Below are 72,089 nucleotides of genomic sequence, written 5' to 3' on the forward strand. Positions count from 1 at the left end.
GCCATTACGCTGCCCTAGCGCGCGAACCAACTCAGCCACGGAGGCTCCCAGACATTCTAATATGTTTAATTGTTTGTTTAATGTATTGAATGCTGTAATAAAAACTTAAAGGCATTATGTGTGACTGGTGTAACTCAACTCTGTAGGTGATGTAACTGGTTTAACTCAGCTGTGGGACTCACCACTGTGTTAAAGAGAACAGTGACAGGTTTGTAGTCACTCAGGATGTAGGAGGTGTGACTGGTGTAACTCATCTGTGGGACTCAGCACTATACCAAAGAGAGCAGTGACAGGTTTGTGGTCACTCAGGGTGTAGGAGGCGTGACTGGTGTAACTCAGCTGAGAGACTCATCACTATGTCAAAGAGAGCAGTGATAGGTTTATTGTAACTCGGGTTGTAAGAGGCGTGACTGGTGTAACTCAGCTGTGGGACTCACGACTATGTCAAAGAAAGAAGTGACAGGTTTGTGGTCACCCAGGGTGTAGGAGGCGTGACTGGTGTAACTCAGCTGAGAGACTCACCACTATGTCAAAGAGAGCAGTGACAGGTTTGTTGTCACTCAGTATGAAGGATGTGTGACTGGTGTAAACCAGCTGTGGAACTCACCACTGTGTCAAAGAGGGCAGTGACAGGTTTATGGTCTCTCAGGGTGTAGGAAGTGTGACTAGTGCAACTCAGCTGTGGGACTCACCACTGTGTCAAAGAGGGCAGTGACAGGTTTGTGGTCACTCAGGGTGTAGGAGGTGTGACTGGTGTAACTCAGCTGTGGGACTCACCACTGTGTAAAAGAGGGCAGTGACAGGTTTATGGTCACTCAGGGTGTAGGAAGTGTGACTAGTGCAACTCAGCTGTGGGACTCACCACTGTGTCAAAGAGGGCAGAGACAGGTTTGTGGTCACTCAGGGTTTAGGAGGTGTGTAATTCGACTGCTTCGCTTCCAGCTCCTTTACACGCATCTGCATGGACCATCCACAGGATGTGATCACACAAAGCAGGCTTACGACTTTTTCTGCATAAAGTTGTTTTTTTATTTATTTTTTATTTTATTGATGTTTTACGCCGTACTCAAGAATATTTCAATAATACGACGGCGGCCAGCATTATGGTGGGTCGAAACCGGGCAAAGCCCGGGGGAAACCCACGACCATCCGCAGGCTGCTAGAAGACCTTCCCACTTACGGCCGGAGAGGAAGCCAGCATGAACAGGACTTGAACTCACAGCGACCGCATTGATGATAGACTCCTGGGTCATTGCGCCGCGCTAGCGCGCTAATCAACTGAGCCACGGAGGCCCCTGCATAAAGTTATATTTACTTTACAACAAAAACGTCAAATGTGCTAAATATAAGCTTGTTGCGGCACTGCCTTGAGTACTTATACTCTTTGTTATATAAATGTGCTACACGTTCCTAATTTTTACAGCATTTTGACATTGATTAATAGGAACAGAAATAAAATATGTTTACTATACACAGCCATACACAGACTCAGTAGTACCTCCATGCTGTAACTACATTAACACATAACAGTACCTCCATGCTGTAACTACAATTACACATAATAGTACACTAACACATAACAGTACCGCCATGCTGTAACAACACTAACACATAACAGTACCTTCATGCTGTAACAATACCAACACATAACATTACCTCCATATTGTCGCTACACCCACACATAACAGTACAGCAATGCTGTGACTACACTAACATATAAAAGTACTTTCATGCTGTAACTACACTAACACATAACAGTACCGAGAAATGCCAGAGACCCAGCCGTAAATGAAGGATCCAGGGCAGAACATATTGTACGGGACATCGATCGACGACAATGGATTTAGCAAGAAAGAAATAGAAACGAAAGACTGGCGCGCCGGCGGTATGGTGGAGGTGAGGTAATACTGGACGACGTATATAGCCCTCCGATTGACCAAGAAATGGCTGCAATCGTCAGAAAATTAGAAAATCTCCATATCCGAGACGAAATTGCCACCGAAGAAATTCCTCTGGCAGGACATGCACTGGAGAACATTAAAATATTGCCAGACGCCAGACAGGCTGGAAACAAGGAAGGCCTCTGCTCTTCTGCTGATGACGTTATGGACGAGATTGTGGAAATGTTTGCAGCTTTCCATGTTGGTGAACGACGTGATTGGCTGACAGAAAAGATATCAGCGTTTTTAGATTCTGTCTTGTTTACCACAAGCTGTGTGCTGTTTGTTTTTCCAGAAAGTCATTTATTCAAAACTTGGATAACTTGAGTATCACCCGCATTATCCCATCAGGGACGTTGATGTTTCTCGATTATAATCTATTAAGACAAACTGTAAGTGCACTATTCACTAATTACCAGATAAATTTGGCCATCTGTGATATTGTTGTTTTAAAGGTATGTTGAGAGGAAGGAATCCACTTGGCCTACCTAAAACAGGTATGAATTGTAAAGATGCCGATTTGAACGTTTTCATAAAGGAATAGTTATGGTTACACGGCGCCTAAGCAATGTTTCGGCGTTACTGTCCCGAGAAGTTGACGATGCTAAGAAGTTATATAATTATCGAAGAAAAACTCGGAAAGTGTGAAAACAATCGAAATGAGTTCATTTATTTCAAATCTAAAGAAACATATTCAATCACTTGAAAGAAATATCTATACGTGTTACTATACATTTTCAAATTCATTTAAATGTTGCTTTGTATCACAACATCATAGACATCGACAAATAAGACAGGCAAAGCCATATTTATATTAATATGGTGTTAATGTGAAGTTTTCAAAAGTTCAACGAAAGCAATCATTTTCACAAGATTTATTTGTTGTCAAGTAATGTTTTATTGGTAATATTTAACAAAGACTACCAAACTGAATCAAAATTAAAGATCACACTATGAATTTTTTTCTGGACAATCCCAACAAAACTGTAGACTGCACCATGTGATGTTCCACTACAAAAGCTGACGCCAACCGTTCAGTGTCAATGAAATAACGTAATACTTCTGTTGGCCGGTATCGTTTTGTGATGTTGATAACGTCACAATGAACGAAGATTTCGCTCAGCGTGAAAAGCTACTTCCGTCAGGACATTCATGACGCTTGACTATTATGACGTCAATAAAAAGATAGTCAGAATTGTGCTACAAGCACCACACAGCAGAAACTAAATCGGTTTAGTATATCTGGTTGAGATACCTTCGAAATGGACACAAATATTTTGAAAAGTAATGTTCGTCAATACAGATCACCGAGAGATGATACTGAGGTAAGTTTACTGGTCTTATTGGTGTATTATTTATGAATTTACTGACAATATACCTACTGCCTGACTGGTACATATTGGGAAAATTGCGGACTTTCAAACCATCTATCCATCAACAGGTCCGACCGTCCATACATTCGTCTATCCGCCTCAATTGCTCAATTCTGCAAGCAATAGGGTATTATAAAGGTGACAATTACATGCAAGAACCCACTGGATGGTGTCTTTTTTCTCTCTGTTACCAACTCTAAGCCAAGAGCAATCATCAAGGTGATGTATTGTTTCCCTATTATACTGTCAATGTTTCGCAAGATATAATTTGCCGTTTTTTTCGTAAAACATTGCTGACACATAAACCTTGACGAGTAACGCCGTATATTCTAATTTAGTCCAGACTTGAATGGCTCTTGTTTCCACATCAGAATTCTTAGGTAGCCACTACCTGGTCAGGTACAGTGGACGTGTTTCTTCGGCTTCGCCCAGTTTAATTTACTCCCGTATTTTACCCACCTACTCTTTCCACTTCCCCCAACCTCTCCAATTATATACCTGACTTTCTTCTTGATAGGGCATTAATAAACCTTTTTTTGTGTTCCCTCAGACAATCATCCAGAAATACACATCATATGTAGAGCAAAATGGCTACCTAAGTAAACAACTGACCATCGGCAGACGACGCAAACAGCAGAGGATCACCGGTAGGTGGAGCAGTGGGACACGAAGAACACCGGGGAAGGCCTTGTTCCGTGTGGAAGAGTCCTCTATCCTCAACAGGCTAGCTGGCCTGGGCCTGGCCGACAGGAGGGCTGTTCCGAGAAATGCCAGAGCCCCAGCCGTGAATGAAGGATCCAGGGCAGAACATATTGTACGGGACATCGATCGACGACAATGGATTGAGCGAGAAAGAAATAGAAACGAAAGGCTGGCGCTCCGGCGGTATGGTGGAGGTGAAGTTTTACTGGACGACGTAGATCGCTGTCCCCTTGACCAAGAAATGGCTGCAATCGTCAGAAAATTAGAAAATCTCCATATCCGAGACGAAATTGCCATCGGAGAAATTCCTCTGGCAGGACATGCACTGGAGAACATTAAAATATTGCCAGACGCCAGACAGGCTGGAAACAACGAAGGCCTCTGCTCTTCTGCTGATGACGTTATGGACGAGATTGTGGAAATGTTTGCAGCTTTCCATGTTGGTGAACGACGGAAACCAAGTGCAAGCATTGAAAGTTGTTGGTGAGGCCTTTACTTTACTTATTTCATAGTTCACAGTCTGACAGAAAGGGACTATAACCATTCTATGAACTGACTGGAGTATTGGACGTGTCTCTGTCAAATTTATTTATCCTGCATTCTGTTTTCGTGTAACCTGGATTGTTTCACAGAAGATACATTACTGTGACATCGTTTCACTGGAGGTTTACTTCATGGAGATTCTTGAGCGAAGCTAGACCGAAATGAGACCTACAATGCTTTTACATTTACTGTCCTGAAGCAATGTGTTAAACACTGATTGTAAACGATAAAAAGTGTCATTTTAACACGTGTTATTGATTTTGATTAATAACTATCTAAGCAATCCATATAGTAAAAAACTACTATAAAATTTACTTCACGAGATTATTGAGAAATACGTCAGCCAACTGATACTTAAAAATACATCGCTCGTAAATTTTCTACCGATTGACTCTATTAGATGTTGCTTTCAATGCTCATCGTTTCACTGGAACACATGTTTATTTCGATTTTGACTAATAAATCAGGTTTTGTTCACGATGTAAGGCAAAACCGCGCGAAACATCTGGCAATGTGTCAGGTTATGTTGACGATGTAAGGCGAAACCACGCGAAACATGTGGCAAAGTGTCAGTTTTTGTTGACGATGTAAGGCGAAACCACGCGAAACATGTGGCAAAGTGTGAGGTTATGTTGACGATGTAAGGCGAAACCGCGAGAAACATGTGGGAAAGTGTCAGTTTATGTTGACGATGTAAGGCGAAACCGCGCGAAACATCTGTTAAAGTGTTAGTTTATGTTGACGATCTAAGGCGAAACCGCGCGAAACATCTGGCGAAGTCTCGGGTTATATTGTAAGACGGAACCACTAATGGAATGCGACACATCGTCATGGAAACCGAGTAGGCTGGAGCGGGGAGAAATCCAACATCACATCTGGCAAAGTGTCGGGCTATATTGTTAGGGAAAAAAACGATAAAGCAATCTGACACATCGCACTGTGTGCGACATTGAAACCAAGCGGGAGAACAATCGGAGCCGGCCCAAATCCAACACGGCGGAATATGTGGCAAAGTGTTAGGCTATGTTGATGATATAAGGCGAAACCGCTGGTGAATCCTTCACATCCTTCTAAGCGGAATTGGATGGCGAAATCCGTGGAACATCTGGCAAAATGTTAGGTTATATAACATAAGACGAAGCTACTAATGGAATTCCACACATCTTCCTCTGGGCGACATGGAAATAGAGCGGGATGGTGAGGGAGTAAATCGGAGCGAACTCCAACACAACTTCCGGCAACGTGTCGGGTTATATTGTAAGAAAAGCTGCTAACATCTGGGCAACCATCGAAACCAAGCAGAATCCAACACCACATCTAGCAAAGTGTCATGTTATACTGTAAAGCGAAACCGCTAGTGGAAATTATGGCAAAGCGTATCGGGTTGCGGAATCTGTTTCGGGAATGCGACACGTGTGTCGGGCTGCGAAATCTAAAACCGTTGAACATCTGATTTGGGAATCCGACACGTGTATGGACTCGCAAAATCTAACACCGCGGAACAGCTGGTAGGGAAATGCGAAACGTGTATCTTGAAATTTATCACCGTGGAACATCTGGTGAGGGAATCTGACATGTGTATCGGGCTGCGAAATTTAACACCGTGGAACATCTGGTTTGGGAATGCGACACGAGCATCTGGTTCCGAAATTTAACACCCTGGAACATCCGGTGGGGGAATGCGACACGTGTGTCGGGTTGCGAAATCTAAAACCATGGAACACCTGATGGGGAAATGCGACATGTGTATCGGGTTGCGCAATTCGATAAGGGTTTTTCCGATATATATACGTCTGTTCACGCTCGTTTCTTAATGTGGAGGAAGACAAAATGTATTGACTATGCGTTCCCACCACCGTCGTATTTGAAAATGCCTACTGGATATTTTTTTTCGAACGTCTTTGGAGACACATCAGCGCCTTGGGGCGTTGTATGTTAAATGTGATGACAATACAGCAGTTTGAGTAATGCTTGACCAGTGACGTCTGATAAATTGCAATAAGCATTACTGCATTTTTCAAACTTAACTCTGGTTAAGCCATGGTGCTAGGGGCCGTTGGAGTTGTTACTATTTATGCATTTAAATAAATAGTCAGAATAAAACCCTGACTGAGGTAAATTGACAAAGGGGAGTATTTCACCGGTTACGTGTGATCGTGCGACCATTCCATTATGACCAACCTGCAACATTTTAGCGGTTCCTTTACTGTCTATATATAGGCTACTACTGACAGTCAAAATAAGCAGTGAAGAGCTAACACAGGTATGAGAAACAATTAAACGTCCATTGCTAAGGATTACCTTGACGAATCCATGTAACACGTGTCCGGATTACTGGATCATCTGTCTTTCTTTAATTCACTCATTTTCTAACCGAACAAACAACAACAGTTCACAAGGGTGATTTCTATTAATTACAATACATGTTTTACCCGTGCGTTTTTAATGGCGTTAAGTATATATATGTTATGGACGCTTCCGTGACTTGTTTGCTTAAAATGGACTTGTTCATTTAATCTCAATTCATGCTTTGAGATACTCAAACGTGAATGAATGTCTATGCGCCTTTGAATGCATTTTAAGCATGCTATACTCAAGTCAAAGGTCATAGGTGAAGGCCAAGATCAGCTGAAAAGTCATCTTCCCACAATTATTTAGGCGACCTTGACCTCAATCCGACTATTTATCGAGACCATACCCCAAAACTTTGCCTTAAAATGAAAAGTGATGGTATCTGCTCTTGGAAATCACTCCAGAGAGTTAGAGGCAACATCATTTCGAAGTAACGTCAAGGAAACCTAAGGTGCCAGAAACATTGGTTGCTTTCGCCCATAATCCATACACGCTGGAACTCCAGCATTGCTTTAACCAAAAGCTACATAAAGTTAAGTAACATCGGAAGAATTGGTTTGGTATTGGCATATCGGTGACGTATGTCTGTACGTGATAGACTTTCGACCAGAAATCAATCGTTAAAGTGGCTTTCTTTGTAGCGAATGTCAAGTTTGACCTTAATACTGGTAGATGAACGAAAATACTCCCACGAAATCATTTTGGTACCAACTGGACAATTTGGCCTCAGCATATCTGATGCGGAGCGGACTCATTGTCAAATCCGACATTAGTTGACAGTTTGGACGCAAATTTATGCTTTGCTCGAACTTACACGCGATATACAACGAAGCCCCTGCTTATCTTGTTACGGATGCATCCAACAAAAAGAAGAGTTAGAGAAAACCAACAACCTTCGCTTTGACGGCTGCTAGATTATGGGTAAAGAAAACGGGGAAGAGCTGGAGAAAACCACTGACTATCTTAGTGACGGCTGCTTGGTTGTGGGTAAAGAAAACGGAGAAGAGCTGGAGAAAACCATCAACTATCTAGGTGGCGACCGTAAGGTTGTGGGTAAAAAGAAAACGGGGAAGGGCTGAAGAAAACCATCAACTATCTTAGTGGCGATTGTCGGGTTTGGGGTAAAGAAACGGGGAAGGACTAGAGAAAACCAACTATCTTAGTGGCGACTGTAAGGTTGTGGGTAAAAAGAAAACGGGGCAGAGCTGGAGAAAACCATCAACTATCTTAGTGGCGACTGTCGGGTTTGGGGTAAAGAAACGAGGAAGAACTAGAGAAAACCGTCAGCTGTCTTAGTGACGGCTGCCAGGTTATGGGTTAAGAAAACAGGGAAGAGTTGGGAAAACTCACCAATCTTATACATGGCGGCGATACGGTTAATTGTGCAAAAAGCGAGGCAGAGCCCGGAGAAAAGCACCAAACGTCGCTAAGAGTGCGGCCATAAATAGGGTTGGAGGAAACGAGATGGAGTCAGGGCAAACCACCAACCTTTGCCATGACGGCGGCCAGTCGTCAGAAGGAAATTTAATGGTTCTCCCCAGCTCTTCTCCGTGTCCTTTACCCATAACCTGGCAGCCGTTACAGCGAAGATTGGTGGCTTTCACTAGCTCTTCTCCGCGTCCTCTACCCATAATCTGGCAGCCGTTACAGCGAAGATTGGTGGCTTTCACTTGCTCATCTCCGTGTCCTCTACCCATAATCTGGCAGCCGTTACATCGAAGACTGGTGGCTTTCACTAGCTCTTCTCCGTGTCCTCTACCCATAATCTGGCAGCCGTTACATTGAAGATTGGTGGCTTTCACTAGCCCTTCCCCGTTTTCTTTACCCATAACCTGGCGATCGTCACTGAGACAGTTGATGGTTTTCTCCAGCTCTTCTCCGTTTCCTTTACCCATAACCTGACAGTCCTGACGACGAAGGTTAATGGTTTCCTTACCTATAACCTGGCAGCCTTCACAGCAAGTATTCCACCAACCCTCGCTAAGGTGGTGATCAGATTTATTAGGGAGAACTGTTGAGAGCTGGAGAAACCCAATAACACTCGCTACGACGGTGTTCAGGTTGATGAGTGCAGGAAGATCTGGAGAAAACCATTAGCCTTTTCTGTGACAGCTGCTAGATTATGGGTAAAGGAAACGTGGAACAACTGGAAAAAAACCATTAACCTTCGCTAAAACGGCGGCCAAGTTTATGGATGAGGTAACCAGCAACCTTCGCTGCGACGGTGGTTATGGGTAAAGTAAACAGCGGAGTTGGGGAAAACCGTCAAGCTTCGTTGTGATGACTGCCATGTTTTTCTAAAAGAAAAGGGGGAAGAGCTGGATAAAACCATCAACTTTCTTTGTTGACGGTAACGTTTATGGTGAAGAAAATCACTAATCTTCGTTGTGACGGCAGCCAGGTTTATGTTTGATGGAAGCCACAAACCTTCGTTGTAACGGCGACTGAGTCCTGTTTGATTGGGGTTAAACACTAATTTGAACATTCCTTTGGCGACACTTGGCCCAACAGTGTCTCCATAAGGTGGACAGGTGTCGCCCACCACTTTTCTCAGAGGGTGTTATAGCATACACATAATACATCGGAGAAACAAATACCTGAGATAACGTATGAGTTCTTAGCATAAAGTACAAAACTTTAGGACAAGATGCTAAGGAGTAATTGTTTTCAATATTTGCCTTACATGTACTTCTACTTTAGTTCTGTCATGCAAGGGATGGAGATCAATCTTTCTGTATTCATGAGATAACAAATCGTTCTATCTCCTGCTGTCCAAAAGGCTCGCCAAAATGTCTAAGGAAATTCTTAGATTACTGGGGTACATACATGGTTCAGTTATTTACTTTACTGGTGTTTTACGCCGCACTCAAGAACATTTCACTGATAGTGTGGCGGCCAGTATAATGGTGGGAGGAAACCCATGACCATCCGCAGGTAGCTGAAAGATCTTTCGACGAACCTCCGGAGAGGAAGGCAACATAGCGTGCTAACAAGCAGGCTGACTATCCACCTAGATCATTCCTCGTACACTAGTATCAATTCTGGTCAACGAGGCTTCGACACGACAGGGTTTGTGTCCCTCCTCTGAAGGCCTTGAAAAGGGGAATGCAATTTGCTACTATTTACGCATTTACATGAACAGTAAGATTAGAATCCGAGGTAAATTGACAAGAGGCTGTGTTTCACCGGTTATGTGTGGTCATTTGCCAGCCATCACACTGTGGCTGCTGCTCTGTTTTTTTTTTTCTCTCTATGCTGTACCTCTTAAATATATGTACATTAAGAGTAATGGCAGCTGGATAATGTCAGAAATTAAACAAAAACCATTTCTACCGAGTAGCCTCTCCCTGCCGCGTGCTACAGTACATCATGCAGACTTGCCCACTTCTAGTTATCGTAACTAATGGAATTTTGGGGTAATTAATAACAACACACAACTTACGAAAGTGAATATATTTACAAATGGGATCAACACAAGTATCACAGCTGGTAACACACAACATTTATATTCTTCATTCACATGCAAAGTTTCAAACCTGTTCCAAAAAGACATATTTTTTTTCTGAATACATCAAATATTTATATGCAAACTATATGCAGTCGTTTTCAAAGTTGTTCAAGTCATCAGGAAGTCATTTTAAACTACATCATAAAAATTAAAATTTCAAGCCAAGTATCAGTGAAAAAGACAGTTTGAATGTGGACTGGCTTGCAGTTTAAGGAATATATTAACGGATACATGTAAATTCTCCCCGTAGATTTCTTTCAGTTTGAATTTCTTCAGAAATAACAGAAAAAATTAAGAGCCTCTGCCATCAGGCTAATAGCACCATACTTCAGACAAATGTTGGAACAAAAGGCAGATGTTTTATTATCTTCTTTTTGATCTTGTAGGAAAATTTGCTGTCATCAAATGACAACAAACATGAAGTCACAACCCTGTGAACAGAAAAAGAGGGCAATTAAATTCACTGATCAAATAAACTAAGTAACATTAAGCAAACAAACACCATACAAAATGCTTCAATATATTAATATCAAGCCATGAAGGGTGAATTTCTGTATGTATATTTCACACCTTATATTGCTCAGGCCCCACAGTGGTAAGTACAGTGTCAAAAACTGCACATTGTACATGTATGTGCAAATTACAGTAAACAATGATGAAATCCAAATTGTCATTAATAGGTTATACATCATAAAACATGTCACCCATGACACATCCCTATTTAGTTCTAGCTCGCGTACCCATAGATTATTATCTATAGAGACCAAGCCCTACTCCGTACTGCCATATTTTACCAACCTACCTCTGGTAAATGTTGACGGCTATAAAACTCCTTAACGGTAGATCTATTTTAAAAGTCTCATGCGCTGTGCGGCCATGTTGACACTACTTGTATGTCATGGTTTTGGGTGCCCGCATGTTGAACACTTGTCACTTCTCGGATTTTACCAAACCAGACTACGGAGTAAATAACACCACAAAAACTTTTGCCACTAAAGTTCGGCAAGAGCCAAGTGTTCGACAAGCAGATCCCCAAAAACCTGACGTAGTATCAACATGGCTGTCCTGCTTGAAACACTTTTGAAAATGGATCTATTGTTCAGGAGTTCCCGTGTGCATTAACTAGAGGCTGCCCGGACAAGCATCTAACTGAGAAGAACAGCATGGTGGGTTGGTAAAATACGGCTGCAGGGAGTAGGAAGACGTTCAGGCTTAGCCTATATAGGTGATTTGCAATGACAGCCATCTTTGATATAAGATTGAGTATTGCCCACTGGTTGTCTATTGTTAGAGGCATCATAAGCTAGGCAGAGGCCCTTGGCTGGTAAGGGCATACAATGGGCAATATACACAAACTTACCTTAAAGATGGCTGCCACTGCAAACCATCTATAGATAACAATCTATGGGTAAGCCTGTAAGAGCTAATCTCTATCATGCTATCAACAGGTTCTACAAACCTGATATGTCATCAACAGGTACTACATACCAGACATGTCATCAACAGGTTCTACAAACCTGATATGTCATCAACAGGTACTACATGTACACGCCAGACATGTCATCAACAGGTTCTACATGTACACGCCTGACATGTCATCAACAGGTTCTACATACCTAACATGTCAGCAACAGGTACTACATACCTGATATGTCATCAACAGGTTCTACATGTCTGACATGTCATCTATAGGTTCTACATAACTGATAGGTCATCTACAGGTTCTCCATACCTGATATGTCATCAACAAGTCCTACATGTACATAGTGCCCATGTCATCAACAGGTTCTACATACTGCCCATGCCATCAACAGGTGCTACGTACCTGATATATCATCAAGAGCAGGGTGAGAATTTCGCCGCGAGTCCGCGAGCCGACTCGCGCCAAGACTCGTGCAAAAGTCCAGTGGGGCGAGTCCATGTGGACTCGCGCAAAACGTAACATGTATACATGGTTTGTTTGGTAAAAGGTTTCACTTTCTGACGCGTGTTCCTGTCTCAAATAACTTAAAATTGGGAACCGACGGATGTTGACACTCTCGGACATTTACGACTGCCGTAAATTGGCCGAGTATTGCCATACATAAGACACGGTCGCTGATTGGTCATGCAGAAATGTGTCAACCAGTCAATGCCGTTTTAACTCTGTCGAGGTTGACGACCGCTGCCAAACTCCTCACCTCGTTTTTTGACAGCATGATCTCGGCTAAGCATCTGCGGGAGAATATTGACTATAAGTATTTTGTTCAGTCTTAACATTGAAGGCAGTTATACTGAATTTAGTGTCTTTAAAGATATAACTGTGAAGAAACTACTGGTTAACAAAACTTCGCCCTGTTTGTGCAGAAAAAATGTACCTTTGTATGGCAGAGGAATAGTTTGTTTTCAGTCGGACACTCACACGAGGGCCGAATGACTGTTTACAAAAATGGCGTCCCGTGGGAAATGCATATCGAAAAGGTCCATTGCTCTTTGGGAGGATGATTTAAAATCAAATTTTGAATTTACGTTGGATGATGGAGGAGAGAAAGTAGTGGCTGCAACATGCAGTCTGCTTACATTTATGTTGTTATTTGAGTGCTTCTGTTCCTGATGAATAAATCTGTTGAAATTTTCAACATTGGTTTTAACATCAAACTAAAAACGCAACTTTGTATAATCAGCTAAGCTTTTCTCATATGTTTATCATATGCTGAATTATGGTATTCATTTATTGTGTCCTGTTGCCTGATTGTTAGTTGGCACTTGTGACAAGGGCTCGCCATCAATAAAAGTCGATTTAGGTTAATTTGTCACCAAACCGTTTGTGTTTAAAGTTTTGATAAATCTAAACATTAAAAGAGTTAAACTGAATTTTAGTTGTTTCTTACATGTATATACATTTATTTTGAGAATTTTCGTTTTGACTCTTTGGGCTCTCGCAAATGGCAGTAGTGGGAGTCCACCTGGACTCTCGCATCTCCGCACGAAATTCTGACCCTGAACAGGTTCTACATATACATACCTGACATGTCATCAACAGGTTCTGTATGCCAGCTGCTCCCACTACAGTAAACCTTGGGTCCTGATCACAGTGACTGTTGTTGTGAGCTGCCATCCCCTCCTCCAGCTGCTGTCTGACCTGGGACAGGCTCAGGCAGTCCTGCTGTGGGTGACAAAAGAGACAGGGTGAGGCCTAACACTAAAGTAACATACAGACCTGGGGATGGTGAGGAGGGTTCTATCTTCAAAGTAAGCAGCATGTATTTACGAACGCTTAACTTTCAGCCACAACATGTACTACATTCTGGAGCAATAAAAACTAATCTGATATACTCATTATTATCATCCTGATTCTATTGTAAAGTACACCATACACACGTACACGTGACATACCATACCTCAGTGTCAATCCGAACTCCACATTTACAGAATATCACACTCAAGTTCTGCATCAGGGGATACCTGCAAACACAGAAGTCAGCTTATCGAGTATAACTGATTATGACTACATAAGCATTCCCCCTTGAGTCATTGTGCTTTACACGCATGTAAAACTTCTCATAAACACATGCTGTACTTTTTGAGATACAAAACCTAACATTTTGTTTTAACTTGGTTTCTAAAACACAATAGACTAAGTCAGGAATTTGGTAATTTACGATATTTAATAAGCACATATTCAATCAATGACGGAATATCCCCCTCATGCTATTGTGCTCTACATCAGTGCAATCATAAAGTCAATAAATGCAGTGATTTTTAAGATACCACCCCTAACATTTTGTTCAATATTCTGTTTAATATTGCCTTCCCTGTTATTGAACGCCAATTCCAACACTCAGGGTACGACATACATTACTAATAAGCCGCCTACCACTGACACATTGGGCAGATCAGTTCATCTGTGTGCAGACATTCTACAGATGTACACGGTATAAATGTCTCACCAAACAGTAAACTTTGATCACGCCACCTACCTCTGACCCATTGGTTAGACCAGTTCATTTGTGTGCAGACATTCTATAGATGTACACAGTATAAATGTCTCATCAAACTGTAAACTTTGATCACACCACCTACCTCTGACACATTGGTTAGACCAGTTCATCTGTGTGGAGACATTCTATACATGTACACAGTATAAACGTCCCACCAAACTGTAAACTTTGATCACACCACCTACCTCTGACACACTGGGCAGATCAGTTCATCTGTGTGGAGACATTCTATACATGTACACAGTATAAACGTCTCATCAAACTGTAAACTTTGTTAACACCACCTATCTCTGACACTGGGCAGATCAGTTCATCTGTGTACAGACATTCTATACATGCACACAGTATAAATGTCTCATCAAACTGTAAACTTTGTTAACACCACCTATCTCTGACACACTGGGCAGATCAGTTCATCTGTGTACAGACATTCTATACATGCACACAGTATAAATGTCTCATTAAACAGAAACTTTGTTAACACCACCTACCTCTGACACATTAGGCAGATCAGTTCATCTGTGTGCAGACATTCTATACATGCACACAGTATAAATGTCTCATCAAACAGTAACTTTGTTAACACCACCTACCTCTGACACATTGGGCAGATCAGTTCATCTGTTTGCAGACATTCTATACATGTACACAGTATAAACGTCTCATCAAACAGTAACTTTGTTAACACCACCTATCTCTGACACACTGGGCAGATCAGTTCATCTGTGTGCAGACATTCTATACATGTACACAGTATAAATGTCTCATCAAACAGTAACTTTGTTAACACCACCTACCTCTGACACATTGGTTAGACCAGTTCATCTGTGTACAGACATTCTATACATGTACACAGTATAAATGTCTCATCAAACAGTAACTTTGTTAACACCACCTACCTCTGACACATTGGGCAGATCAGTTCATCTGTGTACAGACATTCTATACATGCACACAGTATAAATGTCTCATCAAACAGTAACTTTGTTAACACCACCTACCTCTGACACATTGGGCAGATCAGTTCATCTGTGTGGAGACATTCTATACATGCACACAGTATAAATGTCTCATCAAACAGTAACTTTGTTAACACCACCTATCTCTGACACACTGGGCAGATCAGTTCATCTGTGTGCAGACATTCTATACATGTACACAGTATAAACGTCTCATCAAACAGTAACTTTGTTAACACCACCTACCTCTGACACACTAGGCAGATCAGTTCATCTGTGTACAGACATTCTATACATGTACACAGTATAAATGTCTCATCAAACAGTAACTTTGTTAACACCACCTACCTCTGACACATTGGGCAGATCAGTTCATCTGTGTGCAGACATTCTATACATGCACACAGTATAAATGTCTCATCAAACAGTAACTTTGTTAACACCACCTACCTCTGACACATTGGGCAGATCAGTTCATCTGTGTACAGACATTCTATACATGCACACAGTATAAATGTCTCATCAAACAGTAACTTTGTTAACACCACCTACCTCTGACACATTGGGCAGATCAGTTCATCTGTTTGCAGACATTCTATACATGTACAAAGTATAAATGTCTCATCAAACAGTAACTTTGTTAACACCACCTACCTCTGACATACTGGGCAGATCAGTTCATCTGTGTACAGACATTCTATACATGTACAAAGTGTAAATGTCTCATCAAACTGTAAACTTTGATCACATCACCTACCTCTGACACACTGGGCAGATCAGTTCATCTGTTTGCAGACATTCAATAGATGCACACAGTAATGCTTCATCAAACTGTAAACTTTGATCGAATTCTTCCAGCAACCTCTGTTCTACAAAACAAAGAGAAGAACATACCAGGATGAATAAACAAGTAGGATTTTTTTAATTATAAAAGTATTCCAAAACAAAAGTAACAAAAGTTAACAGACCTTTGGCACTAAAGATATGTTTCATAAAAAACATGAAAATAACTCAAGCCTAACTCAAGACTGATCTGAGCTGGGTGGATATACATGTAGTTGGACAAATCAGATTTGTCTTTTTCTCTTTTGTACCACAAACACCTTGTCTGCTTCCACATACCTTAACAAATCAGATCTGCCTGAATCTCCACAAAACACACAGAAATGTGACCGAGACTCTCTTTGTACCCCAGACAACCTGTCAGCTCACTTGTACCTTCTCACATCAGATCTGCCTGAATCTCCACAAAACACACAGAAGTCTGACCGAGACTCTCTTTGTACCCCAGACAACCTGTCAGCTCACTTGTACCTTCTCACATCAGATCTGCCTGAATCTCCACAAAACACACAGAAGTGTGACCGACTCTCTTTGTATCACAAACAACCTGTCAGCTCACTTGTACCTCCTCTCATCAGATCTGCCTGAATCTCCACAAAACACACAGAAGTGTGACCGAGACTCTCTTTGTATCACAAACAACTTGTCTGCTCACTTGTACCTTCTCTCATCAGATCTGCCTGAATCTCCACAAAACACACAGAAGTCTGACCGAGACTCTCTTTGTATCACAAACAACCTGTCTGCTACCACATACCTTCTCTCATCAGATCTGCCTGAATCTCCACAAAACACACAGAAGTGTGACCGAGACTCTCTTTGTACCCAGACAATCTGTCTGCTAACACATACCTTCTCTCATCAGATCTCCCTGAATCTCCACAAAACACACAGAAGTGTGACCGAGACTCTCTTTATATCACAAACAACTTGTCTGCTAACACATACCTTCTCTCATCAGATCTGCCTGAATCTCCACAAAACACACAGAAGTGTGACCGAGACTCTCTTTGTACCCCAGACAACCTGTCTGCTAACACATACCTTCTCTCATCAGATCTACCTGAATCTCCACAAAACACACAGAAGTGTGACCGAGACTCTCTTTGTACCCCAGACAACCTGACTGCTCACACATACCTTCTCTCATCAGATCTGCCTGAATCACCACAAAACACACAGAAGTCTGACCGAGACTCTCTTTGTATCACAAACAACTTGTCTGCTCACACATACCTTCTCTCATCAGATCTGCCTGAATCTCCACAAAACACACAGAAGTCTGACCGAGACTCTCTTTGTACCCCAGACAACCTGTCTGCTAACACATACCTTCTCACATCAGATCTGCCTGAATCTCCACAAAATACACAGAAGTGTGACCGAGAGACTCTTTGTATCACAAACAACCTGTCTGCTCACTTGTACCTTCTCTCATCAGATCTGCCTGAATCTCCACAAAACACACAGAAGTTTGACCGAGACTCTCTTTGTACCCCAGACAACCTGTCTGCTAACACATACCTTCTCTCATCAGATCTGCCTGAATCTCCACAAAACACACAGAAGTCTGACTGAGACTCTCTTTGTATCACAAACAACTTGTCTGCTCACACATACCTTCTCACATCAGATCTGCCTGAATCTCCACAAAACACACAGAAGTCTGACCGAGACTCTCTTTGTATCACAAACAACTTGTCTGCTAACACATACCTTCTCACATCAGATCTGCCTGAATCTCCACAAAACACACAAAAGTGTGACCGAGAGACTCTTTGTACCCCAGACAACCTGTCTGCTAACACATACCTTCTCTCATCAGATCTGCCTGAATCTCCACAAAACACACAGAAGTGTGACCGAGACTCTCTTTGTATCACAAACAACCTGTCTGCTCACTTGTACCTTCTCACATCAGATCTGCCTGAATCTCCACAAAACACACAGAAGTCTGACCGAGACTCTCTTTGTACCCCAGACAACCGGTCTGCTAACACATACCTTCTCTCATCAGATCTGCCTGAATCTCCACAAAACACACAGAAGTGTGACCGAGACTCTCTTTGTACCCCAGACAACCTGTCTGCTAACACATACCTTCTCTCATCAGATCTGCCTGAATCTCCACAAAACACACAGAAGTGTGACTGAGACTCTCTTTGTACCCCAGACAACCTGTCTGCTAACACATACCTTCTCTCATCAGATCTGCCTGAATCTCCACAAAACACACAGAAAGTCTGACCGAGACTCTCTTTGTACCCCAGACAACCTGTCAGCTCACTTGTACCTTCTCACATCAGATCTGCCTGAATCTCCACAAAACACACAGAAAGTCTGACCGAGACTCTCTTTGTACCTCAGACAACCTGTCTGCTAACACATACCTTCTCACATCAGATCTACCTGAATCTCCACAAAACACACAGAAGTGTGACCGAGACTCTCTTTGTACCCCAGACAACCTGTCTGCTAACACATACCTTCTCTCATCAGATCTGCCTGAATCTCCACAAAACACACAGAAGTGTGACCGAGAGACTCTCTTTGTACCCCAGACAACCTGTCTGCTAACACATACCTTCTCTCATCAGATCTGCCTGAATCTCCACAAAACACACAGAAGTGTGACCGAGACTCTCTTTGTACCCCAGACAACCTGTCTGCTAACACATACCTTCTCTCATCAGATCTGCCTGAATCTCCACAAAACACACAGAAGTGTGACCGAGACTCTCTTTGTATCACAAACAACCTGTCTGCTCACTTGTACCTTCTCACATCAGATTTGCCTGAATCTCCACAAAACACACAGAAGTGTGACCGAGAGACTCTTTGTACCCCAGACAACCTGTCTGCTAACACATACCTTCTCTCATCAGATCTGCCTGAATCTCCACAAAACACACAGAACAGTGACCGAGACCCTTTGTACCCCAGACAACCTGTCTGCTAACACATACATGTACCTTCTCACATCAGATCTGCCTGAATCTCCACAAAACACACAGAAGTCTGACCGAGAGACTCTTTGTACCCCAGACAACCTGTCTACTAACACATACCTTCTCTCATCAGATCTGCCTGAATCTCCTCGAATATGGCCAAGACAGAATCGATGTTGTTCAAATCATCATCAAACTGAAACAAGACAACAAAATATGAACAAGCAATGGTATGTACATGTACGTACCGACAATAAAATGCCATATTTCTTCAGGTCTGACTGCAACGGAGAAGTATTTTTTTTATACTTGACAGATACTTTACAGCATAGCCAGTTAAAGGCACAGTCCATGTTCCAAATACTTTACAGCATAGCCAGTTAAAGGCACAGTCCATGTTCCAAATACTTTACAGAATAGCCATTTAAAGGCACAGTCCATGTTCCAAATACTTTACAGCATAGCCAGTTAAAGGCAAGGTCCATGTTCCAAATACTTTACAGCATAGCCAGTTAAAGGCACAGTCCATGTTCCAAATACTTTACAGCATAGCCAGTTAAAGGCACAGTCCATGTTCCAAATACTTTACAGAATAGCCAGTTAAAGGCACAGTCCATGTTCCAAATACTTTACAGAATAGCCAGTTAAAGGCACAGTCCATGTCCCAAATACTTTACAGCATAGCCAGTTAAGGGCACAGTCCATGTTCCAAATACTTTACAGAATAGCCATTTAAAGGCACAGTCCATGTTCCAAATACTTTACAGAATAGCCAGTTAAAGGCACAGTCCATGTTCCAAATACTTTACAGCATAGCCAGTTAAAGGCAAGGTCCATGTTCCAAATACTTTACAGCATAGCCAGTTAAAGGCACAGTCCATATTCCAAAATATCCATTTTAGCCAAATTTTGACACACACGTACATCAATACACATGTATGTGTGCATTTTCTGAAAGGTAAGCTGGTGTTCATTTCAACAAAGCAATCAATATTTTTATCAACAATGAAATTGTACATACTGATAAAAATGTTAAGCCTGATTTTAATACCACAATCAGACAAGTTTTACACTTAGAGATCCCATAATTTGTTTACAACCCTTATTCCTAACAACATTATTTTCACACTATATGTTCCATGACACAATATTTATGCTACATTAGTCTGTAAATTGCACATAAAAAAATAATCTGGCTCCCTGGCTCTACCTGGTTTCCTCCCACCATATAATACTGGTCGCAGTCATACAAGTTCAATATATTTTAGCAAGCCCTAGCAAAGTAAAACTATTGGACAAATACATAACTGAAAAAACCTGTTGGTTGAGCAGGCCTACTATCATTTACAAGGACTGCCAGCTCAGCATTTGTCGATTTGCTTCAGGTGTTGCCATGTACAGTAGAATGTACAGGAAATGCGGAAAAGTACGTTCCGCCTGGTGTTCAGGCCGTGTGACCCAGTTCAAATTGCCTCCAGATGCAATAGGGATTCCTGACTCAGGTTACAGTCTCTAGAGGGATTACTGCATGCTGGCGACTTTACCCCCTAGTAGGTGTTTTCAAAAATACAACAAATTTTCATAGAAATCATGGAAAAAAATCCTGTGTCCAACTAGAGCTAATGACCTACACATTCAACTGTTGATCAAGGGTTCACTGTCTTTTGTTGTCAACAGTACTGCTATTTTACACATAATATTTTACACAATAAATATTCTGAAGGTTGATTCTGGGGCAAAACATATTTGCCCGTAAGGGTGTTCGCCCAACTCAGTACAATCGTAAGTCATACGGTGAAGCGTATGTATAGATCTGACAGCATGGACCACCAGAAAGGAGAGATAAAACTTATCAAAACTTAACAGAGTAGTTGTGCTCAATGTTGCTTTTTATGGGTCAAGAATGGGTCAGTATGATACTGTTTGACATAAGTTTCGATACTTTGTTGAATATTACATGGCTTGTAAATCAACTGGTTTTACACAAGTGGTGATCAAAACGGCACGAACATGAACAGTTTCACCTTAGTTAGTATTACATATCCCTACTAAAGTTTAAGAAATTGTTTTGGACTGAGACTGGAATTTCTGTAGTTACAGGGCCATATCTAGAAACAAATTTGAAGCTTCTGACCTACAAACTTTAAAGGTGACATTGTGACAGCATATATGAAGAAATTTTATCAAATGGAACAGTACAGACGCTTTTTGGAATCTTCTGAGTCTGTGAATGAAGGAAGTTTGTATGGAAACTTAACTTTTTATTGGTAAACCATCACATTTGCATGTACTTGTTAGTTTTAATAGCGCCCACAAGTTTGGGAGCCCAAACATTTTCCAGGACTAAAATGGCTCTAGATATGGTCCTGAGTTAATCACATAATCACCCTGAATTCCTCTGCCTGATCGGCCAGCCTCGGCAAGTCCTCTTTGTCTCCCTTCAGAGCATGCCATTCTTCCTTCATCAGGCTTTTGATGAAGGATTTGTTAGATTGGTGTGGAATGTTTCTGAATCTATCCTGAAGTTTCTGTCTGCTCGACTTCAGCTTCTCCAGGCACCTCTGAAAGACGCAACAAATGTCTCAGTAAGTCCTGTCAGATTCATTGTGCATGTCCCCCGACTCCCATCGTCCCACCCCCAACTCCATACACCATACAGTTCCAATTTCCCCTTTCAGATTACAAAAATGCCTTGTATGACTGTTAAATAAAGCATACATAAGAAATATTATACACCATTTATTTCACTCTCAAAATCATCTGTAACCACACTATTTCGCTGACTTAAAGATAGTAAAGATAAAAAAATAAACAACTTATTCATGAGAAAGATTACTTATTCAATTACTTCATTGGTGTTGAACGCTGTACCCATGAGAAAGATTAACATTATGATAAAAACAATTTGTGTTGAAGGAAGACTTCTTGTAGATTTTGGCACGATAACAAATTGCGCTGTGTAAAGGCACCTTCATTATGTGAAGATTAACACGTTGAAAACATCAGATGTGTTCATAATGTGTTGTGCACAGGTCCTAATTATTCACAACTATGTTAAAAGTTCATATTTTCAGTAAGTTTAAGGCTGCCAATATGTTGTTATGTGCTCGTGTATGGGCCTTGATCATCCACTGTCAACCGCCCATATACACCTGCTATCAGTCACAAAACTGTGCCCCAGAATTCACGTAGTTTAAAGTGTTGACCAAATGATTTATTTATTTATTTATCTGATTGGTGTTATCAAGAATATTTCACTTATACGACGCCAACCAGCATTATGGTGGGCGGAAACCAGCAGAGCCCTGGGGAAACCCACAACCATCCAAAGGTTGCTGGCAGGCCTTCTCACTTACAGCCGGAGAGGAAGCCAGCATGAGCTGGACTTGAAGTCACAGCAACTACATTCGTGAGAGGCTCCTGGGTCATTCTGCTGCGCTAGCATGCTAACCAACTAAGCCACAGAGACCCCTTGGACAAATGGCACATCACATGTACTTTATGCTCAAAATTCTAGCTAAAACCAGAACTACTTATTAAAGTCTAGTGTGACAGCTGCTCAAATTATTAGCATTGTCTCAGTAACATAAGAAAGAGGTACACATATCAGCCAAAGCCAAAGATGGCCAAGGTCTGCTATCATACCATAATGTGTAAATTTGGTCTTTAGAGAGAATTTCGTGCAGAATATGTCAGGAAATGAGCATTGGAATCGTTCAACACAGTAAACCATATGGATTACATAAAACAGTTTCATGGTAGAGAACTAGTGCATAAGGGTAATTGACAATTGATGATAAAACAAGTTTAAGTTGGGCTTATGCTTGAAGATTGTGGTGTGTTCGTAAACAATCCAGCCCAGCAGAATAAATAGACGGCTTAAATGACAGGTCTACATGCAGCCGTTAAAATGGAGTACTGCAGCTAATAGCCCCAGGTGGCTATTTCAACTTCTCTCTTTATACTATGCTGGCGGAGTATCACAGTCACGGCTGCAACCTATGGTAAACTATACGCCATTTCACGACGTAAACGTACAATACAGCCGGATCCTAGTCATTATTCCTACGCCCACTGTGGCCAGATGGTCTGTTTATCATACGCTCACTACATGCCGACCCTGGCTGCACGATGATCAAACATATCGTCATCCTCTGCCTCGCGTCGGGAGGTGGCGCCTTGGTCAGCGTATCATTTTATGACATTCACTCTCTTGCTGGAGTCTGATGTACGGACATCGGACTTACACTGTAACCCTTACGTTATTTGCAAGACTTTCTCTGTACATTTTTTGAACTTTATTACTGATTTTAACATAACATGTGCATAGACGAGGCTGATATTTCATAAAAGGTAATTATTTCGGCTTTTCTAAAATAACAAGAAATACTGGATTGGAATCGCTCTAATAGATTCTTTTTACCGCTACCACAAACCTCTGGTTTTGGTTTTTACTTTCCTTGGTGTATTTTCATAATTTATACATGGATAGGTTGATAAATACTCTCAAAATATGTAACACATTTTATAGCTTGATTTAGGTTAGATATATATATATATATATATATATATATATATATAGGCCTCGGAGCTACCTTGAATGTCTTCATGTGTATATAAATGCTACATATAACTGCGCTCGTCTTTTAATAAACATGTTTTTGTGCTTATAAAAATTCATAAATACGATCAACAATTGTTAAATTAGGGATACTATTTAGGAACTGGAGATAAAAGAAAAACATTAACATGCTGACCCTGATACATGTCAGTGGTTCAAAGTTTTAAAATTTTAGGCCTTATGTGAGGACTCATTACATATATATTTTAAATAGAGGTTTTTTAAGTGTATATAAGCACGCAGGCTGACACACGTCACAAAACAAAGTTAAATATTCTTGCGTAATTTTGAATCCAACATTAAAGAGTGATAAACTGAGTAATAAGCCAAAGAACTCAAGTCTGTTTATAAATTCTGCAACACTGTCATGGTTGTATAGAGCCCTCATTTACAGCGTGATGATCCGCTGACAGTACGCCCAGGGTTGGCCAAGGGTCCGCGTCTGATGGACGGTGGATCGCATCAAGTTACGCGCATGAAGGTGCATTTTCGGCGTATCGTACAATGACCCATGGGCTGACCGCAAGCATATCCTTCGGCTACAGTGGGTGTAAGATTGATGGTTAGGATCCGTCTATACTGTAAGTCCCGTCTAAACAATGTCTGTAGTACAAAACAGGTGTCAACTTTCGACTTTCATCTCTCAGCTCTCCTGCACATGGAATATTCTTGGTATATTCCACTCAGGAATGGCACCATACTCCTCACACGGCCAAAAATTTTAAAACAAGGCAGCCATATGCTATCCTGAAACAAGTTTTTCAAGACATAAAACTGTGGCGAAGGCAAAATGGCTCCTGCTGCTGCTTCAGCGATGACCAGGGCATGAATTGGGGTTTCGTGTATCATTACCAAATGTAATATTCACGAGGTGTTGCGTGTGTGGGAAAGCTGAAAGGTAAGAGCCACAGTTAACACCTCTTTTGGACTGCAGAAATTAACTAGAAAAGATTTATCGAACTCAGAAAAACGAGAAACAGTGTACCGTTTACCATTGGCTGCAGCTGCGGCTATGATATATAGCCCCGTATAGAGGAGTTGAAATAGCCACCCTGGGGCTACTGTACGTTGATTGCTGGCCCACCACTCAGATGTTCATTGAGAAAAGAACCTTCTTTAAGTTAGTTTTTTTAGTGAATTGATGTCAATCTGCCATGTTAGAGCAGCCTCAGCTTAAGAAACCACAGCACTAAGCGTACTCCACTAAAAGTAAGCCCCTAGTTGCCTGTTTGCTGTCTGCCTAGTTGAGAGCTAGCCCTGGAAGCCTAGTCGGCCTACTCTTAGACATGTTTGATGGAGCGAAATCGAAACTGCGATGAACATGGTAACACCTTTCTGTAAGTTTCCTTCCAAGGTGGCGTTGATGACTTATACATTTGTTTGTGTCTTGACACGGCTGGTGATCGCTTAACCGACCCGTCCATGATAACAAATCTCCACTGACTTCGTCTGTGTTTATCACGGCGTCCGCAGTAATGTGTTTTCAGCAATTTCGCGGGTAAGAGCGCCACCTGTGCCAGGGTAGTGGGAATCAAAAAGTCAAATCTAAATTCTACTTGGGAACCGAGTTAAATGTTTATATCTTGTTTTAAATTTTATAAAATATCATGTATTTACCACAAATAAGAAACAATTTCTGATAAAATATATTTTATAGTATATTTTTATATGAAATGTTGCGATTGTATGCTGCTATTTTGTGACGTCCATTACATTTTTCATATCTCAGCCAGATTTGAATTTTTTTGCATGGTTGTCTCCCTTGAATAAGATACAAGTTGCTTGTAAACAGGTGTGGATGCCTAAACTGTCAAACTTGTCTTTGATTTTTATTTATGTTGGTGTCGGCTTGGCGTCACGGTTCAGATCACGATGTAGTTTGGGGCCTGTTAGGTCAGAAAGCTGCGCCGCTCGGACACTCTGTGAAATGGCGTCCAAAACAACACAACACCAGCAAAAGGTGGATAAGCTGTCACGAAAAACCAAGCATTTTAGGTGAGGATCATCGCCTCCAATATGCTACTGTATACCTGCAGTTTGTTAATGGCCTAAACGCTAACATGTACAGGTATATTTAAACTCCGTGCTAAATATAATAGGTTGTATTTGTATATGGCTGTGTGCTGTGAAAAGGTAAATAAAATACCCTGCATGTCACGTATTGTCAATAGTATATTTGTAATTTATAGACTTATTTAAATTATCAGCTCGCTTAAATTTCGTTGGTAGTACTAATATTATAATGTAAACATTCGTCCTTTTGTTTTCACTGGCACCAAAGTACTGTAGAAACTAGATAGTTCTATAGATTGGGTATTTAGAGCTGTAGTATACAAGTCTGACTCCATGCGTTGTAGTACGAAATGTACAAGTAGCGCAGCACAAGTAGATAATGTCATTTTACAGACATGTTAGATGGATGCACAGTGCTGTTTTAAAGACAAAGAAAGTAATAAAATGAAGCGTACATGTATATCAGATAAAAGACCAGTAAACACTGTCCAGAAAAATAGTTTCATTTATTTTTTTTAGAATTTTTCCAACTACATAATGTGGTTTTAAAACGTTAGGTTCTGCGATGATCTGTATTGTGACCCAAACCTTATCAGTGACATCACATCCATATTTTTGCTTGTGATAGTTTGTTACCAGTTCCATTCAGTGAATACATTCACTGATCTATATTTATATGTACTTAGCATGATGAAATCTAGCAGTTTGGGTGTCTTAAGTAGCAAAAGCCTGGTGTGATGTCACTGATCCTGATATGGTCTCAAAGTTTCAAACACATTTTACTGGGTTGAAAAAACTCCAAATAAAATAAATCCCAACTATTTTGTGAACAGTGTTCAATAGCCTTTCGTCTGACATTTACTACGCGTTAGTGTTTTCCTTGCCTTTCACATTCATGATGTGACAGACATCATGAGTATCACAATGAAAGTTTTAAATAGGGCATCCACCAGATGTGTTAAATAGGGATGCCCATGGAATACTGTTAAATACTTACTGTGCAGGGAAAAAACATAAAAAATGAAATATCATTGTCAGTAAAGACTTACTTCCTTTTTTGATTTTTCCCTCACTTGATTAAATGCAATAGTAGGAGTGGATTGTAAGGAAGGCTTTAAAGACCATATGAATTCATTTGATAATGTATGTCATCTGTTATGTCACACAACTGTTTATATGTTTTTAGAAAAAGTTCAGGTGAGAATAAAATTCATGTTAATTTGAAAGAAAAGACAACAAATTACGTAACCTGAGCTGTTTAGGAAGAGGAAAGCAAAATGTCAGCCACTTTTTTCTGACTTGTCGGGTAATTCTATAAATCAAGTTTTAATCAGGAATTCTTATCATTCGGTGATGAGAGGCGCCATGTTAGAGTAGCCGGAAACATGGTGCTGGATCAGTCATACCGCACATACACATGATTAAAATGCAAAACAGGGTTTTGGTAACGCTAGCGGAAACAACTGTATCCTCTGGTTATAGAAATAACTCACGCCTGATTGGCTAAATTTGATCACATGGTGGTACTTTCTGTTTGCACAATTTTGCTTACTTTGAACTGCGATATTTTGGTTGTGCGGTATTACAAGAATAAAAAGTTATACTGTATAAACTTTCTGCGAAGTACTTTTTGGATGCATATGTACATTTGGCCTAGTGTCTTTTCGTTTAAATTATGTTGTGAGTGCCTCTGCACAAAAAAGCAAATCTGACACTAAATTAGTTTTAGAGATAGGCGGAGGTTGGTTTGATGGACAAATATGATAGCCTACGTTATGAATATTGTCCATGAAGCTCACCTTAGTATTCAAACATTTGACTGCATTTAATTGAAATTATGAAAAAAAAATAAAATAATATATTCAAAAAAAATAATAATAATAATAAATAAATAAAGGTATTTTCACATGCAGTTTTGGATTGACTTTCTACCTAATATTTAAGCAATTTGGTACTAAGCCACAATCATATATTTGTAATGTTCCTTTCCCTTTAAATATGTAATATATGTACCTCTATGTGTAAAATTTGAGCCATTATTTCTTCATTTATTGATTTCTAAATATTAATTTACTTATCGATCTTTATTTATTGAAAAATATTTGTTTGTATATCTTTATTTACATCTGTTTATTTTATTTATATCTTAATTGTTTAATTATTTAATTATTTTTTCTTTCTGTCTGCATGTACATGTAATTACTATTTATTAATCAGATATTAGGGGATTTGTACATTAGCTTCATGTTTGGATTAAAAGATAATCTGAATCAACGTTATACATGTACACACCTCAAACTGCAGATAATACATGTACATTTGGTAATGTTTTTGAATGTCACTTTACAGGTTTCATCTGTGTACTTGGAATGTCGCTTGGAACGATCCTACTGAAGACTTCACAGAGGTTTTATATCTGAAAGCAAAACCACTGCCAGATGCATATGCTATTGGGTACAGAATGATTACTGTATAATTTACTGTAAAGAAGTATACATGCTAACAGGAAGAAGCTACCACTTCTGGTTTTTGTTGTTTAATCAATCATGATCCGGTATTTTAGTTTCACTTTCTAATTGTTTGTGTTGAGATAAGATTCATGCCCTTTACATATAAACTTACAGTAAACCAAAAACCTCTGTCATCATGCTCATGCCTGTGATCTTCTCATGCCTACAGTAAACCAAAAACCTGTCGTGTCTGTGACAATCTCATACCTATGTGTAAACGAACTGTATACAGTAAACCAAGAACCTGTCAGGTCTGTGGCTATCTCGTACTATGTGTTAACAAACTGTATACAGTAAACCCAAAACTTGTGGCATGCCTGTGACCACCTCATACCTTTGTGTAAACGTGCTGTATACAGTAAACCAAAAACCTGTCATGTCTTTGGCTATGACATACCTTTGTGTAAACATGCTGTATACAGTAAACCAAAAACCTGTCATGTCTTTGGCTATCACATACCTATGTGTAAACATACTGTATACAGTAAACCAAAAACTTGTAGCATGCCTGTGACGGTCTCATCCCTGTGTGTAAATGTACTGTATACAGTAAACCAAAAACTTGTGGCATGCCTGTAACCATCTAATACCTACGTGTAGATATGTGTTGTTCTGATTGTAGGTTACAGGAGGCAGGTCAACCAAACTCTAATGTGGTGACTCACATCTGGACCGTGGCACTCACAGACGCTCTGTCACCCAGAGGCTATGTTCGGGTAAGAGCAACATTCAGCTGACAACTACATACAGCAGAAATAAAATTTTAGCTATTTTTATCTCAACTGTTACTTGTGTCTTGTCTGTTACACCTGATGTCTGTGGTTACAGGTGAAGAGTGCTTGTGTACAGGGCCTTATGTGGTTCTGTGTGTACTTGTGTCTCATCTGTTACACCTGTTGTCTGTGGTTACAGGTGAAGAGTGCTTGTGCACAGGACCTGATGTGGTGCTGTGTGTACCTGTGTCTCATCTGTTACACTTGTTGTCTGTGGTTACAGGTGAAGAGTGTTTGTGTACAGGACCTGCTGCTGGTGCTTTGTGTACCTGTGTTTTATGTGTTATGCCTGTTGTCTCTGGTTACAGGTGAAAAGTATACGTTTACAAGGCCTTATGTTGCTGCTTTTTGTACGTGTCACCCATCTTTTACACCTGACCAACATAGAATCTGAGTTCACGCGTACTGGGCTTGCCGGCTTCTGGGTAAGTACATTCAACACATATATTTACTTTAGAATTGAGAGTTATGTACTTGCTAATTAAAGTTTGAATATCTCTAATGCTCAGCCTTGCTTTAAGCTTTGTTTTCCTAAATCCATGTTTTTTGTTTTGTCCCAAACATTCAGGTGTGTAAACTGTATTTACCATCTCGTCAGATATTTAGTGCCAAATGAAATGTACTACACCTACATAAAGATTCTCAATCCTTGAATGTAGTAGGTCACACTTCAAGAATGGAACCCAAGAGCATCCCACCAATGCGGTCGCCTTGAGTTCAAGTCCAGCACATGATGGCTTTCCTCACCAGCAGTGCATGGGAAGGTCTGACAGCAACCTGCGGATGGTCGTCGGTTTTCTCACAGGCTCTTCCCATTTTCCTCCTACCATAATGCTGGCAACCATAGTGAAATATTCTTGTGTTACATAACACACCAATCAAATAAATAAACAAATTCAAGCCTAAGAGTGTGGAAGTGAGAAATAATGATCATTGTAGTGAAGTTGTCATCACTTTGTGTGTGTATAATTGCGGAGATTGATGGTTTACACCACTAAAAAAGTTCTGTTTGATTTGCAGGGTAACAAGGGTGGTGTGAGTATCAGAATGGATGTGAACGGAATCAACACCTGTATAGTGAACTGTCACCTGGCAGCTCATCAGGATGAGGTGGGAGAGCGCATAGAGGTAAGTTAGGCTCTGGTCATGTGGGCCACTGCTGTGTTCTTATTGTGTACATATACTCACATATTTAATTTGTTGTGTATGTATTTTAAGCGAAATGTAACAGAAGGCTTTTTCCTACTTCAAGTAGATATAATATCCTAAACTGATGAATCAAGACCAGAAAAAATACTGGTTTGAACGAGACTGGAACTCAGGACCCGAGGTGTTTAGTCCCACCATTCTACAAGCTGAGCTGTCTGGCCAGATGGGATTGGCTCACTTGTTTGAGTTTAGTTACATGCACTGACAGATTTGTCACAAAAACAGTATATTTTTTTGGAGCCAGTATTTTCACTGGTCTCGATTTTCGATATTCCTGGTTTTTCCAATATGGTGTATCCATATTTGGTCAAGTAATAATATTCTGATATGGTGTATCCAGTGGCCTCATAATAATTCTCCAATATGGTGTATCCCATGGCATTGTAATAATTTTCTGATATGGTGTATCCCATGGCCTCGTAATAATGCTCTTATATGGTGTATCCCATGGCCTCGTAATAATGCTCTAATATGGTGTATCCAGTGCCTCATAATAATGCTCTAATTTGGTGTATCCGGTGGCCTCATAATAATGCTCTAATATGGTGTATCCCATGGCCTTGTAATAATTCTCTGATATGGTGTATCCGGTGGCCTCGTAATAATTCTCCAATATGGTGTATCCCATGGCCTCGTAATAATGCTCTAATATGGTGTAGCCCATGGCCTCGTAGTAATTCTGTAAATATTGTGTATCCCATGGCCTTGTAATAATTCTCCAAAATGATGTATCCGATGGCCTCGTAATAATATGGTGTATCCAATGGCCTCGTTATAATTTTCAAATACGGTGTATCCCATGGCCTCATAATAAGTTTCTAATATGGTGCATTCCATGGCCTCGTAATAATTCTCTGATGTGGTGTATCCCATGGCATCATAATAGTTTCAGATTTAAACTTGGTTTATAGTGTTTATACCAAGCACTTGAGGAAAAAAAAGGCTGCGGCCTTTTAGTCTATGTTTGACGTCAAAATAAGATTTTGTAAGCCTTGACTTTTCTTGTGTAACATAAGATGCTCGTCTGATGACGAAATTCTACGGAATAAATTGTACGGAATCAATCTATAAAACAGAATGTTTTAGTTGAGAAGAAATCAATGATTGGACCCACACACCATGCCACAGTGTACAGGGTCGGACTGGAAATTTGTAGGTTCTCCTGCCCTTGCTACCTCTATGGCGCTTCAGTTCGCGCTTTGATTCTTACAGATTGATACTGATACATACTGACAAATGTATGTACAACATATTTGCGGAACAAAAAGTCGTTGTACATATCCTTACGTTACATGTGGAAAAGAGGTCATTGTTTTCTATCAGACTGTCTAATCTGCAAAATGTCATTGTTTTCAATCTGGCACTCTAACCAGCAAAAGGTCATTGTTTTAACCATTCACTCTAACTTGCAAGAGGTCATTGTTTTCCACCAAGCACTCTAAATGGCAAAAAGTCATTATTATCCCAAGCACCTTACCTGCAAAAGGTGATTGTTTTCTACGGGGGCATTGTAGCCTGCTAAAGGTCGATGTTTTCCACCTGGCACTCTTATATGCAACAGGTCATTGTTTTCCACTGTGCACTCTAACCTGCAAAAGGTCATTGATTTCCACTGTGCACTCTAACCTGCAAAAGGTCATTGTTTTCCTCCAGGTACTTCAACCTGCAAAAGGTCATTGTTTTTCCTCCAGGTACTCTAACCTGCAAGTTTGTTTTCCACCTGGAAAGGTTTTTCTCCAGGCACTCTAACTTGCACAAGCTCATTGTCTTCCACTGTGCATTCTAACTTGCAAAAGGTCATTGTTTTTCACTGTGCACTCTAACCTGGAATAGGTCATTGTTTTCCTCCAGGCACTCTAACCTGCAAAAGACCATTGTTTTCCACCTGGCACTCTAACTTGCTAAAGGTCATTGTTTCCCCCCGGGCACTCTAACCTGCAAAAGGTCATTTCCACCTGGCACTCTACCTTGCAAAATGTCATTGTTTTCCACTGTGCACTCTAACCTGCAAAAGGTCATTGTTTTCCTCCAGGTACTCTAACCTACAAAAGGTCATTGTTTTCCTCCAGGCACTCTAACCTGCAAAAGGTCATTGTTTTCCACTGTGCACTCTAACCTGCAAAGGGTCATTGTTTTTGTCCAGACTCTCTAACTTGCAAAAGGTCACTGTTTTCCATTGTGCACATCTAATCTGCAAAAGGTCATTGTTTTTTTCCAAGGCACTCTAATCTGTAAAAGACCATTGTTTTCCACCTGGCACTCTAACCTGCAAAAGGTCATTGTTTTCCTCCAGGCACTCTAACCTGTGAAGGTCATTGTTTTCCAACAGGCACTCTAACCTGCAAAAGGTCATTGTTTTTTCACTGGGCCACTGTAACCTGCAAAAGGTGACAAATTTTTGAGTTTGTCGTCAGACTTCAGTCAAATACATACATATGAATGATCGATGCGATGGATTTTGGTCAGTGAGTTTCTGCTCTGCCAAAGGCCATGTGTTGTAGACATGACAGCCCTAGAACCTCATTATTAACCCTTTGTTGGTCATCAGTTTAATTTTGTTGGTACCTGTACTCAGCATCCCAAAGGCCTGCTCCCTTGGGATTGTTTTCATGATAATTTTAACATTTTAGACCAGTGACTTCTGATAGATTGTAATTAACATCACAGCATTTGTGGCTAGAAAATCTTGCTTGCGTCATGTTGCCAGGAGGAATGTTTTCACTACTGTTTAAACATTTACATGAACTCTTCCATTTACAAGAATAAAAGTGTGTTAAACTAAGGCACATTCTATATGCAGATATAATGGATTTTACCATTTACATCTGTCATTTATAGCACCACCTTTTATATATTGTTTGATATATGTTGTTTGATAGATTTATATTAAATGGAGCTTTATTAGCAGCAGAAATATATGTATTTCATCTCTTTACAGGATTTTTATACCATTGTTGAAAATCAGCGCTTCAGAGATAAAGATGTAGACTTTATCCTGGACCATGAGTGAGTAAGACATTCAATTCCAGTTCAGTATTTATTCAGAACATATAGAATTTAGTTTTTGCTCCACAGAAACTATTTGGCTTTTGTTTTGTACACTTTTAAGTGGTATTGTATGAGCCCATGTTGTGTAGGAAATCCAAAGCAGAGTTTCAGTGTGGATGAGTACAGTATTGTTAGGTTATTGTGAAGGGATTTTGTACACTTGAGTGGTGTTGTCCGAGTGCATGTTGTGTAGGAAATCCAAAGCAGAGTTTCAGTGTGGATGAGTACAGTGTTATTAGGTTATTGTGAAGGATTTTGTACACTTTCAAGTGGTGTTGTCCGAGTGCATGTTGTGTAGGAAATCCAAAGCAGAGTTGCAGTGTGGATGAGTACAGTGTTATTAGGTTATTGTGAAGGATTTTGTACACTTTCAAGTGGTGTTGTCTGAGTGCTTGTTGTGTAGGAAATCCAAAGCAGATTTGCAGTGTTGATGAGTACAATATTATTAGGTTATTGTGAAGGATTTTGTACACTTTTAAGTGGTATTGTATGAGCCCATGTTGTGTAGGAAATCCAAAGCAGAGCTTCAGTGTGGATGAGTACAGTGTTATTAGGTTATTGTGAAGGATTTTGTACACTTTCGAGTGGTGTTGTCCGAGTGCATGTTGTGTAGGAAATCCAAAGCAGAGTTTCAGTGTTGATGAGTACAGTGTTATTAGGTTATTGTGAAGGATTTTGTACACTTTCGAGTGGTGTTGTCCGAGTGCATGTTGTGTAGGAAATCCAAAGCAGAGTTGCAGTGTGTATGAGTACAGTGTTATTAGGTTATTGTGAAGGATTTTGTACACTTTCGAGTGGTATTGTATGAGCCCATGTTGTGTAGGAAATCCAAAGCAGAGGTTCAGTGTGGATGAGTACAGTGTTATTAGGTTATTGTGAAGGATTTTGTACACTTTCAAGTGGTGTTGTCTGAGTGCTTGTTGTGTAGGAAATCCAAAGCAGATTTGTAGTGTTGATGAGTACAATATTATTAGGTTATTGTGAAGGATTTTGTACACTTTCGAGTGGTATTGTATGAGCCCATGTTGTGTAGGAAATCCAAAGCAGAGTTTCAGTGTGGATGAGTACAGTATTATTAGGTTATTGTGAAGGATTTTGTACACTTTCGAGTGGTATTGTATGAGCCCATGTTGTGTAGGAAATCCAAAGCAGAGTTTCAGTGTGGATGAGTACAGTGTTATTAGGTTATTGTAAAGGATTTTGTACACTTTCGAGTAGTGTTGTCAGATTGCATGTTGTGTAGGAAATCCAAAGCAGAGTTTCAGTGTGGATGAGTACAGTGTTAATAGGTTATTGTGAAGGATTTTGTACATTTTCGAGTGGTGTTGTCCGAGTGTATGTTGTGTAGGAAATCCAAAGCAGAATTGCAGTGTGGATGAGTACAGTGTTATTAGGTTATTGTGAAGGATTTTGTACACTTTCGAGTGGTGTTGTCCGAGTGCATGTTGTGTAGGAAATCCAAAGCAGAGCTTCAGTGTGGATGAGTACAGTGTTATTAGGTTATTGTGAAGGATTTTGTACATTTTCGAGTGGTGTTGTCCGAGTGCATGTTGTGTAGGAAATCCAAAGCAGAGTTGCAGTGTGGATGAGTACAGTGTTATTAGGTTATTGTGAAGGATTTTGTGCACTTTCGAGTGGTGTTGTCCAAGTGCATGTTGTGTAGGAAATCCAAAGCAGAGTTTCAGTGTGGATGAGTACAGTATTATTAGGTTATTGTGAAGGGTTTTGTACACTTTTAAGTGGTATTGTATGAGCCCATGTTGTGTAGGAAATCCAAAGCAGAGTTGCAGTGTGGATGAGTACAGTGTTATTAGGTTATTGTGAAGGATTTTGTACACTTTTGAGTGGTATTGTATGAGCCCATGTTGTGTAGGAAATCCAAAGCAGAGTTTCAGTGTGGATGAGTACAGTGTTATTAGGTTATTGTGAAGGATTTTGTACACTTTCGAGTGGTGCTGTCCAAGTGCATGTTGTGTAGGAAATCCAAAGCAGAGTTTCAGTGTGTATGAGTACAGTGTTATTAGGTTATTGTGAAGGATTTTGTACCCTTTCGAGTGGTGTTGTCCGAGTGCATGTTGTGTAGGAAATCCAAAGCAGAGTTGCAGTGTGGATGAGTACAGTGTTATTAGGTTGTTGTGAAGGATTTTGTACACTTTTAAGTGGTATTGTATGATCCCATGTTGTGTAGGAAATCCAAAGCAGAGTTGCAGTGTGGATGAGTACAGTGTTATTAGGTTGTTGTGAAGGATTTTGTACACTTTTAAGTGGTATTGTATGATCCCATGTTGTGTAGGAAATCCAAAGCAGAGTTGCAGTGTGGATGAGTACAGTGTTATTAGGTTATTGTGAAGGATTTTGTACACTTTCGAGTGGTGTTGTCCGAGTGCATGTTGTGTAGGAAATCCAAAGCAGAGTTTCAGTGTGGATGAGTACAGTGTTATTAGGTTATTGTGAAAGATTTTGTACATTTTCGAGTGGTGTTGTCCGAGTGCATGTTGTGTAGGAAATCCAAAGCAGAGTTGCAGTGTGGATGAGTACAGTGTTATTAGGTTATTGTGAAGGATTTTGTGCACTTTCGAGTGGTGTTGTCCAAGTACATGTTGTGTAGGAAATCCAAAGCAGAGTTTCAGTGTGGATGAGTACAGTATTATTAGGTTATTGTGAAGGGTTTTGTACACTTTCAAGTGGTATTGTATGAGCCCATGTTGTGTAGGAAATCCAAAGCAGAGTTGCAGTGTGGATGAGTACAGTGTTAATAGGTTATTGTGAAGGATTTTGTACACTTTCAAGTGGTGTTGTCCCAGTGCATGTTTTGTTGGAAATCTGTGTTGGACGAGATGCCTGTGGTGCCTCATCCAGTGTGGATTTTCATCTTGGTCGAGTCCAGTACTACTCCGTATTGTACAAATCACTTCACAGTGACCTATTCATTTTATAACTCCAAGGACTTTTGCCTCATGTACCAATATCTATTGAAGTTACTTGTACAGTTTCAGCTGGCCTCGATTTATTATTTTGGAGAATGTGGAAATTTCATTTCTCAACATTTTCGTGTCAGTGTTCACAGATAAACACAGAGCAAATGATATGCGCTGCAGGGCCCCTAAATGCTTTGATCTCATGAAGTCATGTTTCTTTACTGTCATATAATACAAAGAAAATATGGCTGTCCAGGATCCAATATCTCTCTAATGTACAGGCTGGTCATGTGGTACGATCGCCACTGATTTCATTGAACCACATTTATAATTATATATAAATAAATGTATATTTTACCCAGAAAATATATCCATTGATATGCAATATTAATGCGGTTTAATGTGGGGTACTTCTGCTGACGTGAGAGGCTGCCACTAAATCAATGTAAATTTATGGCCATTTTCATATCTGTCTGTAATATATGGAGAAAGTTCATGAGTAACTTTGCCAAAGGTTGGTGGTTTACAACAGTTTCCTCCATGTTTTGACACTGAGCGCCATGGTATTAGTGAAAACTTCATGCAGGGCCGTCTTTAGTCTCTCGAAACCAGACTGTCCTAACCAACCGGTACCCTACAGGTTTACAGTCTGTCAAAATACCTATCACATTCTTATACAAGTGGACAGTGATGTAATCGGTATTAGCCAATGAATGCTCTGTCCAAGAAAAAAATCTTTGCAGAAGGCTACAAATTTTCATTGGTTGACGTGGGGGTGTGTCTTCATCAATATTCATCATCGTGCAAGAACTGGCCAAAGTAAGATGTCAACCAAAGAATTGCTGTTTGTTCATTTCCCACTGCTCTTTAATATCCTTGCAAATATCCTTGCTCTCTCATTTTTAATCTGGAAGTTATCCAAGAGCTCCTTAGAAGCCTTACTTTACGTCGTCAAATCACGCCTTTGGGCTGTCACAACACGATTATTCACTGTGGATGCTAGCTGTGCTAAACAAATTCTACAGTAAACCTTGAAATCCAAGTAATCTTTCCATTTCTTTGGCGTGGCCATCGAGTCGCATGATTGTCGTGTATAGAGCTATAGGTGTCTGTACATGTCAACTGTCATTTACTGTTTACGAATTCACGCCAGGAGATCATAGAGTCATTGCCATTGGTTGGCCAGGATTATGTTAAATAGCTATGTTTACGTCACCGTGAGCGAGTTGTGCAGGCTTTTCAGCAGAGGTTGAGCCATTTTAGTTCTCGAAAACGTTGGGGCTCCCAAACTGCATATAGTCAAGCTGTATTAAAACTAACAAGTACATGTGAATATGATGGTTTACCAATAAAAAGTTAAGTTTTCATCCAAATCTTTTTCTTTCATAGACTCAGAAACTCTCGTCATTTTGTTACATTTCATAAAATTTCTTTCTGCACGCTGTCACAATGCCACCTTTAAAGTTTGGGTCAGAACCTTCAATTTTTTTCTAGATATGGTCCTGTCATGAGTTGTTTGTTAGACAAACACATAATGAATACATGTGTATAAATGTACATTGTGGTTTTCTGTTTTCTCAGCTATGTGTTCTGGATTGGAGACCTGAACTTTAGACTGGATGATCTCAAGAATGAGGAGGTCATGGAGTGCATTAAGAAGAGAGAATATAGCAAACTATGGCCTTACGATCAGGTGAGACATTGAGAGGTGTGTTAAGGGGAGCGAGTATAGCAAACTATGGCCTGACTATCAGGTGAGACATTGTGAGGTGTGTTGAGTGGAGAGAGTAAAGCCAACTGTGGCCTTACGATCAGGTGAGACATTGAGAGGTGTGTTAAGGGGAGAGTGTATAGCAAACTGTGGCCTTATGATCTGATGAGACACTGTGAGGTGTGTTGAGGGGAGAGAGTACAGCCAACTGTGGCCTTATGATCAGGTGAGACATTGAGAGGTGTGATGAGGGGAGAGAGTATACCAGAGTGTGGCCTTATGATCAGATGAGACATTGTGAGGTGTGATGAGGGGAGAGAGTATGGCAGACTGTGGCCTTATGATCAGGTGAGACATTGAGAGGTTTGTTGAGGGGAGAGAGTAAAGCCAACTGTGGCCTTACAATCAGGTGAGACATTATGAGGTGTGTTAAGGGGAGAGAGTATAGCAAACTGTGGCCTTACGATCAGATGAGACATTGTGAGGTGTGTTAAGGGGAGAGAGTATAGCAAACTATGGCCTTATGATCTGATGAGACACTGTGAGGTGTGTTGAGGGGAGAGAGTACAGCCAACTGTGGCCTTATGATCAGGTGAGACATTGAGAGGTGTGATGTGGGGAGAGAGTACAGCCAACTGTGGCCTTATGATCAGATGAGACGTGAGGTGTGATGAGGGGAGAGAGTATGGTAGACTGTGGCCTTATGATCAGATGAGACATTGTGAGGTGTGATGAGGGGAGAGAGTACAGCCAACTGTGGCCTTACGATCAGGTGAGACATTGAGATGTGTGTTGGAAGAGAGTATTTCAAACTGTGGCCTTGTGATCAGGTGAGACATTATGAGGTGAGTTGGGAGAGAGTACAGCCAACTGTGGCCTTATGATCAGGTGAGACCTTGAGAGGTGTGTTGAGGGAAGAGAGTATAGCAAACTGTGGCCTTATGATCAGGTGAGACATTATGAGGTGTGTTAAGGGGAGAGAGTATAGGAAACTATGACCTTATGATCTCTTGAGACATTGAGGTGTGTTGAGGGGAGAGAGTATAGCACACTGTGGCCTTATGATCAGGTGAGACATGCTTCTCTCTTGTGTGTTACCGGCTTTATTTCTTATTTGTATAATTTCCTACATACCTTTGTCTTCGGGAGTTAGTGTTAAACGTTGTTGTGGAAATAGATCTTGCGATTATCGACTTGAAACGCCCTTTACGGACTACGAATGGTATAGGAATGTCTGACTTGACGCTTGTATTATGAGGTGTGTTGGGAGAGAGTATAGCAAACTGTGGCCTTACGATCAGGTGAGACATTGTGAGGTCTATAGAGAGTAGAAATTACAATTACCTACTGCCTTATGATCAGGGCAGACATTGCGAGGTGTATAGAGAGTAGAGATTACAGTTACCTACCACCTTATGATCAGGTGAGACATTGTGAGGTGTATTGAGGGGAGAGATGACTTACCTGTGGCCTTACAATCAGGTAAGACATTGCGAGACTTATTGAGAGTAGAAATTACAGAAGCCTGTGGCTTTTTGAGCAGGTGAGACATTTTATGGTATGCTGTTTGTTAACGACTTCAGAACAGTATGAGCACCTGTTGTAATGTGCCCACTGTGAGAACACACATGTAAGCCTACCTAAAAGTTTGCATAAATTTATGCTGAACGCTTGAATCTAGTTACATCTATTAACCTGAATTCCTCCAATGCATCAAGATACTGCTTGAGACAGTTTTGTTGTGTTTTCAATTTTGCAGCTGAATAAGAGTCGTGAAGATGGGGTGATTTTTCTTGACTTTGATGAGGGCCCTCTTGACTTCCCACCCACATACAAGTTTGATCTGGGAACCGATACCTACGACACTTCAAAGTGAGTTTTGTTAAGGTGCTTAGCTTGAAATTGCGCGATCACATGAACTTTGGGATCAATGCCATTCTTGGACAGGGAGTTTTCAGTAGTTTCATGATGCCTCCTCTCATAATTCACTCCCCCTGGCCCTGCGCAGTGTCCCCTCACCATTATGCTGTGAAATATGCTTGAGCACAGCATAAAACACAAATCTATGAAATAAAGTATAAATAATATATTCATAGCAGCAAGATACTGTTATGTGTTACTGTACTTTTAGTTACAGCATGAAGGTACATGTACAGTTATGTGTTACTGTACATGTAGTTACAGCATGAGGGCATGCTGGCTTCCTCTCCGGCCGTACATGGGAAGGGCTGCCAGCAACCAGCTGATGGTCGTGGATTTCCCCCAGGCTCTGCCTATTTTCCCACCACCATAATGCTGGCCACTGTCGTTTGAGCGAAATATTCTTGAGAATGGCAAAAACACCAATGAAATAAATAAAAAAATAAATACAGCGTGAGGGTACAGTTATGTCTAACTGTAGCATGAAGTTACTGTTGTGTGTTAGTGTAGTTACAGCATGAAAGTACTGGTATGTGTTAATGTAGTTACAGCATGGAGGTACTGTTATGTGGAGGTACTGTTATGTGTTAGTGTTGTTACAGCATGGAGGTTCTGTTATGTGTTAGTGTAGTTACAGCATGGAGGTACTATTATGTGTTAGTGTAGTTACAGCATGGAGGTACTGTTATGTGTTAGTGTAGTTACAGCATGAAGGTACTGTTATGTGTTAATGTAGTTACAGCATGGAGGTACTGTTATGTGTAAATGTAGTTACAGCATGGAGGTTCTGTTATGTGTTAGTGTAGTTACAGCATGGAGGTACTGTTATGTGTTAGTGTAGTTACAGCATGAAGGTACTGTTATGTGTTAATGTAGTTCCAGCATGGAGGTACTGTTATGTGTAAATGTAGTTACAGCATGGAGGTTCTGTTATGTGTTAGTGTAGTTATAGCATGGATGTACTGTTATATGTTAACATAGTTACAGCATGGCGGTACTGTTATGTGTTTGTGTAGTTACAGCATGGAGGTACTGTTATGTGTTAGTATGCTGTTGTATGTTTGTGTAGTTACAGCATGGAGGTACTGTGATGTGTTAATGTAGTTACAGCATGGAGGTACTGTTATAAGTTAGTGTAGTTACAGCATGGAGGTACTGTTATGTGTTAACGTAGTTACAGCTTGGAGGTACTGTTATATGTTAGTATGCTGTGATGTGTTAGTGTAGTTACAGCATGGAGGTACTGTTATGTGTTAGTGTACTGTTGTATGTTTGTGTGGTTACAGCATGGAGGTACTGTGATGTGTTAGTATAGTTACAGCATGGAGGTACTGTTATGTGTTAATGTAGTTACAGCATGGAGGTACTGTTATGTGTTAATGTAGTTACAGCATGGAGGTACTGTTATGTGTTAGTGTTGTTACAGCATGGAGCTACTGGTATGTGTTAGTGTACTGGTATGTGTTAGTGTGGTTACAGCATGGAGGTACTGTTATGTGTTAATGTAGTTACAGCATGGAGGTACTGTTATGTGTTAGTGTTGTTACAGCATGATGGTACTATTATGTGTTAGTGTTGTCACAGCATTGAGGTACTGTTATGTGTTAGTGTACTGTTATGTGTTAGTGTTGTTACACCATGGCGGTACTGTTATGTGTTAGTGTACTGTTATGTGTAAGTGTAGTTACAGTATGGAAGTACTGTTATGTGTAAGTGTAGTTACAGCATGGAGGTACTGTTATGTGTTAATGTAGTTACAGCATGGAGGTACTGTTATGTCTGTGTATGGCTGTGTATAGCAAACATATTTTATTTCTGTTCCTATTAATCAATGTCAAAATGTTGTCAAAATTAGGAATGTTTAGTGAAATTATATAACAAAACTATAAATACTCAAGGCAGTTTCACAACAAGCTGATATTCAACACAAGTAGTAATTCTCCCCTATATTTGTGTTGTAAAGTAAATACAACTTCTTTTGCAGAAAAAGTCGTAAGCCTGCTTGGTGTGATCGCATCCTGTGGATGGTTCATGAAGATGCCTTTGAAGGTATTGAGCTGGAAGCAAAGCAGTTGAATTACACCAGTCACACCTCCTACACCCTGAGTGACCACAAACCTGTTACTGCTCTCTTTGACATAGTGGTGAGTCCCACAGCTGAGTTACACCAGTCACACCTACACCCTGAGTGACCACAAACCTGTCACTGTTCTCTTTGAGATAGTGGTGAGTCCCTCAGCTGAGTTACACCAGTTACACGTACACCCTGAGTCACCACAAACCTGTCTCTGCCCTCTTTGACACAGTGGTGAGTCTCACAGCTGAGTTACACCAGTCACACCTACACCCTGAGTGACCACAAATCTGTCACTGCCCTCTTTGACACAGTGGTGAGTCCCACAGCTGAGTTACACCAGTCACACCTCCTACACCCTGAGTGACCACAAACCTGTCACTGCCCTCTTTTACACAGTGGTGAGTCCCACAGCTGAATTACAGCAGTCACACCTACACCCTGAGTGACCACAAACCTGTCACTGCCCTCCTTGAGACAGTGGTGAGCCCCTCAGCTGAGTTACACTAGTCACACCTACACCGCGAGTGACCACATACCTGTCACTGCTCTCTTTGACATAGTGGTGAGCCCCTCAGCTGAGTTACACTAGTCACACCTACACCGCGAGTGACCACAAACCTGTCACTGCTCTCTTTGACATAGTGGTGAGTCCCACAGCTGAGTTACACTAGTTACACCTACACCCTGGGTCACCACAAACCTGTCACTGTCCTCTTTGACATAGTGGTGAGTCCCACAGCTGAGTTATACCAGTCACACCTCCTACACCCTGAGTGACCACAAACCTGTCACTGCTCTCTTGGAGATAGTGGTGAGTCCCACAGCTGAGTTACACTAGTCACACCTACACCCTGGGTCACCACAAACCTGTCACTGCCCTCTTTGACATAGTGGTGAGTCCCACAGCTGAGTTACACTAGTTACACCTATACCCTGGGTCACCACAAACCTGTCACTGTCCTCTTTGACATGGTGGTGAGTCCCACAGCTGAGTTACACTAGTCACACTTCCTACACCCTGGGTCACCACAAACCTGTCACTGCACTCTTTGACATAGTGGTGAGTCCCACAGCTGAGCTACACTAGTTACACCTATACCCTGGGTCACCACAAACCTGTCACTGCCCTCTTTGACATAGTGGTGAGTCCCACAGCTGAGTTACACCAGTCACTTCCTACAAACCTGTCACTGCACTCTTTGACATAGTGGTGAGTCACACAGCTGAGTTACACCAGTCACACCTCCTACACCCTGAGTGACCACAAACCTGTCACTGCCCTCTTTGACACAGTGGTGAGTCCCACAGCTGAGTTATACCAGTCACACCTCCTACACCCTGAGTGACCACAAACCTGTCACTGCTCTCTTTGACATAGTGGTGAGTCCCACAGCTGAATTACAGCAGTCACACCTACACCCTGAGTGACCACAAACCTGTCACTGCTCTCTTTGAGATAATGGTGTGTCCCTCAGCTGAGTTACACTAGTTACACCTATACCCTGGGTCACCACTATCCTGTCACTGTTCTCTTTGACATAGTCGTGAGTCCCACAGCTGAGTTATACCAGTCACACCTCCTACACCCTGAGTGACCACAAACCTGTCACTGCTCTCTTGGAGATAGTGGTGAGTCCCACAGCTGAGTTACACTAGTCACACCTACACCCTGAGTGACCACAAACCTGTCACTGCCCTCCTTGAGACAGTGGTGAGCCCCTCAGCTGAGTTACACTAGTCACACCTACACCGCGAGTGACCACATACCTGTCACTGCTCTCTTTGACATAGTGGTGAGCCCCTCAGCTGAGTTACACTAGTCACACCTACACCGCAAGTGACCACAAACCTGTCACTGCTCTCTTTGACATAGTGGTGAGTCCCACAGCTGAGTTACACTAGTTACACCTACACCCTGGGTCACCACAAACCTGTCACTGTCCTCTTTGACATGGTGGTGAGTCCCACAGCTGAGTTACACCAGTCACACTTCCTACACCCTGGGTCACCACAAACCTGTCACTGCTCTCTTTGACATAGTGGTGAGCCCCTCAGCTGAGTTACACCATTTACACCTACACCCTGGGTCACCACAAACCTGTCACTGCACTCTTTGACATAGTGGTGAGTCCCACAGCTAAGTTACACTAGTTACACCTATACCCTGGGTCACCACAAACCTGTCACTGCTCTCTTTGACATAGTGGTGAGTCCCACAGCTGAGTTACACTAGTTACACCTATACCCTGGGTCACCACAAACCTGTCACTGTCCTCTTTGACATAGTGGTGAGTCCCACAGCTGAGTTACACCAGTCACACTTCCTACACCCTGGGTCACCACAAACCTGTCACTGCACTCTTTGACATAGTGGTGAGTCCCACAGCTGAGCTACACTAGTTACACCTATACCCTGGGTCACCACAAACCTGTCACTGCCCTCTTTGACATAGTGGTGAGTCCCACAGCTGAGTTACACCAGTCACTTCCTACAAACCTGTCACTGCACTCTTTGACATAGTGGTGAGTCCCACAGCTAAGTTACACTAGTTACACCTATACCCTGGGTCACCACAAACCTGTCACTGCTCTCTTTGACATAGTGGTGAGTCCCACAGCTGAGTTACACTAGTTACACCTATACCCTGGGTCACCACAAACCTGTCACTGTCCTCTTTGACATAGTGGTGAGTCCCACAGCTGAGTTACACCAGTCACACTTCCTACACCCTGGGTCACCACAAACCTGTCACTGCACTCTTTGACATAGTGGTGAGTCCCACAGCTGAGCTACACTAGTTACACCTATACCCTGGGTCACCACAAACCTGTCACTGCCCTCTTTGACATAGTGGTGAGTCCCACAGCTGAGTTACACCAGTCACTTCCTACAAACCTGTCACTGCACTCTTTGACATAGTGGTGAGTCACACAGCTGAGTTACACCAGTCACACCTCCTACACCCTGAGTGACCACAAACCTGTCACTGCCCTCTTTGACATAGTGGTGAGCCCCTCAGCTGAGTTACACTAGTCACACCTACACCGCGAGTGACCACAAACCTGTCACTGCTCTCTTTGACATAGTGGTGAGTCCCACAGCTGAATTACAGCAGTCACACCTACACCCTGAGTGACCACAAACCTGTCACTGTCCTCTTTGACATGGTGGTGAGTCCCACAGCTGAGTTACACCAGTCACACTTCCTACACCCTGGGTCACCACAAACCTGTCACTGCTCTCTTTGACATAGTGGTGAGTCCCTCAGCTGAGTTACACCATTTACACCTACACCCTGGGTCACCACAAACCTGTCACTGCACTCTTTGACATAGTGGTGAGTCCCACAGCTGAGTTACACTAGTTACACCTATACCCTGGGTCACCACAAACCTGTCACTGTCCTCTTTGACATAGTGGTGAGTCCCACAGCTGAGTTACACCAGTCACACTTCCTACACCCTGGGTCACCACAAACCTGTCACTGCACTCTTTGACATAGTGGTGAGTCCCACAGCTGAGCTACACTAGTTACACCTATACCCTGGGTCACCACAAACCTGTCACTGCCCTCTTTGACATAGTGGTGAGTCCCACAGCTGAGTTACACCAGTCACTTCCTACAAACCTGTCACTGCACTCTTTGACATAGTGGTGAGTCACACAGCTGAGTTACACCAGTCACACCTCCTACACAGTTGAGTTACACCAGTCACACTTTAATTCTTTATTACAACATTCAACACAAGTTAAACAAATAATTAAACATATTAGAATGTCTGAAATTTGTGTAGTGAGTTCATGACTACTTTTTGTTACCTTGAAGTTTTATGAAATCAACCAAATGTAGCCTACATTTGAATAAGAGTTTAATCTATCAAACAGAAGGATGTGTAAACAGGGTATTATCCAAAAATTTTAATGAAAGTGTTCAAACGTCCCTTTTCGAGGCTATTTTGTTATAGCAGAGTGTCCAGATTTCATTTTCTCCTATGTTAAAAGTGCTTAAAACAAGGTATCCAAATAGCACCACATTTCTGTTTCACGGGTAGCTGGCTAACCCTAGGTGTGTAAATCTTACAGATTGTTCTACTTCCTTATTTGAATGTTAGGTTTTGGCGCATCCCAGGCCATCGCCCGTCACCTTTGTACGAACAAGTCGGTGGTACAAGACATCAGATAACACAGTAACCTACAGAGTGGAGGCTGGTATGGCTGTCAGTGGCTGGGATTGGATTGGACTCTTCAGGGTATGGCCTCTAGATGGAAATACATCACTTAAAGGAAACATGAAAGGCTTCCTTTATATTTCATAGTACACAGTTAACATATATGATCTGGTCTAACATGTTACAGGACATTAAAACTTCTCAGCTACCTTCTGCTCAAGCTGGCTTCCTCTCCAGCTGTAGGTGAGAATGTCTGCCAGCAACCTGCAGATGGTAGTGGGTCTTCCCCGGGCTCTGCCTGGCTTATAATGCTTTCCACTATGATGCTGGCAGCCATCGTGTAAGTAAAGTATTCTTGAGTACGGAGTAAAACACCAATCAAATTAATAAATAAATCCCAGGAGGTCAGTCCAGAAATGAGCTGGATTTGAACCATGTTATTTAATTACAAGGTGCAATACTGCAACGTGCAATATTACCACAGCAATCATTAAAATAAGTGTGATTGCTTGGTACTACAACATGGGATAACTGGTGAATTTGTTTTCTCAATTAATGGTTTGTTTATACATTCAAAAGATCGAATGAAGATAACTTTCAGATTTTTTAAGGCCTTAATGTTAGCCTGATTTAACTTAAATGTAACATCCTTTGTGGGACTGTGATTTGTGTATAGCTGTGACCATTGGCCATATCTGATATCTGAAGCCCTCCTGAACCTCTGGCTCATTGGCCAGTTATCTGAAGCCCTCCTGAATAGACCATAAGCCAGATCAACAGGGAAGCTAGTCACCTCTGGCTCGGCGGCCTGAAGCCTCCTGAAGCCCTATCTGAAGCCCTCCTGAACCTCTGGCTCATTGGCCAGTTATCTGAAGCCCTCCTGAATAGACCATAAGCCAGACCAATAGGGAAGCACGTCACCTCTGGCTCTGAAACCCTCCTAAATAGACCTGCAGCCAAACCAGCAGGGAAGCACATCACCTCTGGCTCATTGGCCAGGTATCTGAAACCCTCTTAAATGGACCTGCAGCCAAACCAGCAGGGAAGCACATCACCTCTGGCTCATTGGCCAGGTATTTGAAACCCTCCTAAATAGACCTGCAGCCAAACCAGCAGGGAAGCACATCACGTCTGGCTTATTGGCCAGGTATCTGAAACCCTCCTAAATGGACCTGCAGCCAGGCCAGCAGGGAAGCACATCACCTCTGGCTCATTGGCCTGGTATCTGAAACCCTCCTAAATTGACCTGCAGCCAAACCAGCAGGGAAGCACATCACCTCTGGCTCAATGGCCAGGTATCTGAAACCCTCCTAAATAGACCTGCAGCCAAACCAACAGGGAAGCACATCACCTCTGGCTCATTGGCCAGGTATCTGAAACCCTCCTAAATAGACCTGCAGCTAAACCAACAGGGAAGCTTATCACCTCTTACTCATTGGCCAGGTATCTGAAACCCTCCTAAATGGACCTGCAGCCAAACCAGCAGGGAAGCACATCACCTCTGGCTCATTGGCCAGGTATTTGAAACCCTCCTAAATAGACCTGCAGCCAAACCAGCAGGGAAGCACATCACCTCTGGCTCAATGGCCAGGTATCTGAAACCCTCCTAAATAGACCTGCAGCCAGGCCAGCAGGGAAGCACATCACCTCAGGCCCAATGGCCAGGTATCTGAAACCCTCCTAAATGGACCTGCAGCCAGGCCAGCAGGGAAGCACATCACCTCTGGCTCATTGGCCAGGTATCTGAAACCCTTCCAAATGGACCTGCAGCCAAACCAGCAGGGAAGCACATCACCTCTGGCTCAATGGCCAGCTATCTGAAACCCTCCTGAATAAGCTTCCAGGTATCTAAATCGCTCAGGAATAGACCGGTAGCCAAACCAGTAGAAAAGCATGTCACTTCTGGCTCATTGGCCAGGTGCCTGAAGCCCTCCTGAATGTGTTGCCAGGTATCTGAAGTCCTCGGGAATAGGCCTGCAGCCAAACCAACAGGAAAGCCTGTCACCCCTGACACATTGAGCAGTTAACTGAAGCTCTCCTGAATAGTACATAGGTATGTGAAGCCCACCTAAATAGGCCTGCAGCCAAACCAGCAGGAAAGCATGTGACCTCTGGCTCATTTGCCAGGTGTCTGAAACCCTCCTAAATATGTTGCCAGGTATCTGAAGCCCTCAGGAATAGGCCGGCAGTCAAACCAGCAGGGAAGCACATTCAAACAAAATGGTTGGACGTGTTAGCAAATTTAGCCGGCAAACTTCCCCCAAAATGTTTTTGTACATGGTGTCTGTAACAACTACATGTAACACTGTATTCGTGTCAGAATGTTCTCTTTATCCTTTAGGACCGCTTTGGTTGTCTTATGGTTAGAATGTCTGCCTCCAAGTTGGAAGACCTGGGATCAAACCTGGGTCAGGTTATGCTCTTTGCTGCCTTATTTGGCGCACTTAACTGAGAGGTTAGAGCAAGGAAACAGGACTGGTTGGCTAGGTATCAGTATAATGTGACTGAGTGAGGTGTCATGTCTAGTGTCTTCGGCATGATGTTTCAATGGTGGCAGCACTTTGGCGGCATGGCCACAAGAGGACCCTGCATATGTACACACACACCTATTCACTCCTCGTTGTCTTTTGACTGAAAAATTGTTAAGTACGATGTCAAACCCCTAGCATTCATTTACTCATTCTTTTCCTTCAGGCTAATTTCCGTGATTTTAAAGACTACTCCCTGTATGTGTGGGCCATTGCTGGTGAGGGGAAGCCAGAGTACTCGGTGACATTCAGTAAACCGTCTCTGCTACCCTTGGAAAGTACAGGCTCTGCTACATCAGCAGTGCAAACGACACGCTGATGGGCATGAGTGAAGAATTTGAGGTAGGTACCACACTTGTAAGTACATAGTGCATCTATGTGTTCCAGCCTTCAACCATTACGGACCGAGCTATGTTGCAATTCCCACATTCAGTACTGAGGGTTGCAGGTGGGGGGATGTGAGAAGTATATGTTGGCTCCCTGATTGTCATTGTATTTTATTGAAACTTGATACATGGTTTCACCATAAAATGGTGTTGGGCCTGCAGCCTCAAAAGAGAACTTGTGGTTTAGGAACAAGTGGCCAAAATTAAATAATGAAGAGGAGAATGTTTATCTATTCATGGTTCTCATATACATTTACACTGTAATACTGTGAGCTTAGGTTTCAAAAAGGATTTTGAGCATTAAAGATCCTTACACTTTGATATTTACTTCTACTTTATAAATTCTTATCCTCATTTCTTGTATGTTGGCTTCCTGTCCGGCCGTACTTGAGAAGGTCTGTCAGCAACCTGCGGATGGTCGTGGGTTTCCCCCAGGCTGTGCCTGGTTTCCACCCACCATAATGCTGGCGGCCGTCGTATAAGTGAAAAATTCTTGAGTACAGAGTAAAACACCAATCAAATAAATAAATAAATAAATCATTTCTTGTACTGTTTTTTTTTCTAGCTTGCAGAGTAATGAAATGCTCTCACCACCATTCTGTGATATACCATCTAAGAACAGGATATGCTATATATGGTCATGGGAACTACAGTCACAGGATACATTGTACATGGTCATGGGAACTATAGTCACAGGATACATTGTATATGGTCATGGGAACTGCAGTCACAGGATGCACTGCATATGGCCATGGGAACTATTCACAGGATATATTGTGTATGGTCATGGGAACTACAGTCACAGGATATATTGTGTGGTCATGGGAACTACAGTCACTGGATACATTGTATGTGGTCATGGGAACTACAGTCACAGGATACATCTTGTGTGGTCATGGGAACTACAGTCACAGGATACATTGTATATGGTCATGGGAACTACAGTCCCAGGATACATCTAGTGTGGTCATGGGAACTACAGTCACAGGATATATTGTGTATGGTCATGGGAACTACAGTCACGGATATATTATGTGTGGTCATGGAACTACAGTCACAGGATATATTGTGTGTGGTCATGGGAACTACAGTCACAGGATACACTGTATATGGCCATGGGAACTACAGTCACAGGATGCACTGTATATGGTCATGTGAACTACAGTCCCAGGATACATCTAGTGTGGTCATGGGAACTACAGGCACAGGATACAGTGTATATGATCCTGGGAACTACAGTCACAGGATACATCTAGTGTGGTCATGGGAACTACAGGCACAGGATACAGTGTATATGATCCTGGGAACTACAGTCACAGGGTATATTGTCATCTGAAAAACAATCACAGGATTACAAACACAAGACTTAAGTTGGAATAATTTTTGAAAGTTTCAGTCAAATATAACCTACTATATTTTTCTATGTGTACAGAACATTGATCAGTTTAGATTTTTAGCTCACTTGTGTGTATCTGAATGGAAAAATGTCGAAAATCACGTACGTAATGATCAGTAAATCTCTTCAAACTGAATTGATTTATTATTTGCACTTTAACTTAACGAAATCTTGAAAATGTTGGATATTGCACTTATAATTTTTTTAAGTGTGGTTGAAAAGGTTAATATTTTGTTAAATGGTTGATAATTTATGTAAGCACCTGCAGGGGTTTATGTTGCAAGAGAAATGCTCCAAGAATGTATTTATACAAGATCTGGAAGGTTTAGAGAGACAAAGGTTTAGGTAGACAAAGACTTTTATTTTACTTTCAGGAATTTCTGGCATAATAACCAAAGCAATCCATGGCAGGGTTAAGACATTGTGTTTTGAGTCAGCATGTAATTTAGATTTTAGCAAGAAACTGTGGTCTTTGCCGGGAATGGATGGAAATATTTTTAAAATGGTTCTTGAATGTGAATTTTTAAAAAGTGGTATTGGTGTGCTTTGGACACTGAAATGGTGTTTGGTTTTTTTAATGTTTCTCCCATATGCAGTGTGGTATTCCATCTGTGATATTATTGCACATAGAGGAAACATTTAATCTATACATCCTTGGTTGTACTGTTCAAATTGATTGCTGTACATGTATCTGCATATATTGAACGTTTGGTGGAGGCTATTTTCTGTTTCTGAAAGTATTTGGAAAGAATTGTACTGTGATTAGTACATCTGCAGGTAGAATTTAAAGGGTTGGGTTTAGCAAACTTTATGACTTTTGTCTCCTTACAGATGCTGAAGTGTCCCAAATTTCTGCTCTAACTAACCCTCAGCCTGAAGCCTAATTTTTTTATGTATCCATGCCATAAATTCAAAATTCCATTTTGAAAAGGTTATCATGTTACGCTGTGTAATATCAATATTACCGTTTGTATACTACATGTAGCCTCTCTGGCTGTATGTGGAAAAGTCTTGCAGAAACCTTCGGATAGTTGTGGGTTTCCCATTTTCTTCCCACCCAAATGCTGACCCCCCCCCCCCCATTGTATAAGAGATATATTCTTGAGTACCAATGCCCTGCATTGTAAAGTAGACTGCTTTGATCAGAGTTGCTCACCATTATGCATTCTATATTCTTCATTATGAGTCGGTCCTGGTAGAGTTTGCAGGATTATAACCTCCGCCTGGTGTGCAGTCAGTTACGCCAGAAATCATTTTTCATCTACAACACGCTCTTGGATTCGATTGTGGAATTAGGCAGAACTTCCCTCCTATGTTGAGTATTGTGACAACATCCAGACACCATAAACATGACAAAAACCCATAGACTTTACCAATCATGCTGTGTATTGTCATTCTATGAATTCATTTCATTTCCTCAGGACACTTTCATGCACAGCATAATTTCAGTACTGGCTCAACAATCCTTTTACATGCTCATTACCAAACCAGAATTTGTGTTTGCAATTGATTTGTCAATTATAACTTGTTGGTGCAGGCATGAATTTGCAGAACCATCTCCTGTGATAACGTTGCTCTTGACACTTTCTGTAAATGCATGACATTGCCTGCATGGCATTGCCTGCATGACATTGCCTGTGTGACATTGCCTGCAGAGGAATTCCAGGAAATTATCTGATATACAGCAAACAGGAAATTATTATTCAGAATTTTGTGCTGAAGCTCTACATACTGCACTGTTGTACTGGAAGTTTCTGCACTGTTAGGTTGCATCTAGTAAGAACATCTATTAAAATGTTGTCTCTTTTGGAGGGAACAGAACTTTTTTGGCAGTGTTACTTTCTACCCCACTTGAGGTTACCAAGGTAACAAAATGCTAGGATTTCACATCCAGCAAGCACGGTTCAAAAAAGTGGTGGTTATTCTAGGTTGATTTTTTGATATGCTGTAGAGAAAAGTGCAAGTATGGTGGTGGTATGGCATTGTACCATGCTAAAGGTAGGGCATGCATATTTTTCAGGTTGAAGTTGACAGATTTACTACATAAATAGTAAGAAAAATCAGTGAACTCGTGTAACCTGTAAATGTACATGTCTGTGATGTAGACATGTGGTGCTAAAAGCTGCAGTTAGGTGTGAAGTGTGCGCAACTCATGAAAGCAGGTTTAGGGGACTTTTCAGGTGTATGGTGTAGACATATATGGGGATAAAAGCTGCAGTTAGGTGTTGAACATACTGGTGAAAGCAAGTTTAGGGGCTGTTCACGTATATGGGTTAGACTTATGTGGGGACAAAATTTGCAGCTAGGCGTAGAACGCACTGTTGAAGGTTATCAGTTAAGGGGGCTGTTAACGTGTATAGTGTAGACATATATGGGGATAAAAGCTGCAGTTAGGTGTTGAATATACTGGTGAAAGCAGGTTTGCATGGTTATGGCATTGGAAGTACGTTTGTATGTAGGGTGTTGAAACTAATTGTAGTTTGAAATGTATAGTGCGCTGCTGACAGCAGGCACCCCGCACTTTCAAACCTTTATGTCAAGCTCAGTGTGGGCACTCTAGCGACCATCCTTACATAACTTGTGTAGACTTGATTGTTTTACCTTTATCCAGTTTTGTTGCCTTTTTATCTCTAATAATACTAAAGCATAATTTACTGACTTACAAAGTGTACCTTTTTATTTTAATATGTATGTATTTTGTTTAACCAATAACTTTATTGTTTTATGTTTACTGGAAATGGGAATCATTTAATTATACTTTCAAACTATTTTCGTTTCATTGTAGGAAGAATGTTGTATGCAGCATGCAAAGCATAATATCAACACTGTCACAATCCTGTCAGGCGCTCATTACCAAAGCAGAATTTGTGTTTACAATTTGTGCATTATAACTTGTTGGTGCAGACATGAATTTCTGTCAAAGACTTCCAGAAAACATATAATCTCCTGTGAGTATATTTCTGTCGGCATCATTTTCGTGTCTGTTATTCCCAATTATAGTATGATCTGTAAGATAAATCTACACTGGTATGCTTAGCCGATTTTAGGCTTTACAAGAGGTACAGATGTTTGGTGTGGACAAAACATTGCCAAAACAATTTTACTTGTACTTATGTGTGCAAATATGCCTAAATGTAGGGTGTTCCAAATATTTACTGGCTAGTTAGGCTATTATATGTGTTGGTCGCAAAATTTTTCAACTGATTTTTGGCAACAAATTGGTGCGTTTTTGACAAGTTGAGAAATTTCGTTGATGAATACATGTTTTTTTTTTAACGTTAAGACAGCATGGCATTATTCTATGTAGACTGATAAAATTACACTTTTTGTGAATCCCGGATATTGGCGAATCCAACCTATGTGGTTTTGTCTCCAGAATCAAATTAAAAATGGACATTAATTGTGCTTAAAGTGGCTCTTCCGTGTGCGAAAAGGTTGAGGAATTACGGTAGACACATTTTGTGTCCTCAGGATGCTGTATTTCTTACGATTTGTATCGGTGAACAAGTTGTTTGATTTATAGCCATGGTATGTTGAGCGCCATACCCTGATATGGGACAGGTACATGTACTAACATTTATTATTAGATCTGTTTAAATCATGGAGGTATATATGGACCTTGTTACATCTTTGTTGTACGCAGAATTTGGAATTGACGCTTTCTTACTCAAAGTAAGTGCGGATGATGGGATAACTTTTCTTGACAGTTCACCCTAAGCCAGGCTGGCGTATTTGCTGTGAAGCGCGGTATCAAACACTGAACATCAGAGACCGCGTGGCCACGGGAGATTTCATTCCGAGTAGAGAGGCACAGAGGATATGTCCAGCCGGCTCGCTGGCTGACTGTGTGAGTTGTTGCTCCTTGCGTATGTACCTCCATGTTTAAATCATGGCAACTTGTGTGGAGTGTAAATCTTATTGAGTTCGTATACTTGAACATGAAACCAGGAGGCCACTGTTTACTTACATGGGCCTAAATATTAATACATTTTAACAGTATTAAAACACACACCACAAGTGCCGATAATGTTACTAAAATACCATTTTGCGTTATTGTGCACAGTGTTGATTTCTGAGAGTATTAGAACACTGGTCTAAGAGTCTTTTTCCTGTTAGCTTGGTCCTGGGCGTTTTTTGATATGTAGTTATACGTCCAGTGCTATATTGAAAGGAATATTGACAATCCTTAACAATCCATGGAGTAAGTTAGCTGAGTGTGTATGCACATGTGGTTGGCATGCTTATAACCACACGTACGTTGAAGACCACTTGTCTTCCACCAGTCCACGTACATTGAAGACCACTTGTCTTCCACCAATCTTGTATGTATATTTTTTACATCTGGGAATGGTCGTTGATTTACACGGGCACTCCATATTTCCTTCACCCATAAAATAGACAAATTCTTGAACGAAAAAATATAAATCATTGCTGTTAAAATCTGTAGGCCTACATGTAGTTGAACTATGCCCTGAAGCTAGCGTGCAGACTCGAATGGTTTTATGAAATAACACATGAACAAGTAGTTGTCATTACAAGAAGGACCAGTGACAGTTACTTAAATCAGAATGAATTTCACAAAGGTGGAAATTGTTTGGTGTTCATGGTAACGTGATTATAGTATCCATGTGTTTGGGGCGTTTAGCCTTTCAACTTACGTTTACGAGAAATACATATTTATACATTGTTTATTATGTCATACAACTCAAAACTCTGACAGGCAGATACAAGATATAAGAATAAATACTTGTTTTAGTATGAAGTATTTGCTTGTTTTGTGTTTTTATTCGCCTGCTCGCTATTAGGTAAGGCTCGGCGTATTCATATCTCAATGTGGAGTGCTCATTTCCGTTGTTGGCACGGTGATCAGATTTCTTGTACAGTCTAATTAGATCCGTTGCAGACGAGAGCTATGTGCTTAGCAAAAATTCATTCGTGGCACTTGCCTTAGGCACACAACTCTTGTATGGGGTGTACTTTTCTGTAAGTTTTTGCCTTTTGTGGAGCTGCGCCAAATATCTAACGTGTTTGATAATTTCTCTCATTCATACACGATGCCTTACCGCGTCCAGGGAACGAAAGCTGTCGCCTTTCAAGTAGTCGCTAGCGCTCGTTTGCGGGACACATGATCCGGAAGATGGCGGGCCACAACGACATCATGCAGACTGCCGATCAAAGCGGACATCCGTGTGTTATGAACGTATAAATGCAAATATTACCAGTTCTCTTATCCCGATCTTGGAAATCTGAGGAGCGAAAATAATTTACACATGGATATTCTGGTCATAATTTAAATAACTTATCTTCTAATATAGCGTCTGCTACCATATCGTTGTGGACATCCATCTTGTAGATCATGTGACCCTGGAACGCATGCGCAATGGCGACTACTAACAAGGCTGTAGCTTTCGTTCGCCGTACGCGGCATCGTGTATGAATGGAAGAAATTATCAAACACGTTAGGCCTAGATATTTGGCGCAGCTCTACAAAGGACAAAAACTTTCAGAAAAGTTCGCAGCAGACAAGAGTTAAGTGCTTAAGGCAAGTGCCACGAATGAATTTTTTAAGCACCTAGCTCTCGTGTGCGCCGGGTTTAAAACTTATTTTTAACAGTTTTCATTGTTTTGTACATAAATAAAGATGACAATGTGTCGACACTCACATGCCCATTTTCGAGGTCGTCATGGTAATCAGATCGCATTGTCCCCAAAATATTCTCTATAAATAGGTATGACTGCAGTTACAACGGATGTGCCGCTTGCTTTACATCACTGTCACCACGAGACAAGCTTGATCATTGGACAAGCCTGTGCGACGCACGTTGGATCGTTTAGGCTTATCCTTACCACTGGTGTTTTGGCGCGGAAGTATTTAGTCAGCATTCAGCAATAAAGTTGGTTTAGGTATTGGTTAGAATCGTGTTGTGCATACTTTAGATAAAATGTCTGTATTTAGAGTATTATTAGATATAAAGGTTGAGACGGAGGTTTTGTGTTTTCTGGTATCACTCCCGGTTTCATCAGAGTGACCCCAAGTGACGTCTTTGTTCAAAATTCTGCGCAAATCTTGATAGTGATGGTACTGATGTAACGCGACCGTAGAGAGTGGGGCATGCGCTGTAAGGAGTATGTGTGATGTTAACCACACCACCATTTTCCCAATATATAAACTATATAGAATATGACTGTATATGGGACACAACACAATTGTTTTTCTGTATATAGTTTTGATTTTTGGTAGATATATATATCAAGAACTATCGGTGTGTCGCAACACATTTGTCTGTTTCCGGGGTTGCCATGGTAACCAGATAGATATTTCCTTGATACACATATAACTCTCAGCGACTGCATTGGTGAGGGGCTCCTGGGTCATTACGCTGCGTTAGCGCGCTAACCGACTGAGCCACGGAGGTCCCCTCGAGCTACTTAAGCTTCTCCTAATGTCAGATATCTACAAATTTGTATCCGACAAATAGTGCCTTGCTTGGTGCACAGCACTGAGAGGTTAGAGCAAGGAAACATGATTAGTTGGTCCGGTGTGAGTATAATGTGAGGCATGGCCTAGACCTCAAACAGATACCAATGGCATCTTTGGCATCTTCACTACATAAAATAACTTAAAAAAAACAACAAATTTTCGTAAGATTTATTTATTTATTTGATTGCTGTTTCACGCCGTACTCAAGAATATTTCACTTATACGACGGCAACCAGCATGATGGTGGGAAGAAACCGGGCAGAACCCTGGGGAAACCCACGACCATCCGCAGGTTGCTGTAAGACCTTCCCACGAACGGCCGGGGAGGAAGCCAGAATGAGCTGGGCTTGAACTCACAGCGACCGCATTGGTGGGAGACTCCTTGGTCATTGGGCTGCTCCAGCGCGCGAAACCAACTGAGCCACGGAGGCCCCAGATTTCATAAAATAGTAATGGTATATCGACATGCCCACATATGATTCACCTATCATTCTATTCAGCCATCTTGCACTTACCGCATCGTCCACATATGCATGTATTCTAGATCCACGGGTTTAAAACAGTCTTACACTTAACTCGTACAAAAGATCCACAACTCTAGCGATCGTGCACAGGAGGATGGCTGCGAAACTCGTGAGGCCTCCGTGGCCTTGTGGCTAGATTGATGGTTTATCTAGGACCCTCTTGTTAATGCGACCTTTGTGAGTTCAAGCCCAGCCCATGCTGGCTTCCTCTGTCAACAATCTGGTGGTCCTGGGTTGGCTCTCGGTGAGAATATAAGGGAAATATTCAATACTCAGATCTCACGAGGCTGTGCTCAGGAGAGCTGTGTATATACAGTGTCTGAAGTTATAAAACATGTAACTGAGTTCGGACAAAGTTGAGTACGATACTGAGTTCTTTACATTCGATTGTGTCAAATCTCCTTCAAGAGGCAGCCGGAAAAATCTTACAGATTCGCCATAAGTAAAGTTACAGTAAGTATTGTTAACTTGTTTGTTTGTTTGTTTTTTTTTTTTTTTCAAATTTCATTAGTGTTTCGCATTGTCTTCAGAAATAATTCACGTGCATACACACGGTCAGACGTATCAGTGGAGGAAGCCAAGTGAACATCACACTTCAACGCTTTCCCGACAAACGTAGTTGTAGTAGCAGTAGCAGTGGCAGTAGCAGTAGCAGTGGCAGTAGCAGTAACTGTAGCAAAATATCTATAAGGAGCACTGGAACTCATGGTTTACAGAATAATAAATATCATAACAGTAGATATCATTCCGAGAATTTGACTCGAAATGCAGCGCAGTTGAAAGCGAACAGCTTAACTTCACTACCTTTCATTTATTTATCTGATTAGTGTTTTACGACGTATACAAGCATATTACACTTAGACAAGGGAGACCATCATTATGGTGGGGGGAAATGAACAGAGCAGAGAACGAAGAAACAAACGGCCGTCCGCAGGTTGTTGGCAGACGTTATTACGTACGACCGGAGAGGAAACTAACATTTATAGTGATGCTATGATTAAAGATGTACAAATATATTAAATATGTTAAAAGGACCTGGTACGTTAAGGCAGAGAATCGGCCCCAGAGAGGTACGATAAGAAAGTGCCAATTTCAAAGCCTAGCACAGTTTTGTAAACTTCCAAATCAGAAGTATAAATCTTGGTCGAATCATCCATAAAAGTCATATGGCCATAAAAGAGATGGTTGCTTAGTAATAACCCACCAAAATTGCTCTCTCTCGATTAAAAATGACAGTTTTTCGTTCAGACGAGGTATTATGTCTTCAATTTACAGTATGAAGATCAACGGTAAGCAGAAAAATATCTGTACTGATACTTTCATGTGTCTGTTTCTACTTTCGTTCAAAGATACTTTCTTTCAACGTATCGTTTTGGTTAACGTTTGTCTTCATATGTAAAAAATAACCTTTATAATGTGATCAGTTTTGTTATATTTTGGAAAGCTTGAAATGCGTGTTTCTACCATAGTTTGTCAGACATCCTACATAGTACAGTGAACTCATGCAGCCATTGTAAAGAGCAAGCTGCACCTCGAAGCAGAGTTCGAATCTCTGTGCATCTTCTTATCCTTTGGCAAAATACTGTTTGTGTGAGTAACGATATAGGCTGTCTTGCATTAAATAAGTGTTATCATGAATTGGAATGGATACCTGTGCAGCTATAGTATTACGTAACGTGTGGCAGCCATAGCCAAATCGTACGTGAATGCTGGTTGAAAGCACATGTGGTCATTTAACTATGAATATCATTAACATGTTATGTGTAGCAAAAGTATAAGGCTGAAAATTTGTTATATATGTACTTAATTGATTGGCGCATATCTGTGTGCTCAAGAATTTTTAAGGAAAGTTACGTTTGTAGTGCAGTGATTCTACTCACAATGTCTTACGCCAAAAGATATTTCAGTGTGACTGAAGAAGGCCACCACCAGTTTTCGATTTTATGACCTATACATTACTTCAGTGCATTTTTGGAATTTTATCGCATGCTTGCCATATAAAAGAAAAAAGTAAAACAGAACTGAAAAAAGAAATGTCAACAGCTATCACTCACAGCTATAGTCAGTTTCGCTTCTTGGGATGCACAGTTTCTTGCACTGGGGCCGATTCCCGCCTTATCATACGAGGCATATTGCCATTTTCATTTTCTGTTCCATGGCCGAGCGTATGCCTGCTACCCACCTTAATGCTTCTACCCTTGTGCTTCGTGGTACTCAGTAACAAAATTCCAACGCATACAATACATTAAATATTGCAGGGTGAAAGGACCTGGTAACTCTGGGAATCGGCTGCAATGCAAGAAATTGTGCACCTCAAACAGCGAAATAGACTCTAGCAGTGAATGACAGTTGTTAACATCTTCATAAAGCCACTTCTTTTCTCAGTTCAGTTTTACTGTTTACTACTTTTCCCTGTTATATGGCAGGCATGCGATTTATAAAGCTCTGAACATGCATTGAAGCCAGTCTGTATCCGTGTTGTCGATGTATAGGTCATAAAATCGGAAAATGGAAGCTAATTGTCACAATGAATGTCTTTTTTTCCGTTAGATTTTAAAGTAGGGAAAATCATTGCATCACAAATGTAACTTACCGAAACGTTCTTAAGCACGCTGTTAAACCTCAATCAAATAAATAAATATATAAGAAAACGTAACTTTCAGCCTTGTAATTCCGCTACATATTACACATAACATGACACCTTAATGCCAGACAACCACGTGGCGTTCTACTCACAAGCAGAATTCACGTGTGATTTCGGTACGGTTGCCGCTCGACTTCAACATCAACCTAAGCACACAGTGTCATAGCGATGGACTGCACCTATAATGCGTTGTTCATGGCTATCACAATATCATTCCTCACAAGCAACACTCACCAGGAAATTTAAAACCTCAGCACCATTATCTGTGACAATTAGTCAGTAACTTGCGAAAGGTCGGTGGTTTATCCTACGCTCATAACATCAGCAGTCTCTCTCGTCACACTTTAATCCGAAACGGGTAAAGTGTAATATGACGAGATAGTGCGCAAACATTCTGAGCGTATGCGTCTCTCGACTGCGAGACGGACGCAATGATGACCCAAGGAATGTTCCACGGGGTATGAATTAAATCAGTATTCAAACTGCCTACCATGCTTTCATATAATATATATTCATATGTATATCTCAGTTGCGCTTTAATTGCAACTGTCCATATATTCAACGTGGCGATCTAATTCAGCACAATGGATTTACAGCCCATAGCCATGATATTGTAGTTAACCACAAAATCGTTCTCAGGAAAGCTATACAACATTAAACAACATAGATACATATTTACAAACATAAAGAAAAGCTAAAAAAGTTTAGATGCAAGTCATCGTATTTATTTGATTAGGCACTTGACAAAGACTGGTATGTATTCATTGTCTTCCATTGAATGTAAGGATTATATTTACGACATTTATGATGTTGCAGTTAAGCACAAAATCGCACTCAGGAAAGCTATAGGCCTCTACAACTGGCGAACTCAGAGGCAATGATTTATAAACACACAGGGAAGGGAGGAAAGGTTCTGATGCAACCTATCGTATTTATTTGATTATGCACGTGAAAAAGACTAGTCTAGTTTGTCTTCCATGGACAGTAAGAATTATATATTGGAGAGTATCGGTAGTAAGCCTACAGCTTAATATTTCACTGATGACACGGTGTACCGGATGATTTGCGCTAGCGTTGGAAAGTTTCTCGGTTCCAGTTCGGGTACCTTAGTGAAGCCAACTTGATCGGCGCGGGAACAATAGCCATCAAACGTCCTGTAACCTTCAAAAGGCAGCACGAAAAATCTGACGACATCGCCATTCCTGAAAAGACATACGGCTCGTGGCAACAAACATATGTAGACAAAACGCTGACTAGTTACTGGAAAGTATGTATTGTTTACTCATTTTTATTGAATAGATAGGTGTTTAGGAATAATTCACTTGCTTACAGGGTAGTTTGATATATCTGTGGAAGAAACCGAGCAAAGACCACAATTTCACACTTACCCTTTGACCCCCCCCCCCCTCCCTTGATAAACTACCCCACAAACTAGCCCCATATGGTTTCTTCAACTCATGTCTTTATAGTGGGTTGGCAGAGTACTGTAGCCACAGGAAGAATCAATGGTAAACCATACACCGATTCACGCTATGTCCGATAAGTCCTTCCAAACAATGGCTGCATTCCAAAAGTGGTGTCAGCTTTGGCTCTTACTTCTTAACTCGCCCGTACACGCAACATCTCACATATATTTTACTTGCTAAAAACACACGAGACCCACATTCACCTCACAGTCATCGCTTAAGCAGCATCCAGTTTGCCTTCGCCACAGTTAAGACTCGAGTCTTGAAAAAGCGTTAAACCTGAAAAGACGAGCCTAATGGCCGCCTTGTACAGAAATGGTCTGCCGTGTCATGAATACTGGGCTGGTGTGCCATTACCGAATGGACTATACCTGGGATGTTGCGTGTGAGGGCGAGCTGAGAGGTAAGAGCCAAAGTTGACACCACTTTTGCACTGCAGCCATTGTCCGGAAAGGATTTATCGGACATGGCGTGAATTGGTGGATGGTTTATCATTGGTTCCCCTGTGGCTACGATACTCCGCCAGCCCAATATAAAGAGAGGAGATGAACTAGAAGCACGCTCCATCCGAACCGACGGGAGTTATATTCGAACACGTCATACACCTGAATGTAATCTATTTTTCTTTTAGCGGTGTAGGGGAGGTAAATCTTCCAGAGCTGGTATGTGTAAGTACAACTTGCACTGAGTGAGCCATGGGGGCCGCGCGGTCTTCCTTGCCCCAGACCACACCGCGAGCCTTTCATTATAGTCTATTTCTTTTACAGAGTTAATAATATGAACACAAAACATATCAGTGTGTAGAACTTGTATTGTTATGTGGCAGTGGCCAAAGGCAATGTTGGTAGCGAGTGTGGCTGATTTTACAGACACCTGAATATAGGCGACTCGTTAAAAGAAATAGACTATTGTGAAAGGCCAGCGGTGTGATCTGAGGCAAGGCAGACCGTTCTTCCGCCAGGGCTCACTCAGTGCTATTGCATGAAAGCTGTACTTACATATACCTCAAGAGTCCCTTCCAAACATCACCAAACTAAGGATGTCGTAATTTGGTGTTTTCATTCATCGCTTGATAAAATCTACGTGGCCATTTGGAGATGCGCATAATGATGAATTTGACATAGGCTTTGGTGTTTTTAAGTTTGAGTCATTAACCCTTAACCCTCATCAGACATCAGCACCCTGAGGACACTGTAAAATCATTACCTATTTAAACGTAAACTGCTGTTTAAATGTAAACCCAATGTGAAATGTTCAAGGCTTATCTACAAGACAGTTAAATTTGTATTTTATTTTTTTCAAATTTGCAATTATACGGATAATAGGATATATGGTGAAATACCTACCTGCAGAGAAGGAGCCTCGCGAAGTTTGGTAGCTGTAGGAGGTGGGCAGAGGTGTCATTCTGAAGTCAGAGGATACCGATTATAGTATTTATAGTATAGTATAAATTGCCTTCAGAACCCAAGGCAAAACGGAATGCAGAAACGTCGAGTAACTGTAGATTCTTAAAAAATAAAATAAAATTAAGAATCAGCTGTTACAAGGCGTGTTTTCTACAAAAACCATTTAGATAGGAGAAACTTGACAGTGCATAGCATTGACTGTTGGTTATTTTTCAGGAATAGACAGTCTTTGAGCGTGGTGTTATTCAAATAAATGAGCATTCGATGTCTAATAAAATAAATGATTGCTGGTATGCTTCGTCGTAACGCACTACAACGCACAGTTAGTGCATTTGATGTGATAATTCTACTTGCACATTTAGTGCATTTGATGTGATAATTCTACTTGCACATTTAGTGCATTTGATGTGATAATTCTACTTGCACATTTAGTGCATTTGATGTGATAATTCTACTTGCACAGTTAGTGCATTTGATGTGATAATTCTACTTGCATATTTAGTGCATTTGATGTGATAATTCTACTTGCATATTTAGTGCATTTGATGTGATAATTCTACTTGCTGGAACATCATGGAATTTCATGGACAGATCAAGGCTTCACCTTGAGTGTTGACTATCTGACTTTCATGCAATGGATAACGCGCTTCTGTTCTTGTATTGAAATGATGTAGCTATTCAGAAAAGGGCATATACAAAGAGCTGGTCAAGGAAAATGTTCTATTCCACCTAAGTTAAGGGTGGTTGTTGTAATCATGTACACTACTTGGTGACACAGTGTACGGGATGATTTTGCGCTTTTGTTGGATAGTTTCTCGGTTCCAGTTAAATACATGTACTTCTTAGCCTGTCCCACTGCTTGCTGTATACATTTCTAGCCTACCATGTATTTTTTTAACCTGCTGCTGTACGCTAAGCAACCCCACCCTTTCTCCTGACTATCGGTAGAACTTCGTGCTCATCTCCCCAGCCTGTAATGCACTTCTGGTATCATAGGGTAAGCATTGCTTATATATCTGCATTGTCTGTATAATGTTGCCCACATGTATATACCTCTTTATCCCCTGCAATGGTCCCGCAACAGCCATGTGTGTAACGCTGCGTGTATTTTATATTGTATATGTGTATACTTGGGGGCTACCGTGGCCTCATCAATGCGGTCGCTCTGAGTTCAAATCCAGCTAAACCTCTCAGCTCGTACGTGGGAAGGTCTACGGGCAACCTGTGGATGGTCGTGGGTTTCCCTGGGATCTAACCGGCTTCCTCCCACCATAATGCTGGCCGTCGTCGTATAAGTGAAATATTCTTGAGTACGGGCGTAAAACACCAATCAAGTAAAAAATAAATAAATCGGATGTAGTCAATGTTGCCAGATTTTTTCTAACCAGGTATAGTCCTGGTAGGATTATGAAGAACAATTATTAAGCATCGTATCCTAAGCAGAGATAAATCATCTCACTAATGCGGGCCATATCCAGTTCTTGGTTGCTAGGTTCCTCCAAAAATTCGTTAGAAGTGATATAATGTTCAAGATTTCGTATGAAAACAGTGAGAAATTTACTCAACATTCTATCCAAACTTTTTGGAAAACTGTTTGAGACTGGAGATTTAAAGGAGAGCGTAAGCAGCTGCCCCATGCAACACGTAATTCAGAAAACCGCGTGATCTCTTCAGCGGAATCTGATGATAATCTGCATGGTCAGAATATATTTATATTTGCAATTGATTAGAGCTTAGATCCGTGCTCAAGAATGACTGAGGAAACCGTAATTCACGGGGAATCTTATCCACCGTCCTTCACCAGGTACCTGACAAACGGCGGAATCAATACACCGCTCTTCACGAAGTACCTGACAAACCGGCGGACTCACACCACAGCCCTTCGCCAGATACCGGTCAAACGTGTGGAATCAGTCCACTGCCCTTCGCCAGGTACTTGACAAACGGCGGAATCAATACACCGCTCTTCACGAGGCACCTGACAAACTGGCGGACTCAAACCACCGCCCGACCCAAACCAGGTATGGTTAGCTGTGTATCTAATATTTACGCGACAGCTGTTTGTGTGTCACATATCTAACTAGAAAAAAGCTGTTTTGCTTTCAGTATCTGATCGGCATAGTGCACATATACTTATTTTGAAACTGATTTTTCCGGCGGCAGCTGTAAGTGATAACAGCTAGGCAGAGACTGTATATAGTAAATACTTACATAGTATTGTAGCACGTAACCGAAGAACTGCGGCGATGAGTACCGTAAATAATCACTGCAAAAAAGATAATGCTGGCGGACGTCGTAGAAGTGAAATATTCCTGAGTATGGCGAAAAACACCAAACAAATACATTAATCCATATCTGAGGGGGATTTGAAAATAAAGATAATAACAAAAATCAATACCTCCAAATTATTACAAGTGAAGTTCAAGCCGTTTACGTCACAAGTGAAATCATCCGAGTGGAAAGGAAGAAAGAGTTTCGGCTGGCTGAACACACGGTTGTTGTTGCTCACAGAGATGTAATAACCTCTAGGTTCGGCCGTGCCGTTTGTAATAATGCCTGGTCGCGTGGGGCACACGACTTCACCAGAGTGGCGGAAGACTGCTGTTGAATGGTAAGGCGAGATAGTCTCTGTCAGTGTTCCGTTGCCTTCCTGGAATTAGAATATAATATATTTACTTTATTTACGTGGATTTAACGATTACGCGACTATGTTTCAGGTGTGATGACAGTCAGGTTTATGGATGGAGGAAACCCGGAGTAAACATTTACCCTTCGCTAGGTACCTATAAGAAACTTCCTGACATTATGCCGAAGTTTATAAGCATGCAGCGAGAGCTGGATTCGAACATTCGATGGTTAAGAGCCTATCAGTCGCCCAGAGCCAGGACTTTAAGCATGAACCGGCAAGGCCTCATTACAATAATCATTCTAACTTTATATCCCCTGAATATTCCAGAACAGATTGTCGTGGTTTATTCTGGTGAAGATTTTTCTACAGAGTAATTAATAAATCAGAATAGATTTTGGCCTTATGTCTGTAATTTGGAGCAATAGAGGCGAAGATTGGTCATCTGCCTCAATAAGACCAGCATGTCTGTAACAAATAAAATGCTGACTGGGTAGCGTGATATAAAGGGGAACAGCAAACAGGCTAGATAACGAATCGATGGATTGTACCGTCTCAGATTTCTAGTTTGATAAAATCGCACCCATGGTCAACAGGATATCTCCAAGTTATTCATAAGAGGTATATATTCATACAAATTCACTGTGCACGTAGGGTCAGGTTTTGACCCACATCTCCAATGCCATATCGAGTACAAAAAGCACTTTTAGTTACATGTCCTCAGTCACGTCCCGCTCCTACACTTTATAAAAGTAAGAGCCACCTTTTGTTCATCGTTCATACTTACAAAGACCGTTACAAATCTGCAAGTGAGGCCTGTGGAGGGTACAAACCCCGAACCGTACACTACAGTTTGATCACATTTTCGGGTTTTAAAATCACATAGTCCCCCTCTTGGCAAGCCCAGAACTTCGGGTGGTGTGTTGTTGTCAATGGAGCAGTCGTCCCCGATCCAGTCCGCTTCACATCGGCATACACCTGAAGGATGACAAGACGTATTACACGAGCTTTTCACGCCATCTGGCATACCCTAGGTTTTACAGCTTGAAATACTATCACTGTCAGCTTTTGGAATCATTCTTTGACTTTTTTACCTGTCACTTTTTATCATGGATGATAACAGATTAACTGAAAAATGAGTTTTAAGCGCGATTTCCCGTTATCGATGGGATGCTGGTCCTTATTAGCCTACTGTTCACAAGAATACCAGATGTCAGTGGTTTCTGTACACTACATCTTCAGGAATGGTGGTCAGCTAAACAAACGAGTGCTGTGACGACATCCCTTGGCAGAATTCAGGTTGCCAGATTAAACCCTTTATAAGAAGAAAAGTTATCGTACCCTTAACACAACTTCCGTGGAAAGAACATTCGTTCGGGCAACTAGACTCCATCACTTGATCAAGTATGGACGGGGAGCCTCCTTCCGGCATCCACAGCGTCGTGTTCCTTCGCACCTCAGACCTGCAGTTGTGTTTAAACGATTCCAAGGAGGACAGGGTCCATTCTGTCGTGCCAGAAAGCTGTGGAGGGCAAAATACTGTTGAAAATACTAGTCACTAACATGGGAAAGCTTTTATTTCTATATCAAAACTAGTTTTAAATGTGTCATTAATAAAAGTTGTTCCAGTGAGCTTGAAGCCTATTCGACTGTGTTTTGAATCAAATGTTGAATCTCGGGGTTTTTACTGTGTGCATCAAACTTACCAGTATGTCAGCAGTGCAAAAGTCGATGTCACGATCCATTTCCACGTTACCGACTTTTGAGCAAGGTTGAAACGCAGGGGACCGTTGAAAAAAGCGTACACAATGCTGTCTAGCTTTCTGCTCATTCCATCCATTGCTCCATTTAGGTACCTGGAGGTTGACAAACCCCGCATATATAATCAGTACTGTCTGAAATATCTCAAGAGGCATACATTTCGGTCACGGAAGGCTTCCCCATTTCACCGGTTCAGTAAACGACATTGACTTCAAGCCAATGTAGATATTATAAACATATGAACATTTCATCCTGGTTCTGTTAATCTTAGCCTGCCCGAGATATTCGCCAAAAACAACTCAGAGTGATTCAGGGCACCCAGAGTCAATCTGGACACTCGGAGTCTATCAGAGGTTACTCAGAGGTCAGAGATCATTCAGATGTCAGAGATCACTCAGAGGTCAGAGGTCACTTGCAATCAGTTAGAAATCACCCAGACGTGAGCTCAAATTACCCTCGCAGCGACGGCATTGGTTCCTGTATTGGCTCCTGGGTCAATGCGTTATATTACCCCGCCAACCACTAGGTCAGTGAGGCCCCAGCCTTGTGATATCTAATAGGTCTGATATTTACTGTCAAGTACACATACGTAAACTGGTTACATTTTGGTGTAGCCAGATGATATGTACGACCTGTCCTATTTAATCTAATTCACCTCGCAATTGGCTGTTTTTCTGGATTGCAGAACAAAGTTACCAACCTATGGTGATTTTGACGTTATACTGCAAAATTTATAATTATTGCTAAAAGCTATAACCGTTTCCGGAAGTGCCTTCAATCACACTGCATCCATGAATGCGTCTACATTGTTGTAATTCTTAAATATCTAAGGGAAATAATGTCAGGTGCCGGAATAGGCCCACATTCTGTATTGACTGCCAAAATGGGTCTACATTGATGTAACTCTTTAATATCTAAGATATTATGGCTTTGTATCTAAGATACATGACTTCATGGATCCAAATATGCCTACATATTTTGTAATTATTTTCTGTCTATGTCTATTATCAGCCTAGATTGGTGCAATTCTTCTGCATTAGGTAGAATGTCTCCCTAAATTTACTTACCGTAAATTGGGTATTCGTGTACAACGGGAAAACAGGCCTGACATCGTCGTCATTCAAACCATCGCTATTTTCTGCTTGTCTCTTTCTCCGCCCGGCTGACGACTGTGGAATCTGAGTACAGTACTCATCCGTCACCACGGGGTCAAGAGTACCGCACGGCTGGGGGGACACCCTGCTACAGCTCACATTCTTTGACACCTGTCCAAATTGACTGGTACAAGAACATTGACCCACCTGGGCTGGGTCAAGGTCGATATCAGGATAACCATAATACGACTCCTTTGTGGTTTTAATTCTGAAAAGCGGGGGAATAAAGATCAAACTATTAAGGACAATCACACGTTTTCTTTCAGAATGCGTTACTTGATGACGGTTTCGTCTTGGCGACAGCTGTAATGTTCATGTGTGGAGGAAATTCGGTAAAGCCCATGAAAATCATCATGTACCCGACCAACGTCAGCCATCAGAGCTGGAGCCTGTTTTACAAACCATTTTGTAGATTAAACCTTTTGGATGCCTTGCTGGATACCTGGCTTTGTTAAAGTTTGTTAAAGAAAATGAAGCTTGTGAAACTGTACTCTAGGAAAATAGTTAAACACAATGAAACCCGTCACTCGGCGCGTAATACGTCTCAGAGTGCTTTCCGGAGACAACTACAAGCAGAGACAGAGAACGGATAACTCTGATTAGATGAAAGGGTGTGTTTAGGCAAAGAATGTTATGAAAATGGTGAACAAATCCAGCTGGCTTAATACCAGGGTTCTATCTATATCTAAATGTCTACGTATACAAAATCGTTCAAACTTCATGTCGGCCATTTTGAAATTTGAAAACATTCTTCTTTCTTCAAGGACATGTTATTATCTCCTGGGGTGTTAGTCAGTGGGTTATGAAGAAAATGCTCCAGTAATCGCTGAAGCGACTGAAGATGTACCAAACAATTTGTATAGAAGTGGATCATATGTGTGGGGATACTGAAAACGCAATAATGAAAATCGTACTAACCATACACTCCCTTTCAAATCAAGATTTATTTACCTCCATGTCTCTCCGTACTTATTGACCACACAAAACACGTTCACGAAAAGGAAGTCACAGTCATTGCTGTGCTGGACCCCATTTGGGTCTATGTACTCGTCCTTCTTTTCCCCGTTAAAGTTCCCGCACAGCCCCATCACCTGTCCCACGTCAGCCGGGGAGGGGATGATCTTGACGTAACCTTTCCTGATCTCAACTACCAAACCAGTAGGCAGTTCTACCTGTGAAACGTAACCAACAGCACGGTACGAGGAATCAAACTTTAAACATTCACCAGCAAAAAATAAACCCCACCAAAAACACAGACATTTTTTAGTTTAAAGCAGGATGACAAACTGAACAGTCATACTGTATAGTCAAATGTTAGTCCTTATATGTAAGATATTTTATTCCTTCGATGAGTAAGTGGTGAAAGTCGAATACCGTGTCCGAAATATATGACTCATATACATTCTGTTAAGTTTAATTTTCATCAGATAACGTTTTGGGGATTCTAAAAGCCGTGTTAGTGGGCATTTAATATGTTGTTATGGATCTAGACAGCGACCACCACAATCAACGTTCCAAGATTATTAACAAAAAAATAATGTATCAACTACAAACATATATAACCATACAATAACATTTCCAGGTACATTTTCAGTTTGGTCTTGGATAATACCCTAGCACATTACCGATGTCGCACACAAAAAGCTTGGGAATATATTAACACTAGTTAGCTGTATATCCCCAGTCCCTGGGTATGTTCAAGACAGTCCTATACATCCAGCAAAGCCAGCTTAGGTCGTTCGCTCTAAGTAGACATACAAGGTCGAGTCCAAGTGCAACCACAATGACCAAACATCGTGACTGATAAGGTGCTCTATGATCAGCCAGCTGAAAGGGCGATGATTAAAGATCGTAACTTTGGAATTGCAATATGGCAGGCTAACTGGAACTACAATGACCAGAGATCGTGACTTTTGAGTTGCACTATAACAGACTAACTGGAACTACAATGACCAAAGATCCAACTTGACTTCTGAGTTGCAGTATTTGATTAACTGGAACTGCAATGATCAGAGATCATTACATTTGAGTTGCACTATGGAACTAACTGGAACTGCAATGACCAGAGATCGTGACTTTTGAGTTGCACTATAATGGACTAACTGGAACTACAATGACCAGAGATCCGGCGTGACTTCTGAGTTGCAGTATTTGACCAACTGGAACTGCAGTTACCTGAGATCGTGACTTTTGAGTTGCACTATAACAGACTAACTGGAACTACAATGACCAAAGATCTAACGTGACCTCTGAGTTGCAGTATTTGGAACTGCAATGACCAGAGATCGTGACTTTTGAGTTGCACTATAACAGACTAACTGGAACTGCAATGACCAGAGATCGTGACTTTTGAGTTGCACTATAACAGACTAACTGGAACTGCATTGACCAGAGATCGTGACTTTTGAGTTGCACTATAACAGACTAACTGGAAATGCAATGACCAGAGATCTTTACATCTGAATTGAACTATGAGGCCAACGGCAACTGCAATGACCAGATATCTTGACAGACTTCTCTTTGGCAGGCCAAGCAGACCGACAATGACCAGATTCCAGTTCCAACTAGAACGGCAAAACCAGATATCTTGATTGTCAGTCTGTTTTTGATGGGCCAACGCATACGGCAATGTGGTTACTGTAAGGCTTACTTTTGATAAGCCAATTAAAACGGCAATAACCAGATGTGGTTACTCTTTCGTTGCATTGACAGGGCAAGTGGGGGCCGAAATCGGGGAACTAGAATGGCACGGACTAATGTCAAATGTATATAATGTATCAGATTTAGACCTCATATAGCAGGAACAAAAAAGGTCTTAGTGGTCATTAATGTTTGTTAATTAGATGTGATGACAATGTGGCATTTGAAGCAATTCTAAACGTCAAATATATTGCAATTAACATCACTGCAGTTTTTCACCTAATTCTACTTAACGTATGGTGTTAGGGAGCGTGTCATTTTATCTAATTAGCATTTACATGAACAGTTGAAATAAAACCCTCTATGAGGTAAATTGGAAAGAGTCGTATAACAGCGGTGATGTCTGACCATTTGTCAGCAACCCTACTCTTGTCGCTGCTCTGATTTTGCTTTCTGTGTTGTAGTGTTTCATACCTTGTAGTTAGTGCCTTTATCCGGTGTGGTGACTCTCATCTGGTTCCTATTGCAGCCGTACACCCGCACTCGGGTTGTCTGGTAAGCCAGGTTATCTTTACAGGTAGAAAACACAAAAATCTGCTCGCCCGATCTAACAGCCGCACCACAAATACAACGTGGGATAGTCCCACAAGGCTGGAAAAATCCTCGCACCTGAAATGCACATCATTAAAGGTAATGCCAAGTCATAATGCGTATGCTTCATTTTTAGGGTAACTAATTCAATTAAAATTATATAATAACATACTGGCTTACTCTTCAACCGTACGTGGGAAGGTTCCCCAGCAACCTGGGGATGGCTGTGGGTGTCCTCCGGGCTTTGTCCGGTTTCCTCCCACCATAATGCTGGTTAGCGTTTAGGGTTTAGAGTTATGGTTGGGGCCATCGTCGTATAAGAAAAAATTTCCTTGAGCATGACGAAAGACATTAAACAAATAAATAAA

General features: G+C 41.3%; 3 protein-coding genes and 1 long non-coding RNA gene across 9 annotated transcripts in view; 1 reads left to right on the forward strand and 3 right to left on the reverse strand.

Annotated features, from left to right (window-relative positions):
* Positions 1-10,375: 10,375 nt before the first annotated feature.
* Positions 10,376-25,255, reverse strand: LOC135476638 (RPA-interacting protein B-like). Of its 3 annotated transcripts, none has more exons than XM_064756729.1 (7): positions 25,101-25,255; positions 21,536-21,709; positions 19,269-19,344; positions 16,115-16,226; positions 13,799-13,862; positions 13,423-13,560; positions 10,376-10,849 (listed from the first exon to the last, which is right to left on the reverse strand). In XM_064756729.1, exons 1-7 carry the CDS (start codon positions 25,191-25,193, stop codon positions 10,820-10,822), a joined length of 687 nt encoding a protein of 228 aa, XP_064612799.1. In that variant the 5' UTR covers positions 25,194-25,255; the 3' UTR covers positions 10,376-10,819. The 3 variants fall into 3 exon arrangements, with proteins under 3 accessions (XP_064612799.1, XP_064612798.1, XP_064612800.1); XM_064756728.1 differs by having other exon boundaries at positions 13,423-13,563; XM_064756730.1 differs by lacking the exon at positions 25,101-25,255 and adding an exon at positions 24,762-25,080 and having other exon boundaries at positions 13,423-13,563.
* Positions 25,256-25,561: 306 nt separating this feature from the next.
* Positions 25,562-52,386, forward strand: LOC135476284 (phosphatidylinositol 4,5-bisphosphate 5-phosphatase A-like). 4 transcript variants are annotated; one of them, XM_064756269.1, is made up of 12 exons: positions 25,562-25,764; positions 28,132-28,236; positions 28,915-29,008; positions 29,374-29,490; positions 30,086-30,193; positions 33,213-33,280; positions 37,822-37,933; positions 39,711-39,823; positions 41,856-42,015; positions 46,062-46,199; positions 48,813-48,988; positions 49,598-52,386. In XM_064756269.1, exons 1-11 carry the CDS (start codon positions 25,568-25,570, stop codon positions 48,963-48,965), a joined length of 1,365 nt encoding a protein of 454 aa, XP_064612339.1. In that variant the 5' UTR covers positions 25,562-25,567; the 3' UTR covers positions 48,966-48,988; positions 49,598-52,386. The 4 variants fall into 4 exon arrangements, 2 of the variants coding, with proteins under 2 accessions (XP_064612339.1, XP_064612340.1); XM_064756270.1 differs by lacking the exon at positions 49,598-52,386 and adding an exon at positions 48,068-48,171 and having other exon boundaries at positions 48,813-48,874; XR_010445109.1 differs by lacking the exon at positions 49,598-52,386 and having other exon boundaries at positions 41,856-41,920; positions 48,813-48,951.
* An 8,412-nt stretch (positions 52,387-60,798) lies between these two features.
* LOC135477215 (uncharacterized) lies at positions 60,799-65,590 on the reverse strand. Its single transcript, XR_010445151.1, has 3 exons — positions 65,348-65,590; positions 62,890-62,948; positions 60,799-61,279 (listed from the first exon to the last, which is right to left on the reverse strand). It is a non-coding gene; the product is annotated as an uncharacterized LOC135477215 (long non-coding RNA).
* A 2,524-nt stretch (positions 65,591-68,114) lies between these two features.
* LOC135476503 (von Willebrand factor D and EGF domain-containing protein-like) overlaps positions 68,115-72,089 on the reverse strand; it is a 13,089-nt gene continuing 9,114 nt past the window's right edge. The window contains exons 10-13 of the mRNA XM_064756539.1: positions 71,605-71,799; positions 69,442-69,662; positions 68,404-68,698; positions 68,115-68,162 (exon numbers count right to left, since the gene is read on the reverse strand). Coding sequence (XP_064612609.1) covers positions 68,115-68,162; positions 68,404-68,698; positions 69,442-69,662; positions 71,605-71,799 — 759 coding nt within the window. The remainder of the gene's footprint in view (positions 68,163-68,403; positions 68,699-69,441; positions 69,663-71,604; positions 71,800-72,089) is intronic.

This window comes from Liolophura sinensis, chromosome 10 (assembly GCF_032854445.1).
Source record: "Liolophura sinensis isolate JHLJ2023 chromosome 10, CUHK_Ljap_v2, whole genome shotgun sequence".
Classification (NCBI taxonomy): Eukaryota; Metazoa; Mollusca; class Polyplacophora; order Chitonida; family Chitonidae; genus Liolophura; species Liolophura sinensis.

Excerpts from the sequence above, each read along its gene's own strand:
- LOC135476638 (XM_064756728.1), bottom strand. The coding sequence starts at position 25,193 with ATGGACGGGTCGGTTAAGCGATCACCAGCCGTGTCAAGACACAAACAA. Across the intron at positions 21,710-25,100 it reads GGAAGGAAACTTACAGAAAG|AGGTGCCTGGAGAAGCTGAA; the intron begins GTGTTACCATGT and ends TGCGTCTTTCAG. Across the intron at positions 13,863-16,114 it reads ATCTGCCCAGTGTGTCAGAG|GTATCCCCTGATGCAGAACT; the intron begins GTAGGTGATGTG and ends CTGTGTTTGCAG.
- LOC135476284 (XM_064756269.1), top strand. The coding sequence starts at position 25,568 with ATGCCTAAACTGTCAAACTTGTCTTTGATTTTTATTTATGTTGGTGTC. Across the intron at positions 28,237-28,914 it reads CCAGATGCATATGCTATTGG|GTTACAGGAGGCAGGTCAAC; the intron begins GTACAGAATGAT and ends TTCTGATTGTAG. Across the intron at positions 46,200-48,812 it reads ATTGGATTGGACTCTTCAGG|GCTAATTTCCGTGATTTTAA; the intron begins GTATGGCCTCTA and ends CTTTTCCTTCAG.